Below are 72,089 nucleotides of genomic sequence, written 5' to 3' on the forward strand. Positions count from 1 at the left end.
GCTGTTTTATTGCTGAAAGATTTTCATCAAACGAATGTATTTGTTTTAATTCTTATGTGATCAAATTTATCAGTTCTTCACCTTAAGTTTCTTGGATTCAGTATCATTCTTTAAAGAATTTTCCCAGCTCAGAATTTTTAGAATCTTTGTCTAGTTTGTGTATTTAATTTATCTGAAATATATTTACAATATAAAGTATGAGAGGAATAGGATTGAAAATTTTTACCAAATGCTTGAGAATTTATCCCAAAATCAGTTATTTAAAAATCCATCACTTCCAAATAAATTTTAGTGGCTCATTTATCATATTTAAAAGTTTATACATATTTGGCCTTGGAATTTGGCATTTGAAGGCAAAGAAACACTTTAATTCTCAATATAAAAAATAGGTACAGCATTGTGAACAAAGCATAAAACAGATGAGATTTTAGGTGAACTTTTCCCCCATAAAAGTTACAAACTTGAGATTATTGTTACTTATGAATCACATTTCATTCTCAGTAACATTCAAGTCTAAATTGTTAACTTATTGGATGGGTTATAGTGCTATTTGTTGACTCTGAGAATATAGAAAAAAAAGAGAAGATTAGGTGGAGGGGAGATAGCATGTCACATGTGAACATTTTTGAGTATCTAAGGCAGCTGAGCATGTAAGAATGGAACTCAGCAGAAAGATCAGAGAAAACCAATGCTGTAAATGTGACTTGGGTCTCTACTGTTGCTGGAAGAAAACAGTTGAGACCACCCAAAGAAACCATGTCCCAGAGAAATTCTGTAGAGCACAGTAGATAGTTTCATGTCATTCAGACATGAATGGAAAATTTTTTTGTAAAAACTAAATATCCAAATGTTCTAAATCAGAATTTCTAAGTAGAACTCTGACACTCATATGGATAAAAAAAAAAAAAGAACTCCACAGATAAGCCTAATTATAGCTAAGACTGAGAACCATCAATATAGAGAGTAGTGTAGAGAAAGGGACCCTGGTTGTCATAAAATTTGAGGGTCAAGGTGAAGCAATAAAAAAATTTTCCATAAAAATTGCATACATATCAGTTCAGTTCAGTCACTCAGTTGTGTCCGACTCTTTGCAACCCCATGAATCGCAGCACACCAGGCCTCCCTGTCCATCACCAACTCCCGGAGTTCACTCAAACTTACATCATCGAGTCGGTGATGCCATCGAGCCATCTCATCCTCTGTCGTCCCCTTTTCCTCCTGCCCCCAATCCCTCCCAGCATCAGAATCTTTTCCAATGGGTCAACTCTTTGCATGAGGTGTCCAAAGTACTGGAGTTTCAGCTTTAGCATCATTCCTTCCAAAGAACACCCAGGGCTGATCTACTTCAGAATGGACTGGTTGGATCTCCTTGCAGTCCAAGGGACTCTCAAGAGTCTTCTCCAACACCACAGTTCAAAATCATCAATTCTTCGACGCTCAGCTTTCTTCACAGTCCAACTCTCACATCGATACATGACCACTGGAAAAACCATAGGTTTGACTAGATGGACCTTTGTTGGCAAAGTAATGTCTCTGCTTTTCAATATGCTATCTAGGTTGGTCATAACTTTCCTTCCAAGGACTAAGCATCTTTTAATTTCATGGCTGCAGTCACACATAGTTATACACATCTTGGGTATAAAACAGCTTGTTGGTCTAGAAATGGAGTGTAATTGAGGGATTTAGGTGGGATTTCCCCAGTAGCTCAACAGTAAAAAATTCACCTGCAATGCAAGAGCCACAGGAGACACAGGTTCGAGCCCTGGGTGGGGAAGATTCCCTGGAGGAGGGCATGGCAACCCACTCCAGTATTCTTCCCTGGAGAATATGGACATGGACAAAGGAGCCTGGCAGCCTACAGTTCATAGGGTCTCAAAGAGTCGAACATGACTGAAGTGACTTAGTATGCATGCATGCACAGGGATTTAAATAGGAATAATAAAAAACTAAAAACTCCTATTTATTTATTAATTACTTGTTTTTTTTTAATGCCAAATACTACACATCTATATTTATCTATCTAAATGTACATATAGCTAGATGTAATTGTAACCATTACAAAAGAGTAAACTGAAGCTCAAAACGTTTAAACAACCTGATCAGAGTTGTACAATTAATTAGTGATGAAGACAAAATTTTAAATAAATATTCCTAACCACTGTTGCTTTAAAATTCTTACTCTGACATCATAATGGATAGAAGTAGGAACCAACCTGACAGCAGAGAGACCCGGTAATTAAGGTGAGAAACGTTAGCCCGTTATATTTCCTCTCCTCCAGTGATTTCCATCTGTATTACATGTACTCTACACCTCTTACTTTTGTCATTGTGTTTTCCACCCATTTTTCTCTCCATTTTCTTTGGCCACATATTCCAGTCTACTAGTTCTCCTTCTAGCTGAATTTGCTGTTAAATCTACTGATTAAGTCCCTTACACAACAAGGAGGTCAAAGTCAATCTTATAGGAAATCAACTCTGAATATTCATTAGAAGAACTGAGTCTGGAACTCCAATACTCTGACCACCTGATGTGAATTGTTGACTCACTGGAAAAGACCCTGATGCTGGCAAGGATTGATGCAGGAGGAAAAGAGGGTGACAGAGGATGAGATAGCTGGATGGTATTACCAACCCAACGGACATGAGTGTGAGCAAACTCCAGGAGACAGTGAAGGTCAGGGAAGTCTGACATGCTGCAGTCTATGGGGTCACAAAGAGTTGGACATGACTGAGTGACTGAACAGCAACAACAAAACTACCGATTCAATACTTAGTTTTAACTACTTAATTTTTTAGTTTTTTTTCTTTTCTTAGTAGTTTATTCATTCTCTATTGAAGTTCTTAATCTTTTCTTATATCTTTGAACATAGTAAAAGCTATTTTAAAGTGTGTCTCATACCCAAGTGTCTGGAACTCTTACAAATCTTCTTGTATTGTCTGTTTTCCCTTACTGATTTTCATTCTTTTATCATGTCTCTTTATGTCCCTGGTTACTTTTTATTGATGATTTAAATTGTATTCACAAAATTGTTCAGAGAAATTATTTGAGGTCTAGGATAATATCATCTTTGTCTAGATTAGATTTATGTTTGAGTCTACAGAGCACTTAGGGGCATTAACAATGACCTCAATTCAATTTCAGTGAAAAAGATGACAACTTTGAATTGCTGTCTTTTCCATTTCACACTTATTCCTGTTGTGCAGTCTTCAGAACTCCAACACAAAATCAAGGTAATTCTCTCTGTTTTTTTGACTCATAGACTTGCTGAGTTTTTGTTCTACTTCTAAACTCTCAACTGGCTTCTTGGATATGAGCAAATGTACCAGAAAAGTGGCCCTAAACATGAAGCTCATTCTCTATACCTTTGTCTTAGTTAATTCTTCACTACCTTGTGACCTCTTCAAAAATGTAGTTTAGAAGAAAGAATCCTAAAGTAAATAAGATAAATTCAAGTATTAAAATATCCAGAAGTAAAATAATATAGAGAATTACTGAATTAGGGCAGGAAAATATTTTGTCTGGGTTGATCAGGAAATTATCTTCATGGAGCTGGCATTTGATTTGAGATCAGAATGATGATACAGAAACAGTCATTTGAAAATCTAAGGGAAGACCATTTTAAAAAGATATGGGACAAAAACAGAAATATAGACCAATGGAACAAGACGAAAAGCCCAGAGATAAACCCACAGACCCATGGGTACCTTATTTTTGATAAGAGAGGCAAGAATATACAATGGGGCAAAGATAGCCTCTTCAATAAGTGGTGCTGGGAAAACTGGACAGCTACTCACAACAGAATGATATTAGTACACTTCCTAATGTAAGGATACAAAGATAAACTCAAAATTGATTAAAGACTTAAATGTAAGATCAGAGACTATAAAACATTTAGAGGAAAACATAGGCAGAACACTTGAAGACATAAATCAAGCGAGATCCTCTATGACCCACCTCCTAGAGTACTGGAAATAAAAACAAAAATAAGATAGTAAAACCTAATTAAACTTAAAAGCTTTTGCACAGCAAAGGAAACTACAAACAAGGTGAAAAGACAGCCCTCACAATGGGAGAAAATAATAGCAAAAGGAACAACTGACAAAGAATTAATTTCCAAAATATACAAGGAGCTCATACAACTCAATACCAGCAAAGTGAACAACTCAATCAAAAAGTGGGAAAAAGACCAAAACAGACATTTCTCCAAAGAAGACATACTGATGGCTAACAAACACATGACAAGATGCTCAGTGTCCCTCATTATTAGAGCAATGCAAATCAAAACTACAATGAGATACCACCTCACACCAGTCAGAATGGCCATCATCAAAATGTCTACAAACAATTAATTCTGGAGAAGGTGTGGAGAAAAGGGAACCCTCTTGCATTGCTGGTGGGAATGAAAATTGATATAGCCACTATGGAAGATGGTATAGAGATTCCTTAAAAAACTAGGGACTAAGCCAACATCTGACCCAGCAATCCACTACTAGGCATATACCCCGAGGAAACCAAAATTGAAAAAGACACGTATACCCGAATTTTCTTTGCAGCACTATTTACAATAGCTAGAACATGGAAGCAACCTAGATGTCCATTGACAGATGAATGGATAAAGAAGCTGTGGTACATATATACAATGGAATAGTACTCAGCCATAAAAAGAAACACATTTGAGTCAGTTCTAATGAGGCAGACAAACCTAGAGCCTATTATACAGAGTGAAGTAAGTCAGAAAGAAAAGGATAAATATCATATACTAATGCATATATACAGAATCTAGAAGGATGGCACTGATAAATTTATATGCAGGGCAGCAATGGAGAAACAGACATAGAGAACAGACTTGTGGACACTGGGGGAGGGGAGGTGTGATGGGGTGAGTTGTATAGAGAGAGTAACATGGATACTTACAATACCATATGTAAAATAGATTAAAGAAAGAGAGAAATGAGGATGAGCGTGGCATGTGTGAGACACAGACAGAGGCTGCAAAGTGAAGGACCATGGGGAGAGCAAAGGGAAGCAGCATTGTAGAGGCAGGAATGGGCCAGGCCAAGCAAATTAGGAATTGAGGTTCATGTATTCTGGTTTCTGTTGGGGAAACCACTGGTCGATACTCAGCTAGAGATATATGCCTTAGAAATATTACTTGGTCTGTGGTGTAGGGATTGGACTGTGAGGAGTCACAAGCAGGCCAGGAGATCAGAGAAGAGGATGCTTCAGAAACCCACCGAGTGGTGATGTGGGTTGAAAAAGGGGTCAGCAAAAGACATGGTGATATGTAGTGGGAATCAGGGTATATTTCATCTCCTTTTTGAAATGTCTGTTTGCTCTCTAGTTCTATGTCCACGGATATGAATTCCAATATCTTTATGGCTCAGATCTGTTCAACAAAATAACTCAACTTCTGTCTATATAAAACTCAGCAGGTACAAGGCTCCCATTATAAGTAAATAGAAGAAGTGAAGTGAAGTGAAGTGAAGTCGCTTGGTCGTATCCGACTCTCTGCGACCCCATGGACTGTAGCCTACCAGGCTCCTTGGCCCATGGGATTTTCCAGGCAACAGTACTGGAGTGGGTTGCCATTTCCTTCTCCAGAGGATCTTCCCGACCCAGGGATCGAACCCCGGTCTCCTGCATTGTAAGCAGCCGCTTTTTACAGTCTGAGCCACCAGGGAAGTCCCTTTATAAGTAAATAAGTGAATAACAAAGCTAATGCAGATGAGGCCGAGCAACATCCCATGTGCTTCACATGTATTTATATACCTAATCCTTTCAATTATTCTGCAAAGCTGGTACACATATCATTATGCCCACTTTACAGAAGAAGAAACAGGAGCAAGATCTGGACAGTTTCTCCAAGGTCACCCAGCTAGTGAACTGACGTCTGCCTGCTGCTATTGTTGTTCTTTTGCTTCATCATGCTCATTCCCTCATTTTGTTAACAGCACCCCAGTTCTCTCCTGAGAAATCACTCCTTCCCATCTCTTAGTCTCTGTGGTTCCTATGGGGCCAACTTTGCTCACAGCTCCAGGAGAGGCTGTGGGACTCAAGCCCAGCCAATCAGCCAATCAGACTAGAAGTAATGGTCCAGGATGAGCCAATCAGAAGCAAGGACACTGCTGAGGAGTTGGAGGTCTGCTGTCCTGGCTGTCACCATGACGTGAGATGTGTCCAAGTATGATGTCAGCAAACAGAGAGTGAAACTTCATTCCAGACCCCATGTTCCAGGCCCCAGACCCCCAAGACCCCTACTACCTGGGACCTTGTACTGCTTCAGCTCTGCAAGTGTTAATATGTTACTCATTGAATTTCTTATTTCACTAGGCCAATTTGAGTTACGTTTTTCTATTACTTGCAACTGAAAAAGACTTAAAAGTGCTTATTATTTGAGGACTCCTCTGCACCGTGTAGAGAATCTGAAAATAGGGAAATTGTAATTTCAGAAAAAGTCCATATTTCCTCAGAGGACTCAGACTCTTGCTGCACAACAAACGCTACTCTTTCTCTCCCGTTAATTAGACAGCCTAACTGACAGAGGCAGTCTCAGTAGTCCTACCCTAAGACTTTTCACTTTAGGCTTCCAAAGGAAAATATTTAAAACACTGCTATATGGCATATTTGAAAGTGGTTAAGGGAGTAAATTCTCGGAGAAGGCAACGGCACCCCACTCCAGTACTCTTGCCTGGAGAAATCCCATGGATGGAGGAGCCTGGTAGGCTGCAGTCCATGGGGTCACTAAGAGTCGGACACGACTGAGCGACTTCACTTTCACTTTTCACTTTCCTGCATTGGAGAAGGAAATGGCAACCCACTCCAGTGTTCTTGCCTGGAAAATCCCAGGGACAGGGGAGCCTGGTGGGCTGCCGTCTATGGGATCACACAGAGTCAGACACGACTGAAGTGACTTACTAGTAAGGGAGTAAATTCTAAGAGTTCTCATGACACACTTTATCTTTCTCATTTCTTTTAAATATTTATTTGAGATAATGCGTGCTAACTAAATTTATCGTGGTAACCATTCCATGATGTATGTAAGTCAAACCATTATTCTGTACACCTTAAACTTGTACAGTGCCATATGTCAATTGTATCTCAATTAAATTGGGGGGGAAAACCCTTAACTGTCAAAATGGAGTGCAAAAAAAAAAAAGATTATCTTTTTGTTCTTGGGATAGATAAAATTCTTAAACAGTACCAAAAAATAGAGCTAGCATAAAAGGAAGATTGACAAATTAGACTATATTTAAATATTTGTTGTCATTCAGTCAGTCATGTCTGACTCTTTGCAACCCCATGGACTGCAGCATACCAGCCTTCTCTACACTTTACCATCTCTTGGAGCTTGCACAAACTCATGTCCTTTGAGTCAGTGATGCCATCCAACCATCTCACCCTCTGTCGTCCCCTTCTCCTCCTGGCTTCAATCTTTCCCAGCATCAGTGTCTTTTTCAATAAGTCAGCTGTTTCCATCAGGTGGCCAAAGTATTGGAGCTTGCGTGATGCCTCAGCATCAGTCCCTCAAATGAATATTCAGGATGGATTTCCTTTAGAATTGACTGGTTTGATCTTGCTGTCCAAGGGACTCTCAAGATTCTTCTCCAACACCACAGTTAAAAAGCATGGATTCTTTGGTGCTAGCCTTCTTCATGGTCCAACTCTCACATCCATACATGACCACTGGAAAACCATAGCTTTGACTATGCAGACCCTTATCAGCAAAGAAGTGTCTCTGCTATTTAATATGCTGTGTAGATTTGTCATAGCTTTTCTTTCAAGGAGCAAGCATCTTTTAATTTCATGCTGCAGTCACCATCTGCAGTGATTTTGGAGCCCCCCAAAATGAAGCCTGTCACTATTTCCATTGTTTCCCCTTACTTGCCATGAAGTAATGGGACTGGATGCCATGATCTTAGTTTTGTGAATGCTGAGTTTTAAACCAGCTTTTTTACTCTCCTCTTTCACCTTCATCAATACACCCTTTAGTTCCTCTTCACTTTCAGCCATAAGGGTGGTGTCATCTGCATATCTGAAGTTATTGGTATTTCTCCCTGCAATCTTGATTCCAGCTTGTGCTTCTTCCAGCCTGGCATTTTGCATGATGTACTCCGCATATAAGTTAAACAAGCAGGGTGACAATATACAGTCTTGATGGACTCCTTTCCCAATTTTGAGCCAGTCAGTTGTTCCTTGTAAGATTCTAACTGTTGGTTATTGACCTGCATATAGGTTTCTCAGGTGGCAGGTAAGGTGGTCTGGTATTCAAGTCTCTTTAAAAATTTTCCATAGTTTGTTGTAATCCACACAGTCAAAGACTTTAGCATAGTCAATGAAGCATAAGTAGATGTTTTTCTGGAATTCCCTTGCTTTTTCTATGATCCAACATAGAAAACATAGATCAGTTGGCAACTGATCTCTGATCACTCTGCCTTTTATAAATCCAACTTGCACATCTGGAAGTTTTCAGTTTATGTATTGCTGAAACCTAACTTGAAGCATTTTGAGAATTACCTTGCTAGCATGTGAGATGAGTGCAATTTTGCGATAGTTTGAACCTTCTTTGGCATTGTCCTTCTTTGGAATTGGAATGAAAACTGACCTTTTCCAGTCCTGTGGCTACTGCTGACTTTCCCAAATTTGCTGGCATATTGAGTGCAGCACTTCAACAGCATCATCTTTTAAGATTTGAAATAGCTCTGCTGGAATTGTGGGCATTTCAGTTGGCACTAGTGGTAAAGCACCTACCTCCATTAGGTTTGTTTACAATGATGCTTCCTAAGGCCCACTTGACATCATAATGCAAGAAGTCTGTCTCTAGGTTAGTGATCACACCATTATGGTTATCTGTGTCATTAAGATCTTTTTTATACAGTTCTTCTGTGTATTCTTGCCATCTCTTTCTGATATCTTCTGCTTCTATTAGGTCCATAATATTTCTGTCCTTTATTGTGCCAATCTTTGCATAAATATGCCTTTGATATCTCTAATTTTCTTTTTTTTTTTAATTTCATTTTATTTTTAAACTTTACATAATTGTATTAGTTTTGCCAAATATCAAAATGAATCCACCACAGGTATACATGTGTTCCCCATCCTGAACCTTCCTCCCTCCTCCCTCCCCATACCATCCCTCTGGGTCGTCCCAGTGCACTAGCCCCAAGCAGCCAGTATTGTGCATCGAACCTGGAGTGGCATTACATGTTTCAATGCCATTCTCCCAAATCTTAGAGATCGCTAGTCTTTCCCATTCTATTGTTTTCCTCTATTTCTTTGTACTGTTCACTTAGGAAGGCTTTCTTATCTCTCCTTGCTATTCTTTGGAACCCTGCATTCAGATGGGTATATCTTTCATTTTCTCCTTTGCCTTTCAGTTCTCTTCTTTTTTCAGCTATTTGTAAGGCCTCTTCAGACAAACATTTTGCCTTGCTCCATTTCTTTTTCTTGGGGATGATTTTGATCACCTTGTTCTGAATAATGTCATCAAGTTCTATCCATAGTTCTTCAGGTACTCTGTTTATAAGGTCTAATCCCTTGAATCTATTGTCACTTCTACTGTTCAACACTTCTACTGTCAAACAGGAGATGGCAAGAGTGAATATCGACATTTTAAGAATCAGTGAATTAAAATGGACCAGAATGGGTGAATTTAATTCAGATAACCATTATATCCATTACTGTGGGCAAGAATCTCTTAGAAGAAATGGAGTAGGCCTCATAGTCAACAAAAGGGTCTGAAATGCAGTACTTGGCTGCAATCTCAAAAATGACAGGATGATCTCAGTTCATTTCCAAGGCAAATCATTGAATATCACAGTAATCCAAGTCAATGCCCCAACCACTAATGCTGAAGGCCTGAAGTTGAACAGGTCTATGAAGACCTACAAGACCTAGAACTAACACCAAAAAAGATGTCCTTTTCATCACAGGGGAATGCAAAAGTAGGAAGTCCAGAGTTACTTGGAGTAACAGACAAGTTTGGCTTTGGAGTACAAAATGAAGCAGGGCAAAGACTAACAGAGTTTTTCCAAGAGAACTCACTGATCATAATAAACACCCTCTTCTGACAACACAGGAGACGACTTTACAGATGGACATCACCAGTTGGTCAATACCAAAATCGGATTGATTATATTAGTTGCAGCCAAAGATAAAGAAGCTCTACACAGTCAGCAAAAACAGATCATGTATTCCTATTGCCAAATTCAGACTTAAATTGAAGAAAGTAGGGAAAACCACTAGGCCATGGAGGTATGACCTAAATCAAATCCTTTGTGATTATACAGTGGAAGTGACAAATAGAATCAAGGGATTCGATTTAAATAGATTTAGTGACAAATAGAATCAAGGGATTCAATCTGGTAGACAGAGTGCCTGAAGCACTATGGATGGAGGTTTGTAACATTGTATAGAAAGCGATGACAAAAATCATCCCCAAGAAAAAGAAATGCAAAAAAGGCAAAATGGTTGCCTAAGGAGACCTTACAAATAGCTGAGAAAAGAAGGAAGTGAGAAGCAAAGGATAATGGGAAAGATACACCCAACTGAATGCAGAGTTCCAAAGAATAGCAAGGAGAGATAAGAAAGTCTCCTAAGTGAACAGTGCAAAGAAATAGAGGAAAACTATAGAATGGGAAAGACTAGAGATCTCTTCAAGAGTATTAGAGATACCACAGGAACATTTCATGCAAAGATGGGTGCATGCAGGACAGAAATGGTAAGGCCTTAATAGAAGCAGAAGAGATTGAGAAGAAGTGGCAAGAACACGCAGAAGAACTTTACAAAAAAAGGTCTTAATGACCTGAATAACCATGAAGCTGTGGTCCGTCACCTAGAGCCAGACATCCTGGAGTGTGAAGTCAAGTGTGCCCGAGGAAGCATTACTATGCACAAAACTAGTGAAGATGATGGAATTCCAACTGAGCTATTTCAAATCCTAGAAGATGATACTGTAAAAGTGCTGCACTCAATATGCCAGCAAATTTGGAAAAGTCATCAGTGGCCACAGGACTGGAAAAGGTCAGTTTTCATGCTAATCCTAAAGAAAGGCAATGCCAAAGAATGCTCCAACTACTGTGCAGTTGCATGCACTCACATGCTAACAAGGTAATGCTCAAAAATCTTTCAAGCTGTGGATTTTAAATACATGTACCGAGAACTACCAGATATACAAGTTGGATTTGGAAAAAGCAGAGGAACCAGAGATCAAATTGTCAACATCCATTGAATTTTAGAGAAAGCAAGAGAATTCCACCAGAACTTTCATCAGAGGTATAGGACAGAGCCTCCAGAAGGAATCAATCCTACCAATACCTTGATTTCAGTCTTCTGGCCTCCATAGCAGTGAGAGAATGGATTTCTGTTGTTTTAAGTCATCTAGTTGAATGTAAGTTATAGATAGCCACTTACAAGTTTAGGAGACCCTATATCGTGGGCTCTTGCCTGCCACTCAGATTAAACTTTTCACACTTCCCAACCTCACTGTTAATCTCTCCTCACATTTACCCTTCTGTTTATGTAACACACAGGTATTTCTACCCTTAGGGACTTTGTCTATTGCTATCATGTGCTTGAAAATCCCCCTTCCATCCTCACAATCGGCTCACAGAAGGCTTCTCCTTGTCACGTGCCTCTCAGCTGAAATGCAGCTTTCTGAGAGGTCATGCTGAATCTCTTAACCACCTCCTTTCGCAGTTAGTGTCTATCACATAACACTTCTTTCCTTCACAGAAGTCATCACAAATGATAAGTATCTTGTTCATGTGCTTACTAGATTGTGAGCTCCATGAAGGCAGCGTTATTGACCACTCATTTATTTGAAAATTATTACTTGATGGTCAGTTATACCTGAGGCAGCACTCTAGGCATTTGGAGAATGCAGTGAAGCAAACAAAATCCATCTCTGCTCCTATGATTGACATTCTAGTCCATTTTCCAAGGCTGTCTCCTCATATCTGAAGCAGTCCTTGCTTTTTATTGGTCATTCATTCAATATTAATTGAATGTTAATTGAATTCTAGCTGAAAACACGAAGTTCTTGTCACAAATTCTCTCCCCTTTTTTCAGCCAAAGCTTGATTCTACACTTACTAAAAGATTCAATAAGCCAAGACAATTTTGAGAGAATTTCAAACTTGCCATTTCCAAGATTTTTATGTTACAACGATCTCGGAACTTCCTCAGCCATCTTGTCTCATCCCCAGGTTTTTTTGCCACTTCTAATAGTGTGATCGGATGAAAGAAACATTTCCCCTTGGAAGATGTACTGGGAAACCAAACAAAAGATAGAGTCACACTGGACTTGCAAGGCTTCGCCAAAGATGGCAGACCCCAGGGCCATTGGCTCAATTAACCACTGCCATGTCTAAAGGTCAGACTCTGGGACTGTTTAATTGTGGCTATTAAAGGGCTCGAGCAGCTGCTTCGTGGCAGTAATTTGGAGCCCAGGAGAAACCAGAGGCAGCAGCAGCAGACCAGGTCATTTGAAAAAAAGCCAGCTGGGCTCCCCATACACAGCCTGATAACAGTTGGGAATTTCCACAAGTACTTAACCTGGCTCAGAAGTCATGACCTCACTAAAAGTAGACCTCTCCTCCTCCCCAGATGAAATTGCAAAGCGGTTCTTTGCCGCTCTCCTCCCCTGACCATCATTCTTGGCTCCACGTTTTTCATCCTTGACCCTGAATTCCAGATACCTTGCTATTCAATTTATCAGTTAATGAATTAACATGTAGTTACTTAGCAACTGTTAGATACAAGCAAAGGCGAGGATGCTACCACATTTCCACCCCTTTAAGCCCAGACCTCATCTCAAAGACCTGGCTTTGTATTGAAGATATGGCTAGCTCATCATGGGCACACTTTTCTGCTGAGCCTAGACATGGACTCACAATTTTTCTCAGCACCACTCTCCAGCCAGTCAAGACGCATTGCCCAAGCCTGGCACTGAACTAAAATCTTTTTGCTATCTCTGAATTTTTCTCCAAACTCCACCTTTAACCAATGAATTGCAGTGACTCACTGAAGCTATGCAGCTGGTTTGTGGTAGACTTGTGAATCAGGTACCCTGTCTTCTTGTCTAGGGCTCTTCCTGGAGTTCCGTATAAACAAGCAAAATAACAGGTCAAAGCCAACTAGATTTATTAGCCAAAACAAAAGTAAGAAGTACAAAATAAAGAAATATTTACCATTATATTATAATTTTTTTGTGCTGTGCTCAGTCACTCCAGTTGTGTATTACTCTTTGCGACCCTATGGCTGTAGCCTGCCAGGCTTCTCTGTCCATGGGATTCTCCAGGCAAGAATACTGGAGGGGGGTGCCATGCCCTCCTCCAGGGGATCTTTCTGACCCAGGAATCTAAACTGCATCTGCTGTGTCTCCTACAGGCAGATTCTTTATCCACTGAGCTACCTGGAAACTTTGGAGAATAATATTATAAATTACATATAATATGATTACTATGTAATCATAGCTACTATTTACTTTGCAGACCATCTTATTTAATTCTTGTAGTATCTTTATGTGATAGATAACATCCTCTCTATTTGATATAGATGAGAAAATTGAAATTCTGAGAGTTTAAGTAGTTCCCCTGAAAGGTGCTAAACGCTAATGGTGGAGCTGGATTTGACCCGAGATAGATTCAACTCTTCACATGCCTTATTTCTACACATTGCTACCCTTGTTAGGAAATAATTCTCCACGGATCTCTTGAATTTCTGCACATTTGATGGGCAGAGACAATGACCATCTTTTGCTCTAGACTATCTTTTCAAGGATGCCAATAAACAGCCTTGAAGGATACAGCTAGTGTCTCTCTTCAAAGAGAACACACTTGTCTGCTGTCCAGGGTAATAAAGATAATATCTCCTCTGGGGCAAAGTTTAGGAAAGCTTGCTTACAACTTACTACAAAAGATTGGAATTTCTTAACTTCAGGGTTGTGACCTGATATGACCAAAGCCCACTTGGATGTCCACTGTCCCCATGATACTTGGGTGCCAGGAAGAGAAAATGTAACCCCAGCAGCTCCTGCTGTTCCATGAGCCAAAAAGTCTTTCATCTCTCATGCAGGTATCATGTGTCTCTTGATAGCTTACAAGTAGAGCAAAAACCTCAGACCCTTCACAATTCTTAATGACCATGAGTTCTGTAGTATGAAAGATCCCAGAAGGTTGTCGCCGCTGGCTGCCTACTCCACCAGGAGCTCAAGCTGTTAGTTCATCCTATTTTCAACTGAGGTTAGTCACCCAGGGCCCTAGTCCCTCAGTGACTGAATAAGCACTGCTGAAGATTAGTCTGAAGTAATACCAGTCACTATTCTATTTGCCTCTCATAGATAAGACAGCATGTTCACAGCATTTATCCTTATGTATTAGAAACGTAGCTATTTCAGGTACCACAGGAAGCCCAAAGTAAGGGGTGCTGTTAGTGAGAGAGGCTTCTCCCTGCCCACACTGGACTGCACTATTCCTCCCCACCTGGCGGGCACTGCCCACCCCTCAGAGGGGTCAATGGCTGGCACAGGTCACCTGGCCTCCCAGGCCAGTTTCATTGGTCATTCTTTCTCCTGTAATGAATCCTCAGCTTTGCTTTGACTGTGGAGACCAGTTCATTCTGCTTCTTGTCAGAATGAAGATTTGAATATTCCTTATTGTGATTTTTCGCTTCTCCAACCACGGAAGTTGTTATTAGATCAAATCACAGGACGAGGTAGAGAACTTTATTCACCGAAAATGTTCTATGAGGACATTACCAGAGAAGCTGGTGGAGGAAATTAGAGCCACATTTGCAGGAGGCGGGCACCTTCCTTCATGAAGCAAGAGACAGAGCCTGAGGTTCATGTCCGTGTATGCACTGTTCTGGCAGCAGGCAGGGGGAGAAATTTCATCACGTTTCTCCAGCAAGGAGATAGCAATGAGCAAGGAAGAGTGAGGGCAATGATGACTCTGATGAAACCAAGTAGATGAGCGATGGGAGAGGTTTTTAAGAGTTTTCATGGGTGCGAAACTGGAGGAGAGAGTCTGATGTCTAGAAAGTGTTTCTAAGATTCTTTGTACAACATGCTTATGTAAAATCCCCTGGCAGCCCCTTTGAGAAAATTAGTAGTGATCAATATCAACCTTCAGAGCTTCTGGAGTCCTTTTTAATGTGTTTCCGCTTAATGTGACTCCGCTTAGAGACTGGCTCCAAAGGATGCCAGCATCTGTCTTACCCTGAACTAAGAATGCACAGCAGTGTGTCATGCCCTCCTACGAATGGCTTATTTAAAATCTTGGTTCTTTTCCTACAATTTTTCTCTGACTAGCAAGCAGAATTGGAGTAAGAGAATGAGAACTAGAACATTTTCTTTTTATTGTAACAAGGAAAAATATAAGTACCTCAAAAGAGGAGGAAAGTAACTGGAAGACAAGTAAAATAAACCATTCAAGGGTCCTCATATGAACTTTAAAAGATAGGTGTGTTAGCCCCCTTCTACAAGTGAAACTAAAGCAGAAAATTAGTCATCTTATTCAAATGTGGAAGAGTAAACTAGCTGCTCCATCAACCTCAAAGCTTCATTTTTATCTTATTTGCATTCCAAAGTAGTTAGGCCATGAGGCAGAGTAGAGGTCATCATTGGGAGGACCTCAGTCCTGTGACCCCCACCTGAGAGCAAAGGAGGCTGGGAAATGAGGTCTGGCTGTGTGTACAGGAAGAGAAAAGTGTTGAGGATCTGTGACAGGCTGTGCTACCAAGCTAAAATAATTAGTAGGTAGCAGGGGCAGCCTTCAGATCTAGGTCTCATGGTCTCCAAAGCTAATACACTCAGCTAAAATACTGGATCATTTCCTCTTCTGAAGGTTTATTTATTTTTTTATTAGGACAAGTTTGAGTAAACAGTAAAATCTGCTTTTCTCACTACACTTTTTTAGCATCCTTTTAACAAGATTCCCCCGTCCCCCGTTAAAAAAAAAAAATTCAACCTCAGAGCTTTTTATTTATGAAATGAATCTTATCTGAATTTAATTTCCCATTCCCCTTTTTGAAGGAAGATTTGGCATTCAGTAAAAAGAAAATACATTACATACTCTTATCGCCTCCCTGCAACAGAGGATGGGAAGGGGATGCTCAGCTTGAACAAACCCCATCCCTGACAGAGGGCCAGAGAAGAAGGGGAAATCCAAGATGATGGCCTTCAGAAGCTCCTCCAGAAGCTTGTGCCCAAAGATAGGCCCCAAAATATCATAATATCATATGATTGCTTAAGTGATTCATGTTAAGCATCACACCAAAAAAACAAAAACACCCTCCCATTTTTAAATGTAAATACTTTTCCTTTTCTACATCTGAAAGCCACATGTGATTTCCAATCCACCAGCACAAACAGACTGACAGACAACATCCCTCAGGAAATGCTTGCTATGCCATCAGGTTTCAGCACTCTCCCCCTTTCCCCTCTGGAGCAAGCCCATAACTCTGCATTTGTGTAAAAACACATGTGTGGCATATTTATTCACAGGCTGCTGGGCAGAGCAGACGTCCCTGCAGCCCTTCCTGGTTATGCACTCATGAAGTGACTGCATGCTCCCTGCTTTGTGTCTGTGCCCACAAAACATCAAGTAGCCCGAAACTAGAGCCTGCCTTGCAAGGGTAACAGACGTTTCTGGGCCACCCAACCCCACCCCCAAGGAGACGGGGTAGGTGCTTTTTTCTCCGTGCTCCCTCCTCAGTGTTCCCCTGGTTCTGGATTTTGACGTTTATCGTAGTGTAAACGCTGTGTACATCTGTTCTCAAGTTTATGGGCAATCCATCCATTTTAGAACGTAGCACAGCCTACTACACGCACTAATTCTGTAAAATTTTCTCTGATAAATGAGTGAATTAATGAAGAAAAATTCAGAATCCTGAACAATAGCTTGTGTTAACAATTCAGGGACCTAAAGCTTTGCATATAATGATCACTAAGTTTTCTGGTTCCACCTAAAAACAAGCACTTGATAAACCTATATAGTTACTGATGTGCTTTTCAGCTTGACTCATGGTTAAAAATTTAAATGTAATTCTTTAAATTGTGAGCTGACTTTTCGGAGCACATGTGATGGTCAACATATGCATTCTTCCTCTTTGTTGCATGCCTGAACTAATTTAAAATTGACAACTCGATAAAGTAGGTGCTATTACCATCCCCTGAAGATGAGGAAACTGAGTCATAAAAAGGATAAGTGACTTGTTCACAGATACATAAATGCCAAACGTCAGAGCCGAGACTCACAAGAAGACTGGCTCCAGAGAGTGTCTTAACCACTAAGCTAAATTCACTCATTTAACAGCAACTTATTGACATCTACTGATGTGCTCAATTAAAATAAATTAATTTCAAAGGTTAAAACCTCTGAAGACAATGGCCTGAAACAGTGAGACAGAGGAGCACTGGTTAGCAAGCCGAGGGAAGTTCTCTGAGGGCTGGCTTTTGAGTTGAGACTTGTTTGCCAAGAAGTGACCAGCCAGGTAAAGCTGAAACAGGAACAAGTTCCCAGAAGAAGATACTGCAAATGCAAAGGTCACAAAACACAGAGAGCTTGACACGTTGAGGAACAGGGCAGTGTGGCAGAAGGATAGTGAGCAGAGAAAGGGAAGTACATGATGAAACCAGAGAAACTGGCAGATGCATAAGAGTTGTAAGGTTCATGGTCAGTGCAATAGGGAGCCATTTGCTGTTGTTCAGTAGCTAAGTCATGTCTGACTCTGCAATCCCGTGCACTGCAGCACACCAGGCTTCCTTGTCCTTCACTGTCTCCCGGAGCTTGCTCAAACTCAGTCCATCGATTCAGTGATGCAATCCAACCATCTCATCCTCTTCCATCCCCGTCTCCTCCTGCCCTCAATCTTTCCCAGCATCAGAGTTTTTCCAAAGCGTTGACTATTTGCATCGTGTGGCCAAGGTATTGCAGCTTCAGCATCAGTCCTTCCAACGAATATTCAGGGTTGATTTCTTTTAGGATTGACTGATTTAATCTCTTTGCAGCTCAAGGGGCTCTGGTGAGTCTTCTCCAGCACCACAGTTTGAAAACATCAATTCTATGGTATTGAGCCTTCTTTATGGTCCAACTCTCACATCCGTACATGACTAGTGGAAAAACCATATCTTTGACTATATGAATCTTTGTTGACAAAGTAATGTCTCTGCTTTATGATATGCTATCTAGGTTTGTCATATCTGTTCTTCCAAGGAGCAAGTGTCTTTTAATTTCATGACTGCAGTCACTGTCTGCAGTGATTTTGGAGCTCAAGAAAATAAAAATCTGTCACTGTTCTGCTTTTTACCATCTATTTGCCATTAAGTGATGAGGCTGGATGTCATGATCTTAGTTTTTTGAATGTTGAGTTTTAAGCCAGCTTTCCCACTCTCCTCTTTCTTTCACCTTTATCAAGAGGCTCTTTAGTTCCTCTTCATGTTCTGACATTACGGTGGCATAATCTGCATATCCGGAGAAGGCAATGGCACCCCACTCCAGTACTCTTGCCTGGAAAATCCCATGGATGGAGGAGCCTGGTAGGCTGCAGTCCGTGGGGTCGCTGAGAGTTGGACACGACTGAGCGACTTTGCTTTCACTTTTCACTTTCATGCATTGGAGAAGGAAATGGCAACCCACTTCAGTGTTCTTGCCTGGAGAATCCCAGGGACAGGAGAGCCTGGTGGGCTGCCGTCTATGGGATCACACAGAGTCAGACATGACTGAAGTGACTTAGCAGCAGCAGCAATCTGCATATCTCAGATTATTGATATTTCTCCCAGAAATTTTGATTCCAGCTCAAGCTTCCTCTAGCCTTGCATTTTGCAGGATTTAATTTGCATATAAATTAAATAAGCAGGGTGACAATATACAGCCGTGATGTACTCCTTTCCAAATTTTGAACCAGTCCATTGTTCCATGTCAAGTTCTTACTGGTTCTTCTTGAACTGCATACAGTTTCTCAGATGATAGATAAGGTGATCTATTATTCCCATCTAAGAATTTTCCACCGTTTGTTTGGAAACAAACACATTCAAAGGCTTTAGTGTAATCAATGAAGCAGAAGCAGATGTTTTTCTGGAATTCTCTTGCTTTTTTGATGATCAAATGGATGTTGCCAATTTGATCTCTGGTTCCTCTGCCCTTTCTAAATCCAGCTTATACATCTGGAATTTCTCAGTTCATGTACTGTTAAAGCCTAGCTTGAAGCATTTTGAACATTACCTTCCTAGCATGTGTTCAGTTCAGTGCAGTTCAGTTCAGTCGCTCAGTCGTGTCCGACTTTTTGCGACCCCATGAATTACAGCATGCCAGGCCTCCCTGTCCATCACCAACTCCCGGAGTTCACTCAGACTCACATCCATCGAGTCAGTGATGCCATCCAGCCATCTCATCCTCTGTTGTCCCCTTCTCCTCCTGCCCCAAATCCCTCCCAGCATCAGAGTCTTTTCCAATGAGTCAGCTCTTCGCATGAGGTGGCCAAAGTACTGGAGTTTCAGCTTTAGCATCATTCCTGCCAAAGAAATCCCAGGGCTGATGTCCTTTAGAATGGACTGGTTGGATCTCCTTGCAGTCTAAGGGACTCTCAAGAGTCTTCTCCAACACCACAGTTCAAAAGCATCAATTCTTTGGTGCTCAGCTTTCTTCACAGTCCAACTCTTGCATCCATACATGACCACTGGAAAAACCAGAGCCTTGACTAGATGAACCTTTGTTGGCAAAGTAATGTCTCTGCTTTTGAATATGCTATCTAAAAGTAAGTGTCTTTTAATTTCATGGCTGCAGTCACCATCTGCAGTGATTTTGGAGCCCCCCAAAAAATAAACTCAGCCACTGTTTCCACTGTTTCCCCATCTATTTCCCATGAAGTGATGGGACTGGATGCCATGATCTTCGTTTTCTGAATGCTGAGCTTTAAGCCAAGTTTTTTACTCTCCACTTTCACTTTCATTGAGGCTTTTTAGTTCCTCTTCACTTTCTGCCATAAGGGTGGTGTCATCTGCATATCTGAGGTTATTGATATTTCTCCCGGCAATCTTGATTCCAGCTTGTGCTTCTTCCAGCCCAGCGTTTCTCATGATGTACTCTGCATATAAGTTAGATAAGCAGGGTAATAATATACAGCCTTGACGTACTCCTTTTCCTATTTGGAACCAGTCTGTTGTTCCATGTCCAGTTCTAACTGTTGCTTCCTGACCTGCATACAAATTTCTCAAGAGGCAGATCAGGTGGTCTGGTATTCCCATCTCTTTCAGAATTTTCCACAGTTTATTGTGATCCACACAGTCAAAGGCTTTGGCATAGTCAGTAAAGCAGAAGTAGATGTTTTTCTGGAACTCCCTTGCTTTTTCCATGATCCAACAGATGTTGGCAATTTGATCTCTGGTTCTTCTGCCTTTTCTAAAACCAGCTTGAACATTGGGAAGTTCACGGTTCACGTATTGCTGAAACCTGGCTTGGAGAATTTTGAGCATTGCTTTACTAGCATGTGAGATGAGTGCAATTGTGCAGTAGTTTGAGCATTCTTGGACATTGCCTTTCTTTGGGATTGGAATGAAAACTGACCTTTTCCAGTCTTGTGGCCACTGCTGAGTTTTCCAAATTTGCTGGCATATTGAGTGCAGCACTTTCACAGCATCATCTTTCAGGATTTGAAATAGCTCAACGGGAATTCCATCACCTCCACTAGCTTTGTTCATAGTGATGCTTTCTAAGACTGACTTGACTTCACATTCCAGGATGTCTGGCTCTAGGTCAGTGATCACACCATCGTGATTATCTAGGTCATGAAGATCTTTTTTGTACAGTTCTTCTGTGTATTCTTGCCACCTCTTCTTAATATCTTCTGCTTCTGTTAGGTCCATACCATTTCTGTCCTTTATCAAGCCCTTCTTTGCATGAAATGTTCCCTTGGTATCTCTAATTTTCTTGAAGAGATCTCTAGTCTTTCCCATTCTATAGTTTTCCTCTATTTCTTTGCATTGATCGCTGAGGAAGGCTTTCTTATCTCTGCTTGCTATTCTTTGGAACTCTGGATTCAGATGCTTATATCTTTCCTTTTCTCCTTTGCTTTTCACTTCTCTTCTTTTCACAGCTATTTGTAAGGCCTCCCCAGACAGCCATTTTGCTTTTTTGCATTTCTTTTCCATGGGGATAGTCTTGATCCCTGTCTTCTGTACAATGTCACTAACCTCATTCCATAGTTCATCAGGCACTCTATCTATCAGATCTAGGCCCTTAAATCTATTTCTCACTTCCACTGTATAATCATAAGGGATTTGATTTAGGTCATTCCTGAATGGTCTAGTGGTTTTTCCTACTTTCTTCAATTTAAGTCTGAATTTGGTAATAAGGAGTTCATGATCTGAGCCACAGTCAGCTCCTGGTCGTGTTTTTGCTGACTGTATAGAGCTTCTCCATCTTTGGGTGCAAAGAATGTAATCAATCTGATTTTGGTGTTGACCATCTGGTGATGTCTATGTGTAGATTCTTCTCTTGTGTTGTTGGAAGAGGATGTTCCATATGTTCCTAGCATGTGAAACGAGTGCAATTGTGTGGTAGTTTGAAAATTCTTTGGCATTGCCCTTCTTTGAGATTGGAATGAAAACTGACCTTTTCCAGTCCTGTGGCCACTACTGACTTTTCCAAATTTGCTGGCATATTGTGTGCGGCACTTCAGCAGCATCATCTTTTAGGATTTGAAATAGCTCAGTTGGAATTCCATCACCTCCACTAGCTTTGTTCATAGTAATTCTTCCTAAGGCCCACTTGATTTCATACTCCAGGATGTCTGCCTCTAGGTAAGTGATCCCAACATCATGGTTATTCAGGTCATTAAGACCTTTTTTGTATAGTTCCTCAGTGTATTCCTGCCACCTCTTCTTAATATCTTCTTCTATTATGTCCATACTGTTTCTATCCTTCATTGTACCCATCTTTGCTTGAAATGTTCCCTTAATATCTCTAGCTTCCTTGAAGAGATCTCTAGTCATTTCCATTACATTGTTTTCCTCTATTTCTTTGCAGTGTTTTCTTAAGAAGGCTTTCTTACCTCTCCTTGCTATTCTCTGGAACTCTGTATTCAGTTGGGTATATCTTTTCTTTTCTCCTTTGCCTTTCGCTTCTCTTCTTTTCTCAGCTATTTGTAAGGCCTCCTTAGACAACCACTTTGCCATTCTGCATTTCTTTTTCTTCGGAATGGTTTTGATCAATACCCCCTGTACAGTGTTACAAAGTACCATCCGTAGTTCTTCTGTCACTCTGTCTACCAGCTCTAATCCCTTGCATCTATTTGTCACTTCCACTGTGTAATGATCAGGGATTTGCTTTAGGTCATACCTGAATGGCCTAGTAGCTTTCACTATTTTATTCAATTTAAGTCTAGATTTTGCAATAAAGAACTGATGATCTGACCACAGTCAGCTCCAGGTCTTATTTTTGCTGACTATATATAGCTTCTCCATCTTTGGCTGCAAAAAATAAAATTGGTCTGATTTCAGGATTGACCATCTGGTGATGTCCACATGTAGAGTCATCCCTTGTGTTGTTGGAAGAGGGTGTTTACTATGACCAGTGCGTTCTTTTGGCAAAGCTTTGTTAACCTTTGCTTCATTTTTTACTACAAGGCCAAACTTGCTTGTTAGTTCGAGTATCTCTTGACTTCCTACCTTTGCATTCAAGTCCACTATGATGAAAAGAACATCTTTTCAGTGTTAATTCTTTAAGGTCTTATAGGTTTTCATAGAACCATTCAACTTCAGCATTATCAGCATTAGTGATTGGAGCATAGACTTGGATTACTGTGATATTGAATGGTTTGCCTTAGAAACAAGCTGAGATCATTCTTTTGAGTAGATATTATGGTCATCTGACGGAGAAGGCAATGGCAACCCACTCCAGTACTCTTGCCTGGAAAATCCCATGGATGGAGGAGCCTGGAAGGCTGCAGTTCATGGGTTCACTATGAGTCAGACACAACGACTGAGCGACTTCACTTTCACTTTTCACTTTCATGCATTGGAGAAGGAAATGGCAACCCACTCCAGTGTTCTTGCCTGGAGAATCCCAGGGATGGGGGAGCCTGGTAGGCTGCCATCTATGGGGTTGCACAGAGTCGGACATGACTGAAGCGACTTAGCAGCAGCAGCAGCATGGTCATGTGAATTAAATTCTCCCATTCCCTTCCATTTTAGTTCACTCGTTCCTAAAATATCAACATTCACTCTTGCTGTCTCTGTTTGACCATTTCCAATTCATCTTGATTCATAGACCTAACATTCCAGGTTCCTATGCAATGTTACTCTTAACAGCATCAGATTTTACTTTCACCAGCAGACACATCCACCACTGGGAGCTGTTTTTTGCTTTGGCTCAGCCTGTTCATTGCTTCGCGTGCTATTTCTTGCTCTTCTCCAATAGCATATTGGACATCTACAGACTTGGAGGGGAGTTCATCTTTCAGTGTCATATCTTTTTGCCTCTTCATACTATTATGTGGTTCTCAAGGCAAGAATGCTGAAGTGGTTTGCCATTCCCTTCTCCAGTGGACCACGTGTTGGCTGGGGCTCTCCACCATGATCCATCCAACTTCAGTGTTCCTACATGGCATGGCTCATAGTTTCATCATGTTGCACAAAGCTGTGACCCAAATGATCATTCGTGTTATTTTTCTTGATTGTTGTTTTCATTCTGTATGCCCTCTGAGGTTGTAATTATTCTGACTATTTTGTGTGGAGTTAACTAGTTAATTATTAACTAGTTATTCACCTAGTTAATAATGAGGCGAATTATAATGGAAGAAGAGAGACAAATAGTGAGGCTCCTGCAGTAGTTCGGGTAAGTTCAGGTAGGAGCTGACGGTAGCTCGGCTAAGACTGCAGTGGTTGAAGAGGCATAGGTGGTATCTAGATGCAGTGGAGATGATGAGAGAAAGCATTCAGAAAGTATTTTGGTGATAGTGCACCCATGCTGCTGCTGCTGCTAAGTCACTTCAGTCATGTCCGACTCTGTGTGACCCCATAGACGGCAGCCACCAGGCTCCCCCATCCCTGGGATTCTCCAGGCAAGAACACTGGAGTGGGTTGCCATTTCCTTCTCCAATGCATCAAAGTGAAAAGTGAAAGTGAAGTCGCTCAGTCATGTCTGACTCTTCAAGACCCCATGGACTGCAGCCTACCAGGCTCCTCCATCCATGGGATTTTCCAGGCAAGAGTACTGGAGTGGGGTGCCATTGCCTTCTCCAAGCGCACCCATAGGACATCATAAATGGAAGCAACCATCAAGAAAGGGCTAACCTGGAAACTGGCTCTGATATTAACCCACCTTAAACAGGCATCAGGGGCCCAAAATTGGCGAGAACTCTTTCTTGATCGGTAGGCATCATCAGTCCTCTAGTTTCTGCCTTGGAGTTGTGCCGTGTGGACTCTTTTTAGTGAGAGATCATCATTCAGAATCCATTAGAGTGACGTCTAGGAGCTGTCAAGACTGTTTACCTTCCCTGCCATCAGGGGATTTGTGTATTCACAGAACACTGAAGGGCGTTCACTCATGTTGAGTGGATGGGAATTTGATAGGTAGATATGTCCAAGCAGAGGGAACAGGTGGAAAAGAATGTAAGGTCTGGAAAGTAGAGGGAGAATGCAGTGCAAGTATAGAAAGAGATAAAGGCTAGAAAGAGTGCTTTTATGAAGGCTGTTGAATCCTTGTGTACTTTATTCTTAATAGAGAATCTGCAAAGGATTTCAGAAAGGCAGAGAGAACCATGAATTGTTAAAGCTGAAAGGAACCCGGCAATTACAGATTCCACCTGCCTAACGTTGCAAACTCTCCTATATCCCTTTTAAAGAAATCACCCCAGCATCAGTGTGCATTACTGATGGCTAAGCCTACAGATTTCAACATATCAGCCCCCAGTCTTTGCAGGAGTCTTTTGCTGAGGATAAATCAACAGATAGTTTGGAATGCTTACTGTGTGCCAACTTCTCTGGAGGAATCATATATGATGAAGACCAGTTCAGTTCAGTTCAGTTCAGTCTCTCAGTCATGTCCGACTCTTTGCGACCCCATGAATTGCAGCATGCCAGGCCTCCCTCTCCATCACCAACACCTGGGGTTCACTCAAATTCACGTCCATCAAGTGGGTGAAGCCATCCAGCCATCTCATCCTCTATTGTCCCCTTCTCCTCCTGCCCCAAATCCCTCCCAGCATCAGAGTCTTTTCCATGGAGTCAACTCTTCACATGAGGTGGCCAAAGTACTGGAGTTTCAGCTTTAGCATCATTCCTTCCAAAGAACACCCAGGACTGATCTCCTTTAGAATGGACTGGTTGGATCTCCTTGCAGTCCAAGGGACTCTCAAGAATCTTCTCCAACACCACAGTTCAAAAGCATCAATTCTTCGGCGCTCAGCTTTCTTCACAGTCCAACGCCCACATCCATACATGACCACTGGAAAAACCATAGCCTTGGAATTTAGAAAGATGGTAACAATAACCCGGTGTACGAGACAGCAAAAGAGACACTGATGTATAGAACAGTCTTATGGACTCTGTGGGAGAGGGAGAGGGTGGGAAGATTTGGGAGAATGGCAATGAAACATGTAAAATATCATGTAGGAAACGAGTTGCCAGTCCAGGTTCGATGCACGATGCTGGATGCTTGGGGCTGGTGCACTGGGACGGCCCAGAGGGATGGTATGGGGAGGGAGGAGGGAGGAGGGTTCGGGATGGGGAACACATGTATACCTGTGGCGGATTCATTTTGATATTTGGCAAAACTAATACAAGTATGTAAAGTTTAAAAATAAAATAAAATTAGGAAAAAAAAAAAAAAAAACATAGCCTTGACTAGACGAACCTTTGTTGGCAAAGTAATGTCTCTGCTTTTCAATATGCTATCTAGGTTGGTCATAACTTTCCTTCCAAGGAGTAAGTGTCTTTTAATTTCATGGCTGCAGTCACCATCTGCAGTGATTTTGGAGCCCCAAAAAATAAGGTCTGACACTGTTTCCACTGTTTCCCCATCCATTTGCCATGAAGTGATGGGACCAGATGCCATGATCTTTGTTTTCTGAATGATGAGCTTTAAGCCAACTTTTTCACTCTCCTCTTTCACTTTCATCAAGAGGCTTTTTAGTTACATGGTCTCAATTCATTCACACCTGTAATTTCAAACTTATCTAGTATAAAAATGTAATTCCTTGCCATACCAAATTAGATTCTCTATTCTACCTTCTTCACAAGCTTTGATATGGGAGTGTCCCCTGACCAAATCTTCAGGCTCTTCAAATTGAACATGATATTACACAGATGAGCAGAGACACCCAGATCTTAAACTCTACAAAGTGAACATATCCAGAAAAGAAGCAACCTTAGAAATTGAGACATTTAAAAGCACTTTGCCTGAACTTTCTGAACATTGAGTGCCTTTTTTAGCAAGTGTATTGGTTAAAATACTGGTTTAGTTATTTAGCAGAGAATAGCAAAAAAAAAAAAAATAATAATAATAATAATTAAAGTTTATTTCTCTAATGTAAGAACCTGAGCTGGTAATTAGTCAGGTTCCCATACCTGAAATTCTATACAGTTGCTTTGTCACTCACTAGTGCTGGCCTCATTTTCATGGGCAGGGATGGCTCACCACGGCCGTGTCCCCAGTCCAACTAGTGAGAAGGAGGAAGAGAGAAATGGATAGCAACCGGAAATACCACACCTCACTTCCATTCACATCTCATTGACCAGAAATTAACCCAAGACCACTCTCAGTGTGAAGGTGGCTGGGCAACTATGTGTTGGCTACTATTCTGAGGAGATGGTACTAAAAGGCACCAGAGGAGAATGGATCTTGGAGGCCAACAGGAACCTCTGCGTCATGAGAATCTGTGACCTGCCTCTGTAATGCTTAAATATTATTAATATCATGTTGACCACAAACTAGGCAACCTATCAGAGAACTATTTCACTCAAGTTTGTTCTCAAATTTTAAGATATAAATGGATCATCCTCAGAATTGTTCAAAATAAACATTTTAAGCTCCAGTTCTAGAAGGATGGGAATCTAAATTTTTAAAGGCCACCACATGTGATGCTTACACAGTTTTCACAATATGAGACGGGTGACTGCTACTATGAGCTGCCTCGTATACAATTTTGGAATGGTTTACAAATCTTGCATAATTAAATCTTACCACTTGTATCACCTAAACTTGAACTTGGGTTTAAACCAACTTTATAATCAGGTGTGGATGACCTAAATTGAAAGAACTTTGATTTCCTCATCACCGTTGAGATATATTAATCAAACTTTCTTACCCAAGATTGAGAATTCCTTGAATATAGCAAGATAATTCCATCTTCAAAGCATGAGTAATTTACAGTCATGATGTTACAATAAACACAGTGATAATAAACTATCATTTTATATGATTTTACAACACTGACATGGGTCTTATTCCATTCGATCTTCTCAACAAACAAAATTTTACAGAGAAAGTATTTGAGAGGCAGAATTACCTTAGTCTTAGGCCCCAAACCCAGATCCTCTTCCTCTCAGTCCCGGTGTTCTTTCCTTTATGCTGCAGTGCATCTAATTGCTTTCCATCCTAAATTGAGATCAAAATAGAAACAGTTAAAAATAGAACAGGAGCAGTGAGCAGAATAAAAAGTAGACAAATGCATTATAGAAAGCATAAGGTAACAATATAGACGGACCTCACAAACATTATGTTAAATGAAAGAAGCCAGGCACAAAAGACCTCATATTGTATGATTCCATTTATATGAAATGTCTAGAAAAGGCAAACCTATAGAGACAGAAATAGATTAGTAGTTGCCTAGGGCAGAGACTAGGAATAGAGATTAACTATAAACAGGCATGAGGGATCTTACTGGTGAGAATACATTCTAAACTGGATTATGGTGCTGGTTACACAATTCAGTAAATTTACTAATAATCACTGAATTATAAACTTAAAACGCATGAATTTTGTGGCATGTGAATTATAACTAAAGTCTGTTTTTAAAGAACATGCAGTGTTAACATTAGTTATTGGTTTCATTTTTGACTCTGCAACTTAAAACTTGGATTAAGTTTAGAAAGTAATACAATATCCCTAAGACCTTGGATTCTCATCTCTTAAGTGGGGATAAAAATAATGTTTGTTTCATATGGCATCTAACTTCTTAGCATATTGGAAGAGCCAAATAATGCTGAACTTCATCAGAATTCAGGTTCAAAGCTTAAAATCACACACAAACAAGTTATAATTATTTGCAATTAATGCTTCTGACTAGGAATAAAATTGTCAATAAAAGATCATTAAATGACACTTAAAATCACTAAAGACCATATGTGAGGGTTCATGATGTGATTCAGTATGACTTCAAGTTTAGTGCTCTACCCTTTATCTCATATCTACATACAAATATATGAGTTTGTACATTCCATACATATACATATTTATCTCCCAGGTTATATTCCATATTTGTTCCACATACAAACACACACACATGCACACACAGACATTCCCTTCAAATTCAACATGAATTCGATCCCAGAGACTTTGATCATTTGAGTGTGACATTGAAGCAGCCGATGAAATATATGCTGTCTCATGAGACCTTCTGGTTCTTAAATTCTGCAAAACAAGAATAAGTTTGGAGGGTGTCTGTCCAGTTGTACTGGCATTAGATTTGTGAGTACCACCTAACATTCCCCTTTACTTCGGGCCTGAAATACACAAACTGATCTCCTGTGAAAATATACATTTGAAGAATTAACTTCTGTTTTGCCTTAAGATTAAGGTTTAATCATGAAGTAATGGCACATGCTAGACTGCGTTGTCTGAGTGACACCCTTTGGAGCTCACTTCAGAGCATTATAGCAACAACAATAACCAAGATGACAGCTCTGATTACTAAACACTATTTCCATTAGGCCAACGCAAATATGCCAGGCCTCCCCTTTCCCTAGAATTGCTTTCTGACAAAAGACAATTTAAATCATTTTAAGGTGTTCATTTTATCATCTTCTTCCTTCCTCATGTGGTTCTTCAGCATTTAGCTTTAACACATTAAGTTCCTCTGATAAAGCCTTTTAATGTCAACTTGTCAAAAACTAATTACATTCTCTTTTAGGTAGAAAACATGCGATGGCTGATTTTTCAGAAAATTATTATTTAAGTCAACATCACTCTTCTACCCAGCATTCTGGAAAGTCTGCTTCGTACATGCTCAGCCTTGTTCAGTTCCGGGATGTAACTGCAGAGCAGATGATGCAGGACTCTAATGTGGAAACACTGCACTTCCCTCCTGTGTTGCAGGCGTTTGCTGCAGTGTTCAGTGCATCTTTAGTAGATTGGCACACCGGTTTCTTGGTATAATTTCATGTTAAATAACAATCTTACGACCATATCAGGAAATAAGATATGTGTAAAATGTCACCTTTGGAAAAAAAAAAAAACAATTATAGTTATGACATGCAATTTGCATCAACCTCTTCTGAGATAATCAAAGAAAGATAACAGAATACACTAGCAATAAATGGGCTAGCAAGGAGGGAAAAAAGCAGAGTCTTTGTATTTCCATGGTTCCATATTTCCTTGGCACATCACAGCCAGTCTTTTTCTGAGTCCACTGAACAAGCATTTGTCATAAGCTTTATTGTACCATGAAGTTATGATTAATATTATAGCTCAAGTACAGCGGGTGGAAAGACCACATTCATTTTCAAAGTCACGTCGCATTGATTAGAATTCACTGCAGGTTATTCAAATAACGATCCTCTCTTTCCCCAGGAGAATCTCTGTCTGATTTTTCTTTAGCCTCATTAAAGATCCCAGGTGCAGACAAAGCTTTACGTATTTCTCATTTGCATCATCCTTGGGAAGGAGGTAATTCACATGCCTTCAGTATATAGCGCTTGTTCTTGTACTTTGCTCTTTCCTATCATCTATTTAAATAAATCAAGAAATTTAGCCTTTATAAACCCTCAGACAATAGAAAATGCCAAATTTTATTATCTTTAGTAATGAATCCATGGATCCCAAGCCCTCCATGATAATTCAGATAAAGTGAGGCATTTTTATTCTGTTCTTGGCTGTACTTGGTTTTAAAAGACAAAGGTTATTTTTTTTCCTTTCCTAAGGAAAAAGATTTATTTTAGGAGTAAAGAGCAACACAGAGCATTTTCCACCTCACCAGAACTGAAAATTAAAGGTTCGTCATACAATAAATGCAGTACTCATAATCGTCAACAAAACTTGAAATGTTATTTGGCTAATTAGATATATTTCCATGCCAGGACTGATCAATTATTGCCTGTGTTGAGATAATTTATTAGCTACTCTTCCCAATTTAGCGTTTTCATAGAATCACATATGGATTTCATTGGCATAAGGTGTGGGCCTCAAAATTATGACAAAGATTCTGCCTTGGACTATTTTTACCTTTAGTTTTTGTGTGATGAGTTTAGCCTGAAGCAGACTGACAGCATTGTTGACATTTCATGGAGTTTGCATTTCTCCAGAGAGGAGAAATTTCACCTAATTAAATAATGTTTGAGTGTCTTAGAAACTACAAAGGCAACACGATACCACACAACAGTCACAACTTATTTGTTAGGACCACTGGTATATTTCTGAGATCTTTAGAAAAATTGAACTCTGTATAACAAATCTTTAAACTGACTCAGAGGCTTAAGCTGATGTGGCTGACATAATTGGAAAGGTAGGAGAAGAACAACTGGGAAAGAATTTTCATAAAAACTATCATTTTTTTCAGAGTGGAGGTGAGGAGTGAATATGACTGTTTTCATGGCGGGACAGCAGCTTAATAGTTCTGAAAGGAGTGTATGGGTGTGCGCGTGTATTTCACAGTGAAATGTGTGTTATTTGCAGAATGGAATTCCAACTTTTAAGGCAATAAATCAACATTAACCATATATTTAGGTATTAATGAAAATTCATCTCTGGCCTCTTCATCCATTTCTCAGGGACAATATGATTCCCCGTGATCTGTGAACCTGCTCTTGGTAAGCTTTTGCATGCATAGCTAATACAGAAGGAAAGTAAACATTTTATTGGCATTCATTTTCATTTGTTTCTGCTAGAAGGATATGTAATGAGGCCCAGAATCTCACTGACTCTGATTAAAATGAAATGGAGTATGCACTTGAAAAAAAAAAAAAGTAACTCTTTCAGTTCAATAAGGTACTATTTAACATAGAGTGAAATTGTAATGAAAAATAACTGTAAGTTTTACTCAGTTAAATCTTTTCAGTTGAACTTGAAAGAGCAATACTGTAGGTTCAATATAAATATGAGTCAATGACAGAACCCAAAGGTAAGACAGAGATGTTACCATGGCCACTTTGAGAAATATGCACAGTCATTCTGACTGGTGGTGCTAGTGGTAAAGAACCCACCTGCCAAAGCAGGAATGTGAGAGACACTGGATCAGTCTCTGGGTTGGGAAGATCCCCTGGAGGAGGGCACAGCAACACACTCCAGTATTCTTGCCTGGAGAATCCCATGGGCTGAGGAGCCTGGTAGACTATACTCCATAGGGTCACAAAGAGTCTGACATGACTGAAGCAACTTCGCATGTACATAAGATTATAATATAGCTATAGACATTCTGGAGCCATGTTACAAATGACGATAAAGCAATGTGTGGACCTACTCTCCAGTAAGTAAAGTCTTTAAAAGAGCAAGCATTTCATAATTAAGTAAACACCTACTGTGTGTGTGCATGTGCGATATGTATACATGTGCCCACATGTTCACATCTGGGATTTGTGTTTGTGTGTGCATGTGTGTATCCAATCTGAATATCTCAGAGAGGAAGGCATGGAGAACCCACTGAGATTTATTTCTCCTTTAAGCCTCAGGGAACCTTTGAAATTTCATTGACATTAATTAAGCCCACCCCAGGATCATGGGCTTGGTGGGCTTGGTGGACCTTTGTTTTAAAAAGCAAGCTTTCTTGCCAGAGGAGTTTTTTTTTCCCAAGCTCTCATTTTATTGTGGTTTGCAGCAGGGGATCTTGTTTCAAGGGATATGATCAAAGTAAAGGATATTTCTTCTGGGACATATTTTACATAGATTAAATCTCATTATGCAACTTACTCCTTAGTCTATATTCTTTTTTATAAGCTCCTATTGTAAGAACGAATTTAACATAGAAAAGTGTGCATTTATTACATCAGATATATTAAACTCCGATGCATGTAAGGTGCAGTAGAGTCAAACACTTTTTGTTTTTCTTATCAACAGTGAATTTCAGCTTACAGAATTCTAGTGTAATCTTAAATGAGGTTGCAGTATGTATATGACTGTGAACTTAAGTTTTCTACAGCTTTTGCATAACTTCATTTTAAAATATTAAACAATTCTTTTAAGGGACATATTGCTATCTTTTGGTCTTTCTTCCTTGTTTTTAAACTATTTCCTCCATTCCTTTTCATTTTAAATGTAAGCAAGTTACTTTGGTTATATTAAAGAAGTATACCATATTAGTGATCATAAGAAGTTATGTCTTCTCATTGAACACTAGAATGTGGAAATATGAAACAGTGCCCAAAATATCTTACACTAGAGAATAAACACTAAAAATAGGCATTGGTTAAATCCTTAGAGCTAATTTAAGCTTGCACCAAAATTTACAGTTCGAAAGAATGATATCCAATAGCAAACTCTTTCATGATAAATATTATTGCCCTAAGTTTAATATCTTAAGAAACTAAAAAGGACAATGAGAATACCAAATCTACTTTTCTACAGCCTCAAAATTGGGAAAAACATCACAAAATACAATGTAAGATTCAGTAGCCCCTGCCCAGAATGCTGATATTTAGACAAAATAGAAATTTAGTTTTTCAATTACCTCCTGTCAAAACTACAATATGTTTAGGTTAGACAGCACACACACATTTCAGAATATGTTAAAAATGCATGCTGGGTATACATGTGAAAAGAATGATGTATTTTTAGTAGTTTTGTTGTTGTTTGATTGCCAAAGTAAATTATATATTTTCAAATCCAATCTCATGTCTACATTTCTGTGATTTCATCAGCCTCGCAATTAAAACATCAAGAGTAAGCTGAGAAATTGATTTTTCAGTTGGACAAAAGGATATGATGCCCAGTCAAGTTTCAGGTTAAACTGTCCTGCTTGTTCTAGTAATTTTCTTCACCATTTGGTCTCTGTAGGCACGGTTTCCTTCAGTGAATGAAAGTCCTTTCCTGTTTTAGTTCTCAGGCTCTCTACTGTGCATTTAGTGAAGAACAATTTATAGGCTATTTTCAGCTGTTTTGCAGTATCTGAGGAGGTCCTCGCACATCCTGTATGTGCGCTGAGTGCTTAACTCTGAGCCTGTGAGAGAACCGTCTAAAGAACCAAGATGGCGGACAGTTAAACAGTTAATCGGAATACAGACCTCTTTTTTCCCTGATCAATGAAAGTCAAATTCATTTTATAAGTGGTTAACTCATCTTTAGAACTAGAAACATAATTAAACCAGAAGGAGTCTGTTACGATTAGAGACGAGAAGCTGGGGCCAGTTAAGCCATCACAAAGAAACTGAAGTTCATATCAGGTTTTTGCACAAAATGAAGTTTTCCTTTTCTGATCATATTATGTAAAATGTATTTCCTGTTACTTTTGAAAAATGAAACTATTTGTAGAACTGTTCAAAAAGTATTTTCATGTAATATGTCTTCACAAACACATATTCTGTGTTTTGTGGATTTTGGACTCAGTATTCCACTGAGTCTGTTTTCAGAATCTTTCTCATCCCTCTCAGTGGTTTAATGTCTTTATGGTGGCTTTAATAGTCTTTGGATCCTTATTTAGTTTACTTGTGAATAAATATTGCTCTAAACAACTTCCCCATAGCTTGACAATGTATGCACTACCTACCTTACATAGTAAATTTTTAAAAAATCTATAGCATTTATTGGGTTCTAATTCTTTATGGCTATAATAATTTCAGTTGAATTTCCACTATCTAATTAGATTTTATAGCTTTTATAGGATAGCATAGATTTTTTTTTCCTCTTGATGTAAGTTAATCTTAGCTAACTTTAAATAAAATGAATATAATTATCAAATTTGTGAAAATGTTTAGAAAAACGTGCCTTTGTCTATTTCATTGTGAAATACCCTTTTTCAAAGCCACTTATTTAGCTATTCTCCCCTAGATAGCTATGTTGAATAAAGATGCAAGTAAAGATAATCTAAGCAAAACCAAAATTACCATCACGTGAATTTTGGCCAAATATGAAGAGTGCCCTATTTGCTGTTAACCTGTTGAAGGTACAATTGGTGACGTCAGCCTGAACTGCAGCGTAGAATACCATTCTCTATACTGACAACAATGCTCCCTTCTGTAGCTCTGAGAGCTTAGTATCTCTATATGTTATTTGCAAAATGAATGAACGAAACATGCTCTGATCAAGTGTTCCCTTTATACTGCAGTAGACAATGAGATCTTCCATCAGTGCTTTCTAGGACCCAGAGACAACACAGCTCCCCAGAGACAACATCAGCCTGGCAGCTCCTTAGCATTCCAGGCATTCCTCTGCAAAACACTAGTGAGAAAGTAGTTACACATGGGAATCTCGAATTTTTCTATAAAAATGTATTTGTAAACCCCACATCTAGCAGCATCTGTTTAATAATCGGGAGGGAGAAGGAGTGCATATATGTGTGTCTGTGTGTGTAGTCTGCTATCTAAGGTAATTTGTAAAATACAATACTGCAAGAAATGTGTCTCTTTCAATGCATCCAGACTTAAGAGTACAACAGTTTGCTCTGTTTATGTGAGGGGTTCTATTTGAATTTAAAGATAATCTTGTCTAGGCCATTAGGAGAAAAACAAATACAGGAGAGAGTCTAGTCCAGCAGCATGAGAACTAGGCTTAACCTGACATCCAGCTGGGCAACGTCGAGCAATCTCTGATGGAAAAATAAACTAAGGTCACCATACCAGATGCCCCATAAGGTTCATTTCAGCTGTAAAACTGCGCTTTCTTCATACCTGCAAACATACTTAAGGAACTTTTAGTCAAATATCTTCCTGATTTTAATAAGCTGAACCATTTTCTTATTTTACCATTTAGGTTGTAGAGACTCTCATTTGCTAGATCTTACTTCAGATGAGGCCTCTTGAAACTTGACTCCAATCTCCAGACCCGGGACCATAGAAGGCATCATAAGGGGACTAGTCTTTGAGAGCATCCTTTGGACTTTCACTCTTTGAAGTGTTCTCCATATTTAGCTCGTTCACCTTCGTAACTACCCTGTGATTTATATGTTGTGAATAGTCCCATTTTGAAGATGAGCAAACTGAGGTACTGAGAGCCCAAGGTTTCCTCTCCTGCAAACATGTCAAACTGGAAACTGGCATGAACTCAAACCAGCTTTAAAAAGTGTGTTCACCTTTAGAATCTACCCTCGCTGATGGTAGTTACTTGGTAGTCTGGACACCGTAAGATTCTATTAAAATAAATATATGTATCCTTATGGTTGATTCATATTACCATGTGGCAGAAACCAATACAACATTGTAAAACAATTATCCTCCCATTAAAAATAAATTAGAAAAAAAAGAATTTTTTTAACCTCATTGTCCCATTGCCCAAGAAAGAGAGTTATGTACATATCCCAGAGGCCGGGACTGGACCCTCTTCACCAGTCAGCAACACACCCACAGGCACAGGGATGGCCTGAGGGGCACAAGCCAGGAGCCAGCTTCAGGCCGTGCAACTTTGACTTGTGGGTGCTATCTAGGGCCTCTGGCAGGGCTTCCCAGGTGGCACTAGTGGTTAAGAATTCATCTGCCAATGCAGGAGACAGAACAGACAGGGGTTTGATCCCTGGGTTGGGAAGATCCTCTGGAGGAAGGCATGGCAACCTATTCCAGGATTTTTGCCTGGAGAATCCCACATACAGAGGAGCCTGGCAGGCTACAGTCAGACACAACTGAAGCAACTTAGCACAGCACGACAGGGCCTCTGACAAGAAGCGACTGATTCCTGGGTACTGATTGTGATGAGCCCAACATCTAAGAGCCAGAGCTATTCTGTTCAAGTATTGGACAGCTTTTATTTAGCAGCTCAATAACTATCTAAGTGTTGCATGATCATTTGTTTAGTTTATTGGTTTCAATTTTGCATTAATAAAGGTGAATAAGTATTCAGTAAAAAAAAAAAAAAATGCCACGCTCAAATTCCAAAACTCCCATTTCAGTGAGGTGTACGTTTTCTTCTGACGATGTGAACCTACTCGGTGCAGACACGTGGCTGGCATAGTGGACAGAACACCATACGGACCCTGTTCTCCAGGAGCTCACAGAACCACAGTAATAAGGATGGTGCTTTACTATCAGGGGCCAAGATGTTATGAACATTGCTGTATTACTTATTGCTCTGTTCTCTTCTGAAAAGGTGTATTTCATTTTAATGACAGAAAATCCTTTGGAGCAAATGTCACAATGTGAAAGTCATATTGGCTTTTAAATATGCACGACTCTGCTGAGTGAATGAACCAATGAACTGGAACAGGACCCAGGGATCAGTGATGGTTTGCAGCCCTCTCAGAAGTCACTCCATCTCCACATTCAGATGCAGCTAGGCAGGCATTTTCTTTTCTCATTTAACTGTTGCTGCTTTGGAGGATACAAGATACTTAGAGGAAAGTGAGGCTCAGAGAAGTTGAGTTGCCCAGGGTCCCCCAGCTGGTAACTCAGAGAGCTAGGATTCTAATCCAGGGTTTTTGACAGGCAATTTTGTATTTTTTTTTTTTCTATATCACAGTTGTTTTTGATTATTCCATCTTCCTTTCCATAAACGTTACAAGTGCTTCTTTCCACCTGGTTTCCGGGTAGGAAAACCAAAAGAAACTTTTCAGTCTTATTTTTTAACTGTTAAAAATGTCACCCGTGTTATTTGTAGAAATATTTCAAAATACAAGTTAAAATGAAAGAAACCACTCATGACATAGCTAAAAAGTGAACTGTTAACATTTTGTTGTATATCTTTCCAGTCCACCCTTTATTTTATACAACTACATGTAGATGTACTGATGTTCAGTGTTTTTTTGTTTTGTTTTATTTAAAGGCATTTTAAATTATTCTACTGTGAACATGTTACTTTTTTACAAGAAAAAGTATTCTAAACAATAATTCTAAACCTTTGAAATATCTTCAAAATTAATGAAGAAACTATATCTCACATAACCATTTGAACACCAAGCACATTATATACAGTTTGGTCACTTGTGAGTGTCTGTGTGCATGTGTGTGTGTGATGTGTGATGTGTGATGTGTTTTAGTCAATCAACAATATATTCTAAATGTCTTTCCATTTACAATATGTCTTTCCGTTTATAAAATGTCTTTCCATCATTAAATGGTATTATATATTATTTTAAATTATTGAAGGACATTCAGCTGTACTAATGCACCATAATATATTCACTAATTCCTCACTTCAAACATTTAGGATGCTTCCAACATTTTTACTGTCTTTAAGGCTTATAGGGTCTAGATGGACAGTGTATATAACTCTTTGCATGCATTCATAATTATTTTCTGAGGTGAAACTCCCAAAAGTAAAATTTCAGAGTGAAAACACGTAAAACTCTCAAAATTGAAAAATGCATAGGCTCTAAAGGTGGTTACCTTTAGAAAAATTGCATCATTGTACATCTCACAAGTGGTATATGTATATACATGATTCATTTTCCTTCACACATATTAAATATTATTCTTTATTTTAATCTTTGCCAATTATAGGCAAAAGAGCTAACTGTTTTAAATTAGCATTAATTGATTGATAAGGAAGTTACAATCTGTATTGCATTTATTGATAATTTGTATTCATCTTTTGTTAATTTCCTTATGTGTATAGAATTCTCCTTTCTTAAAACTTTTTCAAAATAATTTTTATTTTAAAATGTTCCATGTTGTACATTTTATATCAGCTCAATAGTCAAACTCAAATTAGTCAGCAGCTCAGCTCTATATGAAACGTAACGACTGAAGATGCGATTTGTAAGGAGGGTGTAGACAATGGAAGACGACTCCTTTTAAAATGGACATACCTTTGTAGATACTTGATTCTTTGGGGCTAATGCAGAGTATAGACAAATTCAAACATGCTATGAGATGAAGTCTTAGTTGCCATCCTCATGGAGACAGTTTGAGCAAAATAAATTACAATGAATTGGAGTTTATTATATATAGATTATTACCTAGATAGTCCTAGGTAGAAGAAACAGATTATTACACTTACCTATGTTTTTCATGAAAAGTTAAATTTACAGTACACACCAACCACTTCCCAGGTTAGGAGTCTAATGTGAATGATTATAACATATCTAAGACTTCTTTGGACACCAAATACTATGACACTGAAGTTTGTGACATTATGGAGTAAAGAAAACTGTTAAAGCAAATCTCAGCATACAACTTTAGTCTTCAACAGAACCGAGTCTGGGTAGTTCATGAAAAGATCTGTGTAGATTCAATGGTAATAGGTGAGACAAGGTTTTTTTTTAATAAAATGTGCACTTCATAAATACAAGAAATTACACTTATATTGCATAAATTGGATAATGAGGTTAGAACTATTTGCTATTTTTTAGCTTTCATAGTTTAACAAACAGGAGTGTCATTTACTCCTTGAAATTAAAACATACATACAGTAACTCCCCACACTGCCTTTGATGGAGAATTTGGCCTTCTAGTTCATTTAACATGAAATAACAGATTTGTGTTGATGGTGCTTTTGTTCTTGATAGTGAGAGAACTTGTTACTGAAAAATTAGCTACTCACCCTCAAGCAATCACTAACATTCCAGTTCCTGAATAGAAAAGGGGAGAAGTGAGCAGATGGAAGCAAACAAAAATTGTATTAATAATACATAACAAAGTACTGCTACAAATGATATTTCAGCACAAGAAAACAATAGGAAAACTGCAGTTTTCATTGGATCTTAATGTATTTATCAGTCTCTAATGCTTCCATCTTCAAGCAGTTCTCTTTTATTGACACGGCAACACAAATTGCAGAAGTAAATTGAATCACAGACTCAGAATGTAAAAATCGATGAGAAATAATTTTGTAGCACTAAAGTGAATAGTGTAATGCTAGGTATTCATTTAATTAACCATGAGCTTTTCCACATAATGCACAATCATTGCCAGCTTTTCAGCTCATAGTTGTTCCAGGAATAATGGGTTTGGGATTCATCTTTAGAAAAACTGCATTAATATTTGAAAGCATTTAAATCCATTAGTGGGTCATCTGAACACTGCAGGTCACTTTTACATTGCTAATTGAAACAATAGTAATGGGTTATAATCTACTGTCTAATAATGCCTGGAGTGTTTTACCGCTTTTATATCTGCAGATTCCAGGAAATATGTAAATTTGTTGCTGAACTGTTATAAAAATATGGAAATTTAAGCTGCAGACATCAAAGTATTTTTTCCTAAAAAAAAAAAAACACACACAGCATTAATAAACTGAAGAGTTACACTACATTCTGGTGTCAGGATAAATTCCTTACTCTAGACCTTCCCTTCATCTCTCTTCTCCGCTCTGGGCGCAGCATCTGGCACTTACATTTTCCACGTTGTCATTAGGAGAAAGTGAATATCATTAAACCAGTGAGTAAACAATCATGTCATTGTTTCCATATGCAAGCTATACATTGACTCAGCCTGCTGGATTCTGGCTGCTTTTTTATTTGCCCTATGTGAATTTATGCAAACATTTTATTTTTCATGGGGATTTTCAAAATATATTAACATTTTCTTGGATGGGGGCAGGACATGTGGCAGCAACTCTAGCATATGAAATGAGAATATGATTTCAGTGTGAAAATATACATGCGTGTAAACTTATACACACATATAAAAGGGAATACGTGAGAGAGAAAAAGTTGTTTTTTGAATCTTCCTTGTAAATTGAATGCCATAAAAATTGAAACTTACCCAGAATTTTCTCTTTTGATTAAACATACATCTCATGCACTTACCTGTATCTCTCTATGCTTAATTGCAGACTGACTGTGCAGAAAATCCAGAAAGATGCATTTCATTATAATAAAGAAAATGCTTTGGCATAGGTAGAAATTTTGTATGTGTGCAGACAACTTATGTAAATGAAATATGTTTTTTAGAATTTTTATACCAAGACTTAAAGGAAAACAAGAACCTAAATCCATTCACTCTCTATCATTGTCAACATGATCACATTAGTAATATCAGAGAAAGGAGAAGATATAAGAAGCATCATGGATGGCACTGAATTTGATGCTATATCAAGAAAAGCAATGTTTTAGTTTCTGGCTTTCATTATCTTAGTAAATATATTTACATCCGAAGAAGATGCTATGATTTAGTATCGAAATTCTAATTTCATCTACAGAGCCTTGGTGAGAGAGCTTCCAAACAAGCTAATATGAATTGCATTACACAGAACCCAAGTATTAATTGTAGTGTATGAAGAACTTAAAAAAAAAAAAAAAGCAGAACAAAACATTTTAATGACTTTAGTGAGGGTTGTGGATAAGAAAGGGGCCAAACATCCCTTGCTTCCTGAAATAGAAAGACAAAGTTGTTTGAGATGTGCATAAGGAAATTTCAGAAAGGAATCTTGACCTTGTAGAGTCCTCTCTTAAATATTACCACCATGTTTCCTGTCTTTCTACATGTACTATTAAGCTCCCTTTGAAGTCAGTATCACTCTATTTGAGTCAGTAGTACAGGACATGGAGAAAGATGAAAAAATGACCCCAGAAACCAAATTGTTTATCAAAGAAGGACAAACACTGTTAGCCTATAGAGCAATAAATAGCATTTTCCAAGATATTTTTCACTTAGGGAATTGACAAAAAGATCATGACTTGATGTGCCAAATGAGAACCCTGTTATGATTAAATGGGATGACAAATTGGGCTTTGTGTACCCAGTCACAATGCTCATGAGTTTTATTGTGCCTACAATATGGACAGGTACTTAAGGGTTAAGAGAAAATCCCACAATAATGTCATATTTAGTCAACCAGGAAATCCTATGTGAAGATCAGAAATCCCTCTCCATCCCCTGGGAGTTTCTACTGTTTTGCTTTTCTTATTTAGCTGTGTTCTGATGATATTAAGTATGTAGAAACCCAAGAAACCAAAGTCTTGCCTTTCTCCTTTAGACAAGTCTTCGTACATTTTCAACTACAGTTATAAGTGCTTACATAACTGAACTTAATACAAGTGAATCCCATTGCTTCTCACTTGCCATATCCTATCTTACTGTAATAACAATTCTGTTTTAATTTGGGGATGGTGGGGGCTTTGGAATTTTATTTGCTTCCAGATTTAGGCACATACCAGTCATGAGTGATGATTCACTCCAACTTGTCATCGAGAACATGCCACTTTTCCTTTAATTTAGTCACCTTTCCTTTTTAACTAAACCATTGGTGCCCACTTGAAGATGTAAAGGAAGCTCTTTAATGTAAGGGCTCTTCCAGTTCTAGGTTGCTGATCATTTCCCTTTAGTGCATTGAAGGAACATTCATTTGGGAAACCTGATTCCCATAACTTAAGACATCTATTAATGTGTCATTCATGGGCTCACTGGCTGCTAGCAAAGGAAATGCCTGACCTTACTGCCATTGGTCAGGGAAGGAAATCTCTCCATCCTAGTTGTTCTCTTTGCTTTGTCATTCAATGTCTTAGTTGAACAGACTTTTTCTGAGCTAATCAGTTAGGCAATATGTTTTCCTGTCCAAAAATGTTCTGATGCTGGTTCTGTTTGCTATGACAAGGCCAGCACTTTGGCTGAAATGTGAAGTCCCTTCTTTGGCCATTACATTTGAGTTTACTGCTTCATTTATTTATTTTTTATTTGTTCACTTAATTTGCTGTTTCATTTCCTCATTCAGTTTTTCAGTAAAGAGTATTTATTATTTCCTACTTAAAAAAAAGACTTAGGAACTTACTGCATTCAGGTGCTTATTTATTCTTTATTAAAGTCATCCAAGTTTTAGTATGAGAATGACTATAGAGCTGAAGACATAAGTATACATATATTCATAGCCCATAAAAATCTCAATTTCGTGAATAAGAGAGTAAGCTGCGTGCATCAGTAAGTTAATCTTATTTTCTGTTATTTTTGAGTTTCTAAACTGAACTGTGGTGTTGGAGAAGACTCTTGAGAGTCCCTTGGACTGCAAGGAGATCCAACCAGTCCATTCTGAAGGAGATCAGCCTTGGGATTTCTTTGGAAGGAATGATGCTAAAGCTGAAACTCCAGTACTTTGGCCACCTCATGCGAAGAGATGACTCATTGGAAAAGACTCTGATGCTGGTAGGGATTGGGGGCAGGAAGAGAAGGGGACAACAGAGGATGAGATGGCTAGATGGTATCACTGACTTGATGGACGTAAGTCTCAGTGAACTCCGGGAGTTGGTGATGGACAGGGAGGCCTGGCGTGCTGCGATTCATGGGGTCACAAAGAGTCGGACACGACTGAGCAACTGATCTGATCTGATCTGAAACTGTTATAAAGATTATAACGGATCATTCATTTTTACACAGAAGCTCAGAGAGTTCTTTGGAGTTTCTAGTAGGAACAATGGGGCCTACTTGACTGAGGGACAGTTCCTTCACCCACCAGACAAGGCTCTGTCTTCATCAGCAGTTTGTGGCTTTGGGAGATATGGTCCTTTCCAAGCACTGTTCCCCTTGTGGTGGTTTTAGTTGCTAAGTTGTGTCTGACCCTTGCAACCCCAAGCCCGCTAGGCCCCTCTGTCCATGGAATTCCCCAGGCAAAAGTACTCAAGTGGGTTGCCATTTCCTTCTCCAGGGGACTCTTCCCGCCCCAGGGATCAAACCTGGGTCTCCTGCATTGCAGGCAGATGCTTTACTGACTAAGCTACCAGGATCTATTCCCCTTGAGTCACCTTTAAATAGTAAAATGCCAACTAATATTATCAGATGAAATATTTGTTTTGTGGAAAGACACAATTATCCCTCTCCTGAAGAAAAAAATGGAAACACAAATACATCTTACTAATCATTTTTAGTATGATTACTATTTGACCATTTAAAATAATAATTGCTAACATTCAATACACATAATATAATTTTCCAGACACTGTTCCAGATACTCATGTGGGCCATATTTTTATCAACTCATCTACAATTAACATCTTTAAAATTGGGATATGTCTGACAACCTCTAGGAAGTCAAAGCTTATTTGGTTATTATAAGTAATATTTTATGAAATAAAGTATGATCTCATTCAAAAATCACAATTCTGTGAGTTAAGCACTATATCTATTTTATAAATGTAATTTAGATACAAATACAATTAAGTAGCTTGCTCAAGTCTACCAGTTATTAGGTTATAGAGCTAGGCAGTGGATGTGAGGTCCTGTGCCCTTAACCTCAGTATTTTATTACTTCTCAAAGGATGACATTTTTTAGCTTGTTCTTTTATTTTCCTTGAATAGTGTTGGGTGCATTTTGTCATCCAGATTTAAAAATTATGCCCTTATATCTCTTACTCTATTCCAGGTTAAGATGAAAGTTAATGGAAGCCACAAAATTTCTGATTTTGATATCTGCAATAGAAACACTACATGCTGTTTTCTTAGTGTGTTTATTTCTTGTCTTTAAGATCTGAGATTCTGAAGTCTACCATCAGTGTTGATTTAGTGATATGATACAATCTACTGTTAGTACATACTGATTTCACAAATTAGACTCATGTTGTGAGTTTGAATCACAGAACTGAGAGACAACAGGGATGAAGAGAGATACAACTGTGGAAGTAACTGCAGTCTTAAGGCTTATCTCTCTAGAACCTTTAGTAACTTATTTAACCACATAATATTTTCATGTCAGTTTTTTTTTCTGGATTTAAATCAGAGAAGATATCGGATGTGATATCTTTATGGGTGGGGAAAAAGAAATGAAAATAAAATTTGCTTCAAAACATAATAATAAAAATAAATAAACATGTTTAATATTGTCACTTTCACTATCAAAAATCAAAATATCCATGTAAATGGAATCAACAGATGTAATTCTACTAACTCAGCCTCATGTACAATGATATCATTATTTCTCTTTACTAAAATCACAAGTTTACCATAATTGCTTAGAACACTAACATGACAGTCTCCAGTATACAGGATAGCTTTGTCTAATAATGTAGCTAAAGTTAATGAGTTGGGGTGAATGTTCTCACTAATTTGACTGTTTATATAGAGGCCACTTGAGATGTATACACTAAGAAGTACTCTCTGAGCAGAGAGAGACTCGGGTTACATAATGAGGGCAAAAACAAGTTCAATATGTCACGTTTGTTGATTATGAATGATAAGTTGTATCATGTTCATATATGTCTGTATATAGAGTTCAAATGGTATGGATGGATGGATAAAACCTCATTTCAAGAAAAAAAAGTACCATCTTATTTGAACACAATTGGAAGATGTAGAGGGAACAATTTGGGCCCTCCTTTGAACTACTGAATTTACTAAAGAATCACTCTTGCTAAACTTACACATGTTTCTTTATTAATAACAATTGCAAATGGGACAAATCATGCCTAAGCTGAAAAATATCATTGATGTCAAATAACTCATTTAAAACTGCACTTGCTATTTTTAATTCATGGCACAGAAATACAACTCCATCAGCAAGAAGGCACTGGGCATTTTTTTTTCCCCCATGCACTTACCTCTTTGCCCAATGTAATCATTCATAAGTGTTTGTGGAAGGATGCAGGGAGAAGAGAACAAGAAATAAGTGAATCATTCTATATCCTTCAGGTGAATAATTTACTTGTTCTGTTTAAATAAACCACACTGAGGAATATCAATTATTTAAGGTTAGTTGTGTACATCTCAGTATGTTATAACCTTGTGTAGCAAATTCTTGGCCCTGTTGCCTCAGTGGTTTCAAAGAGTTTAATGCCCTATTTAGAGTCAGAAGAAGTTTTTTCTTCTTAGGATCTAGATTCATAAGCCATTTGGTCTCAACCACAACCTGACAATTAGTTCAAACCTAGATCAAGCACCTCTTTATCAACCGGTAAGAGTTTAATCATTTGTTTTTATTTTATGTATATTTTGTAGTGCCTTTCCTATTAGATAGGACATTTTCAAGATAGATTCAAAATCACATTTTGAATTTCATTCAAGTGAAATAAAATTTCATTCATAGGAAAAGACATTATTTCCTATGTGCCTAACATTGTATTGGGGCTGTAAATAAACAGTTAGCAATAAATAAACAACTCTCACCTTCAAGAAATCTGCCATTTTACTGAGAGGTAGATGAGAAATTCATGTAAAAGTATGATTAACCTTCTGCATCTGAGGTTCTTGCTCAACAAAAATACAGTTAAAATCATAGCAAGGTATGATTTGACGGACTAATTGGCCTTCTAAGTTGCTGCAGTTATGTCCAAATCTGCGACCCATGGACTGTAGCCCACCAGGGTCCTATGTCCATAGGATTTTCTAGGCAAGAATACTGGAATGGTTTGCCATGCCTTCCTCCAGGACCAACTGGCAATGAATTATAATAAACAAAATAGGAAGTTTGTAGAAGGGTACAGTTATAAGAGCCTCAGAATAAGCTCCATGTTGAAGAATTTCAGTGTTTCCTGACTTTTGCTTTGGACCCACACAGGGGTGTTGCCAGGCAGGTTAGGGAAAGACATGAGCATTCCTTATTTAGGGATATAGCTTCCCAGGCGGTGCTAGTGGTAAAGAATCCACCTTCTAATACAGGAGACGTAAGTTCGACTCCTGAGTCAGTAAGATCCTCTGGAAGAGGGCATGACAATCCACTCCAGAATTCTTGAATGGAGAATCTCAGGGACGGAGCAGCCTGGTGGTCTAGAGTCTATAGGTTTGCAAAGAGTCAGACACGACTGAAGCAACTTAGCAGCAGCAGCGAACTCCTAGAGGCAAGAAGAAGCAAGAAGTAACTGGAGAATAGGAAAGGACAATGGCTCATGTTAAGAGTGTGGCTGAATGAAGATAGAGCTGTAATAGCTTAGAATTTATTCATTTAAAAAGTATTCACTTGAGTACCTACTATATGAGACACCGAGCTAGGAATGACAGATGTAACACTTAAATAAATCAAACACAGAACTTGCCATCTTTCCAGGACAGAAGAGACAAGAAAAAAGTATAATATTTGGCTAACATGAGGTTAAAAATGTAACATGAAAATCACTAGAGAGATACCTAGCTCTAGTTTGTTGGATTAGGAAAAGCTTTTGGTTAAAAACCTAAAACTAGAAGGACATGGGGGAATTCACCAAGCAGAAAGATGGTGGGAGAGGGGAGGTCAGGTCTCCAGCTTAATACAAAGGTTCAGAAAGAGTGAGTTAAGAGCTGGTTGAGTCACAAACTCTGCAATTGTTTTCAACACGGTGGAGTAATTGGTGATGAAGCTAGAGCAATAAACAGAAATCAGATCACAATAGGCCTCAAAGGCTGTGCTGAGAAATTTGAATTTATACCCTGAGGGCAGAAGGGAGTCATTAAAAATTTTTACACTAAGTGGTCATGTAATCAGTTGAGAGGAGTAAAAGTGGACACAGTGACACAGGAAATGACAGGCCCTGAACCACAGTTAAATCAGCAAGACAGGACATGGTGAGCACTTGGATGTGGGGACTACAGGAAAAAGAGCCTGAATGCTTGTGCAAAGAAAATGGGGCTTTTTCTGTAGGCGATGGGGAAGGCTCGAAGTCAGTTAAGGACTTTTGATGGAATAATCAGCAAAATAGAACCAGTATTGCAAGAGTATCAGACTTGAGGTGATTGAAGGATTGTTTGGGGGGTAAAGGTAAGAAAACCAGATAGGAGAGATGAGTAATAGTTTTGGAGGAAGGACAGAGCTAAAAATAAAGATTTTGGAATAGCCCACATTTAGAAAACATAAGGAAGAAGATAATATACTAAATTTAACTGAAACATATCTGACTGATGAAAGGTGTATCAGAAAAGTGCAGAATCCAGCATATCTCGGGAGGAAAGATTGCTCTGTAGTGGCAGATGTCTCAGAGAAGCCAGCATCTCTGCTGTCACCCAACACAGAGTGTTTGCCATGTGGCAGCCACTAGGGCTTGTGTTGTAAGGAAGAGGCCGACAGGTTCAGTCAACCATCCCCAACATCCCCATGATGTTACATCTCCAACTGCAAGAGAGCATGCAGTTAACCCTGTAGATAAAACTACGCACTGCTGCTGCTGCTAAGTCACTTCAGTTGTGTCTGACTCTGTGCGACTGCATAGACGGCAGTCCACCAGGCTCCCCTGTCCCTGGGATTCTCCAGGCAAGAACACTGGAGTGGGTTGCCATTTCCTTCTCCAAGGCATGAAAGTGAAAAGTCAAAGTGAAGTCGCTCAGTCGTGTCCGACCCTCAGCGACCCCATGGACTGCAGCCCTCCAGGCTTCTCCATCCATGGGATTTTCCAGGCAAGAGTACTGGAGTGGGGTGCCATTCCTTCTCCAAAACTATGCACTAGGTAAGAGCAATTTGAATTCGTTGAGCACTTTGGCCTAGGGAGTTTATATATCTTGTCTCATTTTAGTCTCCACAGCTCTTCCTAACTTTTAAAGAAAGGAAAACTTGGAGAACTGCAAACATTCTAGATGGTTCAAATGTAGGTGTAGCGGGAATAAGTATGATCCATTGGTTTGTTAAAGAAGGAACACTTGGTTGGCAAAAGGGCAATCCAGATAGATGAAATAATATGTGAGAAGGTGTGAGGGTAAAGATCAATTACAGGTAGTTCCTCCTGGGATTTTTAGGCTGGGTCATATACAAAGGTGGAATATGTATAAAATTGAGATGGGAGAGATGAGCTAGGATGTATACGCTTTACTAAGTAGGAACTTTGAGTCTCACACTATAGGTAATAGGGAACAATGGCTAACGGACTTTAGCCATTCTTGCCCACGAAAAATTAATTTAGCAGCCCTATAGATAACAGATAGAAGAAAAGGGAGCAGAAAGACAAGTGATTCAGCGGAGTCTTCCTCTGAGAGATGGTAAAACCTGACATAAGGCCAAAGAAATAAGAAGAAAAACGAAGGAGCAGATTCAAATGATGCCAAGAAGTGGAATATTCAGAACCTGATGACAACAGACATCAGAGCTGAGGGGGCGGATGGGTTCTAGCTCCCTGATTTGGGCTGGGGAGCGCTTGGCAGGGCCACTGTTTGAGAGAGGTCTTCAGATGATCTTTCCTACCCTACCCACACCCCACAAAACTGCCTTCTGAGCAAAACTACAAGAGAAATAAATCCAAAAAAATCACAGTAATAGATAAAGAGAGAATGTTGCCATATTTCAGATGGGGGAGGGAAAATTCTAAGAACTGTAGGAAAACAATTTGTAATTCAGAATTTTTCACCATCAGTGAAAGAAAAGAAAAGTAGAAAATTTAACCTCTCCAAATCATCAAGAAGGTTTGTAGAAAGAGTAGAGAATTAAAACCATTGAAAACCATGAAGAAACATTTTGAATATTTTTTGAACTCCTTAGGTCACTTAGATGTCAAGAAGTCTCCAAGTTGAAATACACTTAGATTTCACTAAGCAAGATTTCCTCTGGGGGGCCTTATTTGGGTGGATGTAAAAGGCCATGCCCAGGGCTCATCCCCAGTCACTGCTGTGATGCTGACGATAGGATGTTAATGTCACCCTCTCCCAGGGACCGGGCTGTGACAGGGAGGGTCAGGTGCTCTCCTTGCCCTTTATGACACCGTGATGCTATGAGAAGGAAGTGTAGCCCATGTCTACTTGAAGTTTCAATGTTATTTTCTAAGGCGTCCAGCAATATATCTTCTGCTTTTTTTTTTTTCCCCCTAGGAAGAAAAGACCTGTCAGTCTCCAGGCCCCCATCGCATCGCTTCACTTCAGGAGACTCAGCACGTGACCAATGGCATGGGGGATGCACACGTCCAAAGCGTTAGACTTTCTCCATGTTGGAAGGATTACCTTGACAGACTGTGTCTGTCAGACTGTCTGACAAACTGCAGGGACAGAAGCAGAGACACATAAGGTTCAGAGATTTGATTTGAACCATCACCCTCTGAAACACAAAGCAATGGATGTTTGAAGCAAACTGGACCACACGAACTGCCAACCCTGTGATCTCTAGGGAAATGTATCCCTGGAGAGCAGCCCCCCACCCATCCCCTTTGGTAACAGTTCTGAACAAGGATCAACTTCAGCTGTGCAACATGCTGGCCAAGATTTCAGAAACTCTGGAACCAATTTATTCCATCTGGAAATTAGTTTCAGCTTTTATTGCTGCAGAGCTGAGTCCAAACCAGACCGAATTTCCAAAAGGAGTTCTCTGCTCCTTTACTTGTCAGAATTTTCTCTTTTCTAAAATGCACTCACTTAAAAGATTTAAAATGATAATCAACATCAAAGATCTGTGCCTTTTGTATAGCAACTGCATTTTCCCACATAGTGTCTCTCCCAGGTTATTTTTTCAAGAACATGAGGAAATTTTATTGTTGGTTACTATAAAAGGGAGGACTTGAAGAATTTAAACTGTTCCCTGGTAAATGTGTATTTTAGCTAGCTTTTCTCTTATGCCAGGTAGTGACTCAGCTGCTTTCCTAAAACAGCAGCTAAATGGACTGCTTAATCCTTTTGAGAAAAAGAAGGAACAAAATTCTAACAGTAAAGTTTAAATAAAAACATAGGCCCTAAAATCCTTTTTTACAAACATTAAAAATATGCAACATTGAACATTTCAAATAATCTTATACATAAGATTTCTTTGTTCCAGTCCATCTGCTACTGATTAAACATTTTATATTTCCATTGTGATTAATTGTGCTATTTATATACTTGAAAATGATTTGTTTGGAAAGGTATGGTCTAGTGTAAGTCTTTCATTTCTGAGAATGACAGCCCTTCAAAAAGTAGAGCAACACTGTGCACTCAGGAAATCCACCATCTGCTTTCTTAGGCTCACATTAAAAGTTACAAACCTATAGCAAAACAGAATTGAGAGAAAACAGAGTATAAATAATGCTAATGGCATTCATCTGAGATGTTCAAAAATGTATCCATTTTTAATTAAGCCAAAATACTCTTAGTCCCCAAAGAAAATTGTCATGACTTTTTCACCATCTACAATCAGCCTTATACTGACAAATGGCCAGATATTTTCAACCAAGTCTAGGAGGCACTCTTAATTTATTCTAATCTAGGCTGAGTTTCTCAGGTGTTAAAGCAGACCAAGATGGTGTACATGAGGCCTAGGTATAGCTTTCATTCCATGAAGAGAATTGGATTAGGGTTATAGTCAACATAATTGAGGGGGAAATAAAATGCTGTGGAAAGTGTGCAATAAACCATTTTCCAATGTAAGTGTTTGTTGGTGCCAACAGACAGTAAGGACCCAGTGCCAGCAATTTCCCACCATTTGAAATTTAGCTATTGTTTCATTTTTGCATGACCAAACAGGCATCTGAAACCACAGAATAAAACCATCCTTATTCTGCCTAGTCAAACCACTTTTAGTGAAATTTTGTAAACCAAAATGCAATTACTCTCAGACTAAACTTGTGTCAACTATCAAACTAGGATTTTTTTATAATGACCTTTATTCACTCCCAGAAAGAAGTGTGCGTTAAGCAATTGCCTCCCTTTTGTCAAAGCGGGCAGAAGCTACACTTCCGTGAGGCTTACCCATTTCCTAGTGACTCCTCTCATAAGCATACCCACGGCCTTGGGGGATCTGTGCACAGCACAGCGTTTCTTGTTCTCCATGTCTCTGATTATCTTCCTTCTCCTTTTTCTCCATCCCAACTGAAAGCTCTTCTATGACTTCTGGCGTCTCTATTAAGTAGTGAGCCACATGGAAATGATTAACTTTTGAACTGCAAAACTGAAAACACTCTCAGGCACACGGTGGAAATGAAACATGTCATGTAGCAAAAGGGTTCCCCTGATGGAGTTTGCAGCAAGGAAGAGAAATCATTGGCTGAGATTGCGGTTTTGTTGTCATTGTAGATCAAAAGGATGTGATCATCCTTTCTGATAGCTCTCTTTTCCCCCTTGGTAAACAGCCTCTGAGTGAGTTCATTAAATATTTAAACAGCCCTGGTATCTATTAATGTTATCAGACACATGAAATATGTCTGATGGATTTATTCTGCCGTTAAGGAGCCATACCCCAGTGTCCTCCTGGGACAGTGCTCCAGCTGTTTAAACTATAATTCCATCACTGGGAGGAATGGTGAAATCACTGACCTCTTTGAAACGGACTCGTTGCTACTCAGCCTGTAAATTGCAAATGAAACCTTTCTGTAATAATGTTAAAATATGCATGCATAGGAATTAAAGCACTTGGGGTCACTGGCAAAGCCTGGTGCATTTTCCGTACCCTCTAAATAGCAGGTTAAAAGAATCCAGTAAATCAATGCCTGGAGAAGATTAGTGATTAGGAGGTTTATGAATCTTTTTGAGTTCAATGGCTCTACCACCAGGTATGGGAGAATCTTAATCAATTCTCTGAAGCTTTTAAGTTTTTTAAATTCCATTTTTATTTCATCCTGATTCTCAAAGGAGATGAATTGTGTTGGTATCGTGATCCATACTTATCTTCCATAAAATCAATCTAATATGAAATTATACATAAAGTCCTCAAGCTGTGAACTACTTCGTTGTTCTGTTTTTACCTACTTCAAGCTTGTGAGGAATAACAATTCATGACAAATAAGATAAAGGATGTCTGCCTAAATCCTTCCTGTAAAGGAAAGAAGTGTTTTCTTTCATTGGTAGGTTAACGTCATCACAAGTATGTTTGTTTGCTTTACATCAATTTAACTTGTATGAAAGTCCTCATATGGTTTAGAAGAAATATTGATGAAGCCAGGTGTTGATATTTCCTAGAGATTATAGTTTCAAAGACATGGACTAATTATTTTAAGATACTTGCTCTTTCTGAAGCCATCAGAAATGTGGCAGACTCAGAAGATAGAATATGAGCCAATTCTCTAGTACAATCTTCTCTCAGTATCTGCAGGGAATTGATTCCAGGATGCCTGGCTATCCCCAAATCCTAGGATGTTCAAGTCCCTTATGTAAAATGGCCTAGTACAGTCAGCCCTACATATCCATGGGGTTTTGCATTCACAAATTCAACCAACTGTGGATAGAATTTTCACTCCACGGTCGGTTGAACCCTCAAATGTAAAACCCAAATATACAGAGGGTATATATCCACACATATGCACCCTATATTTATTGAAAAAAATCTGAATATAAGTGGATCCACACAACTGAAACCTGTGTTATTCAAGGGTTAACTGTCTTGATAAATACTGGATATGTACAGGCCTAGTTACTAATTAATAATAAGCAGATCAAACTAGTAAAAAAAAAATCTGGGAGGTATAGTGAATATACAATAAATAACAAAATAAAGATCCCAAAAGATCTGATAAGTAGAACAATGACCTAAACCTAAACAGATGACAAGTGGCAACAAGTGTACAATCCTACATTTGATACTGTAGGAAAAATTGTATAGAAATATGGGGCTGGGAAAAGACAAATGAGGTAAATGGAAGAAGAAAATGTTTCCTAATCAAATTCTGGGATCCATGAAATCACTCCAGCCTTTGCTCGTTCTGGTATCTGTAAAGGAGGTCCATGCTAAAACGCGTGTATGAGGTGGACGCTGGTTGCACCAGATCTGTATTTCTCTGCTTTGCGCTGGAATGGCTTCAGGTTTATTGTGAGACAATGCTATAAAGATCGTTCCTATAATCCATTTATACTTCAACTTAAAAAAAAAAAAAAGACTCTCTGTAAAGGTAAATGTAAACTTATTTTTCATTGGTCCATATAGAAGCTAGTCCAACACTGATGAGAATAGGCCCTATATAATGCACTGATCACACCACTCTTTGAATATCATTGCGGAGCACTATCCTTTAGGAAGGACAGAGGTGAACTAGAGCATCCGAAGAGTAAACCAGACTGTAAAAGAGCTGAAATGATCTCAAATAAGCAATGACTTCCGCACACAGAGAGTGCTCAGTATGTGAGTTAAACTGAATCAGGAGCAAGTACTGGAGATGTAGAAAGGCGATCAGATCTGAGCTGTGTGGTAGCAATTACTATTAGTTAGTTGGTGAGTGTTACAAAGAAAGTATCAGAACATGAAGGGCTTTCTAAGAAGTGTAACTCTGATAAATAGGCTGCCTTGGGATACAGTGAGTTCTCCAATAGTGGAAGTGCAAATTATAAGCTGTTTGGTTTGGTGTAAGTTTCAAGCATGGCTTGAGAGATTGGATGAAATGATCTGCATACCCTCAGATTGATGAATCGACAACCTTTTAGAGCTCCAAAAGAAGGACTAGATAAAGAATATTCCAGAATGCATAAATAGAAAGTCTCTAAAAGAGCAATTGACAAGCAGATGCTTCTAGGACAACACTTCTAAAGTAGTAATGTATATTTCTTCCATGTTAAAAGAAATTTACATGGCAAAAGAATAGTTTCACAAATTCAGTGAACCCAATTTGGTGTCCCCATTAGAGAGCAACACTTTAAGTAACTAAAATGCTACTTGAATTTCACTGGAGCTTTGGTAAAAGATATATTTAGTGGTTATTAACCCAGTACTTATCCTTCCATTGCACAAAATGCCTCTTTTCCTGAAGAATCCCCTGCAGAGAATTCCCGGGCTGGGACAGGGCAGCAACCTTGCAACTGGCATTGAAACCGCAGGGCATAGCCAATAATGATTTGCAGTTAAAGTAGCTGCAAAAGAAAGATGGTAGTCATTTAAAATAATTTCTGCAGCTGGATTTTTTCCTTTTCATTTTTAATCGCTTAAGGGTCAATTCACCTAGAATTCTGGGTTTAACCCCTTTAAATAATTTTTTATATTCAAAAGGATCAAGGGTACAAAATGTATAGGCATAAAGCAATGTGAGTACTCCTTCATGGGACATAAGCTTTAGGGAACTAAAGATAGGTTAATTCCATGCCCAATTCATTCCATGGGCCATTTAACGAGAGCCTCTGGAATTGTTCAGCCAATAATGAACTCATAGGATCTAAAGGTAATCACTGCTGCAATTATTAAAATTTACACCAGAATTCTATTACCCTTTCTACAGATAAGTGTCTTGTATTAAGTGGTCTAGAAGGAATGTGTGAACTGGTTCAATAATACCAGAAATCTCTCTTTATTTGTTCTTGCTTACATCCCTTCTCTTTTGCCCCCACAGATATGAAACCATGCTTCTAGTTAATTCAAAGGAAATATTTATTATTTTTGATATAGTAATTTAGAACTTAACTGTCTCCTTTTCTCATGTATACTAGCTCATTTAATTTCTACAATCCAGGCTCTTTTCATTGTAAATAATATTAAAAGCTAATTTCTGTTGATTTCATAGCTACTAAGCACAATTCTAAGCATTTTTCATGTATTATGTCATTTGATACAACAACTCCCGTAAGATCAATACCATTATTCTCCCCATTTTATAGATTAAATAAATCATGAAAAGGTTAGGGATCTCACTCCTGGCCACATAGCTAGTAAGTGATGAAACCAAGATTCAGTTTCGAGTTTACGTTTGACCCAGCATCCATGCTTTTAATGAGTACCCTACATACCATCTTACCTTACAGTGGCCTCGACTGTGTATTACATTTTAGTATGAAAGCTGTAACAAGGTAATGGAAGGCTTTGAAAAGAAATATGGCCATACATGTCTTTGTTTTAGGTAAAGACAGTCCAGTGGTTCTTCTAATAAGACACGTAATGTAAACACAAAATTCAACACTTCTGATTAATGTAAAGGTAAACAGTGTGACATTTTCAGTGGGTTAATGAGCTCGGTAATGTTACTACAGGAAGACAAAAAGCTCAGTTTCTGCCCCAGCGCAGTACAGATGAGAACTCAGACAACAACTAAAGAGTGAGAAAGCACCAAATACAGTTTTAATAATCTTGCCTGGTGATTATAATAATTAATTTAGAAATCAACAGATTCTCAGTGTGTGGGTGTGGGCTGGTGGCTCAGACGGTAAAGAAGCTGCCTGCAGTGCAGGAGACCCATGTTTGATCCCTAACTCAGGAAGATCCCCTGGAGAAGGAAATGGCAGCCCACTCCAGTATGCCTGGAAAATTCCATGGACAGAGGAGCCTGGCAGGCTACAGTCCATGGGATGGCAAAGAGTCAGACATGATTGAAGTGACTTAGCACACACACATTCTCAAAATGATATAAAAAAATGTGATTTTTACCTGAAAGTTTCATGTTTAATGTGAAATGCAATATATATATACACACACACACACACACACATATATATGCTGCCGCTAAGTCACTTCAGTCGTGTCCGACTCTGTGCGACCCCATAGACTGCAGTCCACCAGGCTCCCCCATCCCTGGGATTCTCCAGGCAAGAACACTGGAGTGGGTTGCCATTTCCTTCTCCAAGGCATGAAAGTGAAAAGTCAAAGTGAAGTCGCTCAGTCGTGTCCGACCCTCAGCGACTCCATGGACTGCAGCCTACCAGACTCCTCCGTCCATGGGATTTTCCAGGCAAGAACACTGGAGTGGGTTGCCATTGCCTTCTCCATATATATATATATATATACATATTATATATGTATATATATATATATATATATATATATAAAACTTTGAATATTTATGCAAGCAACCTGAACACAGAATCCTTTAAAAGATGCTTGATTATCAGCCCACAGAAGAGTAAGCTGTATGTATAACCATAAGGAAATTTTAATTTCTCCTTTTCTGCTAATTTCACATTGAAAACAGAAAGTACCTTTTAAAAATATGAGTTATATTCTATAGAAATTTCAAAATAATTCTTAGTAATTATAAAAAAGTACTCTGGACAGTTCTCAACCCGATGGTTCATATGTTGTGGGAAAATTCGGAGAAGCTGAATCTCCTTCAGTATTTGATATTCATTTTAAAAATGAAATACTATCACTGTAGGCTCAGTAAGTGGGTGTCCTCAAAACTGGGAGAAGTCAAGCACATTTGATTCCAATGATTGCTTTAAATTATTTTTCAAACATTTTGGGTTTGAGGAAACTCAAAACACATTTTTTAAGTTCTCTTTTCTTTTTAAACTCATGTGCTTGGTAAGAGAATGTTAATCCATATGTTTCTAATTCATTTTAACTCATCAAATTGTTGATTTTTAAAATCTATTTGATGTCTAAAAGCTTTTTGATGGTTGTGATTTTTCCCTCTGAAATAGCATTTTGTTTTTTATATGTAATCACACATGGGTCTCAAAGATTCATGCTCCATGTACCAAGGTTTTAAGTGGGTACTAACTCATTCAAACCTATTTCAGACATCTGGGGAAATTATGACATATATAAAGCTCAGAGTACTCAGGCCAGTTTTTATTTAAATTACTTTCTTTAAGCCAACCTTAGTCATGCTATGTATACGTTTTATAAAATCTAAAAATATTTTTAATTACATCTGATTTCACTTAAGCAGGAAATCAAATCATTGTAACTTTTATTAAAACATGTCATTGGTAGGAGGGCATGTAGGTATTGAAGCTGAAAAAGAAAAAAGAAGAACCTTGCCAAAATAAAAATTCATTTGTTCATCCAATAGACCCACAAAGGAGATAGAATCATAACTTGTTTGGGAGATGTTTAAGTAAGTCTTCATAATTCACGTTATACAATTTAGAACAAAGGAATCTAGCAGTTTTAAAGATTGAGATATACAGAGCGTAAATCTCCAACCTTGCTTTTGTTTTTCTTTTCTTGGAATTGAAATGGAAGGAAATGAATGGTAAATGTTGGTCTGCCCACATAATTAAAATGCTCTGGCCCAAGGCAATGTGTCCCATCATCAAATACCACTGATTTTAGCACCCCCACTGAAAGAAAGGCTATCAGATGAGGCCTCAATGAGTTATTTCCCATGAATAGAGAGGGGGTGAAGAAAAAAGGATTTCACAGATCTTGTGAAATCCTAGACTGCCCTGAAGCCTAAAGCAGTATGCACATAAAAGCTAGCATCCATCTTCTCATGGTCAGAGAAAATAAGTTCTTTTCCTTGCCGTGAAACATCACAGAGAACAGATTTTCATGCACGAATGTCTGCCCAATGTACAAATGTGCAAACAAAACTAGCCCAATAAATGATCTTAGGTTAATCGGTGGATGCTTGCATTACAGAGGTTTTTACTGTGAATAATGTAGATTCTCACATTGGAGCCCCTAAAGGCTTCCTGAAACATGTGTAACTTAACCTCAGGTGTGAAAAGTAGAAGCATTCTGGTACATTGGTTAATACCAAAAAATAGAAACGAAGGAAATGTTTCCTCTCCTAGCCAATGGGCGTGGCAAAGCTGTTCTTGCCCCCAAAGCACTTTTATGCCCATTTCTCTGTATGAGAAAACTCTGGGGAAAAGAAAGATGAGCAGTTCAGTTCTGTCAGTCAATCATGTCTGATTATTTGTGACCCCATGGACCGCAGAACACCAGGCTTCCCTGTCCATCACCAACTCTTGGAGCTTGCTCAAACTCTTTTCCATCGAGTCGATGCCATCCAACCGTCTCATCCTCTGTCGTCCCCTTCTCCCGCCTTCAATCTTTCCCAGCATCAGGGTCTTTTCAAATGAGTCAGTTCTTCGCATCTGGTGGCCAAAGTATTGGAACTTCAGCCTCAGCATCAATCCTCCCAATGAATATTCAGGGCTGATTTCCTTTAGGATTGACTGGTTTGATCTCCTTGCAGTCCAAGGGGCTCTCAAGAGTCTTCTCCAACACCACAGTTCAAAAGCGTCAATTTTTCAGTGCTCAGCTTTCTTTATGGTTCAACTCTCACAACCACACATGACTACTGAAAAACCAGAGATTTGACCAGACAGACCTTTGTCAGCAAAATAATGTCTCTACTTTGCCGGCAAAAGTAATGTTCCTGTTTAGATGTGGGAAAAAAAAAATTGTTGTTTCCCAATCCATTGTTTTAAATGAACTCAAGTCAATTTCAACTGGATATTCATTTTTTTTATTGGGTTCTTTGTCATAGCATTATCTTAAGAATGAAAAATTTTAAAATCAGAACAGTTCATTCTAACTAAGAAATTGTATCCTAATGCTAACCTCTTGATATTAAATTCACTGACCAAAATCATCCTGCAGAAACAATGCAGAGAAAACTTGCACCATGATTGTCTTTATAGGAATATACAAAACACATGCACACATGCACACACACACACACACACACACACAAAGTATAGGATTCTATTATTGACCAACTTAAAAGATTATTGACTTAAAGATGTTTGACAAATTGGCAGTAATACTTAATAAAATGAGAGCAAAAGGGGACTTCCTTGGTGGTCCAGTGGTTAAGAATCCAGCTTCCAAAGCAGGGGATGTGGCTTCCATCCCTGGCTGGTTGGGGAACTAAGATCCCACATTCTGTGGGGCAACTGAGCCCATGAACCACAACTAGGGGAGAAGCTTTTGCACCTACTCTAATACTAACTAAGAGCTGATATGGCCAAAAATAAAGAATTATTTTTAAAGATAAAGTAGAGCAAAAGTTCATCCAGGTAGCCTGCCTTTTCCTATTTTGTATCTTGAAATTGAAAGAATCTTTAAAGCTAAAGGTGCAAAGGGATGACAGACTTCTGAAATGTATTTGCTACATCAGTACAAACTGAAATTTACCTAGCAGTCTTGCTTATATCTCCATCTGACTCATGCCAGTGAGTGATAAATTCTTTCCTTATGAGGAGCAGGTACAAGAAACCTCTATCACAGGGGTCCTTAACCCTACTTCCTATTAGAATCATCTAGAGAGCTTTCAAAAAACTTCAATGCCCAAGTCTTACTAGAAATAAAAATGTATCAGAATTTGTAGGGTTGGGGCCCAGATACCAACATTTTAAAAAACTCCCCAGTGTTTTGTAATGTTCAGCCAGACTTTGTTTTTTTGTTTGTTTTTGTTTTGAGAATGTCCTATCATTTTGGCCTGTAAGCTCCAGAGAGTGAATACTGGGAACTGGTGATGAGAGAAAATAGGAGGGTGCCCAGAAGAGCTATAGCTGCTATGTGTAAATAATGATGCCCATACACACATATCAGAGAAGGCAATGGCACCCCCCTCCAGTACTCTTGCCTGGAAAATCCCATGGACAGAGGAGCCTGGTAGGCTGTAGTCCATGGGGTCGCTGAGGGTCGGACACCGCTGAGCGACTTCACTTTCACTTTTCACTTTCATGCATTGGAGAAGGACATGGCAACCCACTGCAGTGTTCTTGCCTGGAGAATCCCAGGGACGGGGGAGCCTGGTGGACTGCTGTCTATGGGGTCACACAGAGTCGGACACAACTGAAGTGATTTAGTAGCATACACACATACACACACTCCGTAAAAGAAGACATAACACCCAGTAAACATGACTTTAAAACTGAGGTTCCTGTTTGTAATCTTTGAGGCACACTTCAGGGGGAAACTACTGACTTCTCAAGATCTTTAACTAATGCCATGAAAATACGAAACAAAGTGATATTTATAATTGTCTTTAATCATAAATCTTGAATTTAATATTTTTCTAATTTTTATTTTATGTCTTTTGTTATATTTTAAATAATGCTTCATTTAGGTCTCTGTCCTGGATAAATCTCTCTTACCTTGAAAGTAACTTTCTAAACTTTAATATCATTCTCTATGTCCATCTGGAGTTTAAAAGAAGATCCAATTTTTGGTGTTTAAAACATCAAATTTATTAATCAAATCTGCTATCCTTTGTTTAACCTCCATCAAATTCATCTTAAGTGCTGATTTTTAAAAAGTGTCAGTCATTCAGTCGTGCCCAACTCTGCAACCCATGGACTGCAGCCCACCAGGCTCTTCTGTCCATGGGATTTTCCAGGCAAGGATTCCTTGTAGTGATTTGCCATTTCCTTCTCCAGCAAATCTTCCTGACCCAGGGATCGAACCTGGGTCTCCTGCACTGCAGGCAGATTCTTTACCGACTGAGATACCAGAGAATCCCTTATTTAAAAAAAAAAAAAATATATATATATATATATAAAACCAAAAATAGACATTTCATAACTTATTTACCACATAATTTAGGTTCTTGTATTTCTTAATTGAAAATTCTGATTACACACTTGGAAAAAATGTTTCTATTTTCTTTATAATTTTTGCGACTTTTTTTTTTCTTCTTTTTCTCTCTTTCTTTTCCTTCTTCTTTTCTTTAACATTGTATTTTTGAAATTCCAAACTTTACTCTAGATTTTTAATTTTTGCTTTTAGGTATTTGTTACCAATTTTGTACCTTTAAGAACCCAATCTTCAGTACCCATTTTTTACTTGGGAGCGAGATTACTGGCTTGACTGCTCTCTCTCCCTTTGGACTCTCCTTTTTCTCCACCAGGTCGCCTGTGTCTCCTCCCTAACCCCTCTCTACTCAACCCAACTCTGTGAATTTCTGGGAACTGATTACTGGCTGGATCTGTCTCTCTCCTTTTCATTCCCCCCTTTTATCCTCCTGGCCACCTCTGTCTCCTTCCTCCCTCTTCTCTCTGTATAACTCCGTGAACATCTCTAAGCGATCCAGTTGTGGAGTGCACATAAGGAAGTGATTACTGCCTAGCCTGCTCTTTCCTCTATTGATTCCACCTCATCTCATTCGGGTCACCTCTAACTCCCTCCTCCCTCTTCTCTTCTCCATGTAACACTGTGAACCTCTCTGGGTGACCCTCACGGTGGAGAAACTTTTCATCTTTAACATAGATGCTTTGTCAATGGTGCTGTATAGAAGGAGAAGTTTTGAGACTACTGTAATAATAATACCGATAACTGGAAGCAGGAGGCTTAAGTCCAAACCCTGACTCCAGGGAACTCCTGACTCCAGGGAACATTAATTGACAGGAGCTCATCAAACACCTCCATACCTACACTGAAACCAAGCACCACACAAGGGCCAACAAGTTCCAGGGCAAGACATACCATGCAAATTCTCCAGCAACACAGGGACACAGCCCTGAGCTCCAATATACAGACTGCCCAAAGTTACTACAAAACCATAGACATGTCATAACTCATTACTGGACAATTCATTGCACTCCAGAGAGAAGAAATCCAGCTCCACCCACCAGAACACCCACACAAGCTTCCCTAAACAAGAAACCTTAACAAGCCACCTGTACAAACCCACACACAGCGAGGAAACTCCACAATAAAGAGAACTCCACAAACTACCAGAATAAAGAAAGGACACCCCAAACTCAGCAATATAAACAAGATGAAGAGACAGAGGAATACCTAGCAGGTAAAGGAACAGGATAAATGCCCACCAAACCAAACAAAAGAGAAAGAGATAGGGAATCTACCTGATAAAGAATTCCGAATAATGATAGTGAAATTGATCCAAAATCTTAAAATCAAAATGGAATCACAGATAAATAGCCTGGAGACAAGGATTGAGAAGACACAAGAAAGGTTTAACAAGGACCTAGAAGAAATAAAAAAAGAGTCAATATATAATGAATAATGCAATCAATGAGATCAAAAACACTCTGGAGGCAACAAATAGAATAACAGAGGCAGAAGATAGGATTAGTGAATTAGAAGATAGAATGGTAGAAATAAATGAATCAGAGAGGAAAAAAGAAAAACGAATTAAAAGAAACGAGGACAATCTCAGAGACCTCCAGGACAATATTAAATGCTACAGTATTCAAATCATAGGAGTCCCAGAAGAAGAAGACAAAAAGAAAGACCATGAGAAAATACTTGAGGAGATAACAGTTGAAAACTTCCCTAAAATGAGGAAGGAAATAATCACTCAAGTCCAAGAAACCCAGAGAGTCCCAAACAGGATAAACCCAAGATGATACACCCCAAGACACATATTAATCAAATTAACAAAGATCAAACACAAAGAACAAATATTAAAAGCAGCAAGGGAAAAACAACAAATAACACACAAGGGAATTCCCATAAGGATAACAGCTGATCTTTCAATAGCAACTCTTCAAGCCAGGAGGGAATGGCAAGACATACTTAAAGTGATGAAAGAAAATAACCAACAGCCCAGATTATTGTACCCAGCAAGGATCTCATTCAAATATGAAGGAGAAATCAAAAGCTTTACAGACAAGCAAAAGCTGAGAGAATTCAGCACCACCAAACCAGCTCTCCAACAAATACTAAAGGATATTCTCTAGACAGGAAACACAAAAAGGGTGTATAAATTCGAACCCCAAAAAATAAAGTAAATGGCAATGGGATCATACTTATCAATAATTACCTTAAATGTAAATGGGTTGAATGCCCCAACCAAAAGACAAAGACTGGCTGAATGGGTACAAAAACAAGACCCCTACATATGTTGTCTACAAGAGACCCACCTCAAAATAGGGGACACATACAGACTGAAAGTGAAGGGCTGGAAAAAGATTTTCCATGCAAATAGAGACCAAAAGAAAGCAGGAGTAGCAATACTCATATCAGATAAAATAGACTTTAAAACAAAGGCTGTGAAAAGAGACAAAGAAGGTCACTACATAATGATCAAAGGATCAATCCAAGAAGAAGATATAACAATTATAAATATATATGCACCCAACATAGGAGTACTGCAATATGTAAGACAAATGCTAACAAGTATGAAAGGAGAAATTAACAATAACACAATAATAGTGGGAGACTTTAATACCCCACTCACACCTATGGATAGATCAACTAAACAGAAAATTAACAAAGAAACACAAACTTTAAACGACACAATAGACCAGCTAGACCTAATTGATATCTATAGGACATTTCATCCCAAAACAACGAATTTCACCTTTTTCTCAAGCGCACACAGAACCTTCTCCAGGATAGATCACATCCTGGGCCATAAATCTAGCCTTGGTAAATTAAAAATAATTGAAATCATTCCAAGCATCTTTTCTGACCACAATGCAGTAAGATTAGATCTCAATTACAGGAGAAAAACTATTAAAAATTCCAACATATGGAGGCTGAACAACACGCTGCTGAATAACCAACAAATCACAGAAGAAATCAAAAAAGAAATCAAAATTTGCATAGAAATGAGTGAAAATGAAAACACAACAACCCAAAACCTGTGGGACACTGTAAAAGCAGTCCTAAGGGGAAAGTTCATAGCAATACAGGCATACCTCAAGAAACAAGAAAAAAGTCAAATAAATAACCTAACTCTACACCTAAAGCAACTAGAAAAGGAAGAAAGGAAGAACCCCAGGATTAGTAGAAGGAAAGAAATCTTAAAAATTAGAACAGAAATAAATGCAAAAGAAACAAAAGAGACCATAGCAAAAATCAACAAAGCCAAAAGCTGGTTCTTTGAAAGGATAAATAAAATTGATAAACCTTTAGCCAGACTCATCAAGAAACAAAGGGAGAAAAATCAAACCAATGAAATTAGAAGTGAAAATGGAGAGATCACAACAGACAACACAGAAATACAAAGGATCATAAGAGACTACTATCAGCAATTACATGCCAATAAAATGGACAAGGTGGAAGAAATGGACAAATTCTTAGAAAAGTACAACTTTCCAAAACTGGACCAGGAAGAAATAGAAAAATCTTAAAAGACCCATCACAAGCACGGAAATTGAAACTGTAATCAGAAATCTTCCAGCAAACAAAAGCCCAGGTCCAGACGGCTTCACAGCTGAATTCTACCAAAAATTTAGAGAAGAGCTAACATCTATCCTGCTCAAACTCTTCCATAAAATTGCAGAGGAAGGTAAACTTCCAAACTCATTCTATGAGGTTACCATCACCCTAATACCAAAACCTGACAAAGATACCACAAAAAAAGAAAACTACAGGCCAATATCACTGATGAACATAGATACAAAAATCCTTAACAAAATTTCAGCAATCAGAATCCAACAACACATTAAAAAGATCATACACCATGACCAAGTGGGCTTTATCCCAGGGATGCAAGGATTCTTCAATATCCGCAAATCAATCAATGTAATACACCACATTAACAAATTGAAAAATAAAAACCATATGATTATCTCAATAGATGCAGAGAAAGCCTTTGACAAAATTCAACATCCATTTATGATAAAAACTCTCCAGAAAGCAGGAATAGAAGGAACATACCTCAACATAATAAAAGCTATATATGACAAACCCACAGCAAACATTATCCTCAGTGGTGAAAAATTGAAAGCATTTCCTCTAAAGTCAGGAACAAGATAAGGGTGCCCACTTTCACCATTACTATTCAACATAGTTTTGGAAGTTTTGGCCACAGCAATCGGAGCAGGAAAAGAAATAAAAGGAATCCAAATTGGAAAAGAAGAAGTAAAACTCTCACTGTTTGCAGATGACATGATCCTCTACATAGAAAACCCTAAAGACTCCACCAGAAAATTATTAGAACTAATCAATGAATATAGTAAAGTTGCAGGATATAAAATCAACACACAGAGATCCCTTGCATTCCTATACACTAATAATGAGAAAACAGAAAGAGAAATTAAGGAAACAGTTCCATTCACCATTGCAATGAAAAGAATAAAATACTTAGGAATATATCTACCTAAAGAAACTAAAGACCTATATATAGAAAACTATAAAACACTGGTGAAAGAAATCAAAGAGGACACCAATGGAGAAATATACCATGTTCATGGATTGGAAGAATCAATATAGTGAAAATGAGTATACTACCCAAAGCAATTTATAGATTCAATGCAATCCCTATCAAGCTACCAACGATATTCTTCACAGAGCTAGAACAAATAATTTCACAATTTGTATGGAAATACAAAAAACCTTGAATAGCCAAAGCAATCTTGGGAAAGAAGAATGGAACTGGAGGAATCAACCTGCCTGATTTCAGGCTCTACTACAAAGCCACAGTCATTAAGACAGTATGGTACTGGCACAAAGACAGAAATATAGATCAATGGAACAAAATAGAAAGCCCAGAGATAAATCCACGCACATATGGACACCTTATCTTTGACAAAGGAGGCAAGAATATACAATGGATTAAAGACAATCTCTTTAACAAGTGCTGCTGGGAAATCTGGTCAAACACTTGTAAAAGAATGAAACTAGAACACTTTCTAACACAATACACAAAAATAAACTCAAAATGGATTAAAGATCTAAACGTAAGACCATAAACTATAAAACTCCTAGAGGAGAACATAGGCAAAACACTCTCTGACATACATCACACTATGTATGTGTGATGTATATGTGATGTATGTCCCATCTCCTCTATGACCCACCTCCCAGAATATTGGAAATAAAAGCAAAAATAAACAAATGGGACCTAATTAAACTTAAAAGCTTCTGCACAACAAAGGAAACTATAAGCAAGGTGAAAAGGCAGCCTTCAGAATGGGAGAAAATAATAGCAAATGAAGCAACTGACAAACAACTAATCTCAAAGATATACAAGCAACTCCTACAGCTCAACTCCAGAAAAATAAATGACCCAATCAAAAAATGGGCCAAAGAACTAAATAGACATTTCTCCGAAGAAGACATACAGATGGCTAACAAACACATGGAAAGATGCTCAACATCACTCATTATCAGAGAAATGCAAATCAAAACCACTATAAGGTACCATTTCACACCAGTCAGAATGGCTGCGACCCAAAAGTCTACAAGCAATAAATGCTGGAGAGGGTGTGGAGAAAAGAGAACCCTCTTACACTGTTGGTGGGAATGCAAACTAGTACAGCCACTATGGAGAACAGTGTGGAGATTCCTTAAAAAACTGCAAATAGAACTGCCTTATGATCCAGCAATCCCACTGCTGGGCATACACACTGAGGAAATCAGAAGGGAAAGAGACACATGTACCCCAATGTTCATCGCAGCACTGTTTATAATAGCCAGGATATGGAAGCAACCTAGATGTCCATCAGCAGATGAATAGATAAGAAAGCAGTGGTACATATACACAATGGAGTATTACTCAGCCATTAAAAAGAATACATTTGAATCAGTTCTAATGAGGTGGATGAAACTGGAGTCTATTATACAGAGTGAAGTAAGCCAGAAGTAAAAACACCAATACAGTATACTAACGAATATATATGGAATTTAGAAAGAAGGTAACAATAACTCTGTATACAAGACAGCAAAAGAGACACTGATGTATAGAACAGTCTTTTTGGACTCTGTGGGAGAGGGAGAGGCTGGGATGATTTGGGAGAATGGCATTGAAACATGTATAATATCATGTATGAAATGAGTCGCCAGTTCAGGTTCGGTGCACGACACTGGATGCTTGGGGCTGGTGCACTGGGACGACCCAGAGGGATAGTATGGGGAGGGAGGAGGGTTCAGGAACCTCCTGAATACATGTGGAACACATGTATACCTGTGGCGGATTCATTTTGATATATGGCAAAACCAATACAATATTGTAAAGTTAAAAAATAAAATAAAAAGATTAAAAAAATGTAATAAAAACACAGAGGAAAACTTTTAAAATCACTTTGTCTGTCTCTAAAGGTTGTAAGTGTGTTTAAAAATGTATAATCTACACAATGGAGTATTACTCAGCCATTAAAAAGAATACATTTGAATCAGTTCTAATGAGGTGGATGAAACTGGAGCCTATTATACAGAGTGAAGTAAGCCAGAAGGAAAAACATAAATACAGTATACTAATGCATACATATGGAATTTAGAAAGATGGTAACAATAACCCGGTGTACGAGACAGCAAAAGAGACACTGATGTATAGAACAGTCTTATGGACTCTGTGGGAGAGGGAGAGGGTGGGAAGATTTGGGAGAATGACATTGAAACATGTAAAATATCATGTAAGAAACGAGCTGCCAGTCCAGGTTCGATGCACGATACTGGATGCTTGGGGCTAGTGCACTGGGACAACCCAGAGGGATGGTATGGGGAGGGAGGAGGGTTCAGGATGGGGAACACATGTATACCTGTGGCAGATTCATTTTGATATTTGGCAAAACTAATACAATTATGTAAAGTTTAAAAATAAAATAAAATTTAAAAAAATGTATAATCTTTTCCCAAAGACTAGTGTCTAAATATCTGATTGTTAAAATCATATGAATATTATAATGACTAAAATAAAAGAGTGAAACTCTAGGAATAATAACAAGAATAAATTGCTTGAAGAAATGTCAAAGATCTAAAATTTCCCAGAGGAATACTCATGTTAAAGCATTTACTGTGTCAGACATTGCTCTTGTCATGTGTCGTATTCTTTCCATTGATTCTCTGTGCCTTGAAATCTGTCAAAATATTTTTCTCCTCATTTACGATTACCAATGGCTTCTCTGTTTTGAAAATGGGTGAACACCATTAGTCCGTAGATCTCTGAAGCCTTTGTTTTATTGACCACATTCTCATTCTTGAAACTCCTCCTTTGTCTACTATGAAACTTGGCATTGCTTTTATATCCCTGGCTTTAATGCCCTTGTGGGTTTTCCCTTCTTAGACCACATAAATGAAGCCAATCCCTAAGTTTCTTTCTTTGATCCTCTTCTCTCCTCATAACACTTTCATTTGCATACCACTTTAGCCCCTCTTGTTGCTTCCATTTCCACCTATTTATGAATGTCTCCTAATTTTCTCATTTTAGTCTATGTCTTGCTCTGGACCCTCCAGATGTCTGTATACACATCACTACTTAGAATTCTCATGGGCACCTTAAATTCATTCTCTCCCCCATCCCATCCCCAGTCTATTGCTCCTCTTCCATTTTCTGATTTCAGTGAGCCCATTTTACTTCCAACCAAGTCTTAAACTCCAGTCCTTCTAAACTTTTACAACTTTCTGAGTCCGCAGCCAAAACATCTGATCTGAATTGCTGGTTTCACCGTTTGTAACTTGTCTAGAATTCGTTCCCTTTGCTCTGGCCTCATTCCCACAGCCTTAGTTCCAATCTTCATTCTCCTTCTCTTGGATCGCTTGTAATTCCCCCAAGCTTGTTGCCTCACTCCTCATCTTGCTTGTTTCTATCTATATTTCACAAAGATGCTATGGTATTTTTTAGTGCACACTGAAGTTGCTTCCTGCTTGAAATCTTCCTTGGTGCATTCTCAAGCCTTTCAGATAGCCAAGAATTCTTGGCATGTCATACAGTCCCTTAATGATCTGTCTGCCACTAGTTTCTCCAGCCTAGTCTCACTCTTCTGCCCCCTAACACCCTTAGCAATATAACCTCAACCTTGCACTCTGTATATATTCCATTCTTTTCCTGGACTATTCTTCTTTATTTCACCCTAACTTTCCCCTGACCTTCCTGGCCATCTTCTGTTTACCCACTAAAAATATGGATGGACTGACACAGGTTAGCCTCTCTAGAAGCCTTTCCTAACTTGTCAGAGCACTTATACTCAACTTTTTCTCTGCTCTAGCACTCTTGATTCACTAAGACATTATCTTCTTTCTTCATCACTAAACTGTAAATTCCTGGAAGATGAGTCCATGTCTTAGCATCTTTTAAGCATTCAGTATTTCCAGTACGAAAAAGGTTTTAATAAACATTGATTGAATGAATGAGTGAACATGTAAATGAATGAATGAATGAATAAAAGAAGCCCTTCTCAAGGAGTATGCTGTGCTAAGTTAAGTCTCTTCAGTCGTGTCTGACTCTTTGTGACCCTATGAACCGTAACGCACCAGGCTCCTCTGTCCATGGGATTCTCCAGGCAAGAATGCTGGAGTGAGTTTCCATGCCCTCCTTCAGGGTATATTCCTGATCCAGGGATTCAACCTGAGTCTCTTATGTCTCTTGCATTGACAGGCAGGTTCTTTACCACTAGTGCTACCTGGGAAGCCCTCTCAAGGAGTATAGTTAAATTTTAATGCACGTATTCTTAACTTGGATTCCCTGGAGAAACTTCAGGTGGGATCTAAACTTGAGCCTTCTGAAATGTCCACATACATTTCCTGGGAAGAGTGCTCATAGCTTTCTCCAGTTTTCCCTCTCTTCCCCCTTAATAGTTAAATACATTGTGAAAGAAACCTTAAGGGATTCACAATCCACCTCAGTTTTAGATATGGGAAACCTGAACTGTGTTCCAAAAGTCAATACTGACCAGTTAATATGTTGGGGAAAGTTCTGCTCCTAATTAAACCAAGCTGGTGCTTTAAAGAAATCAATTACCAAACATGTATAAAGTTTATGAACTATCTCTTGGATGCATTTATATTTGTTCAATCAAACAAATTTACAAAAATTACTTTATCTCCTGCTCCCAGCAATGTTGAGATATCATCATCTTTAATAAAAAAAAAGTTGAGAAATTCAGGCTCAGGATGAATGGCCACACTCTGTGAGAAATCACCCCAGCCGGCACTGTTCTTTTCCAGTTTAAAAAATAGATGAAGCAATGAAATACCCAGTTTCTAATTCAGATGTTGGATAATCACAGATTTGACCACTCAGCATCAATTTAACCAATAACTTCTGAGGACCACTTGGTGCAAAGGGCTGACATCTGAGAGCCCATGGCATTAGTCAGCACTGTGTGGGTCACAGTAACCTATGGAAAATTCTGAAAGAGATGGGAATACCAGACCACCTGATCTGCCTCTTGAGAAATTTGTATGCAGGTCAGGAAGCAACAGTTAGAACTGGACATTGAGCAACAGACTGGTTCCAAATAGGAAAAGGAGTACGTCAAGGCTGTACATTGTCACCCTGCTTATTTAACTTATATGCAGAGTACATCATGAGAAACACTGGGCTGGAAGAAACACAAGCTGGAATCAAGATTGCCAGGAGAAATATCAATCACCTCAGATATGCAGATGACACCACCCTTATGGCAGAAAGTGAAGAGAAACTCAAAAGCCTCTTGATGAAAGTGAAAGTGGAGAGTGAAAAAGTTGGCTTAAAGCTCAACATTCAGAAAACGAAGATCATGGCATCCGGTCCCACCACTTCATGGGAAATAGATGGGGAAACAGGGGAAACAGTGGTAACAGTGTCAGACTTTATTTTGGGGGGCTCCAAAATCACTGCAGATGGTGACTGCAGCCATGAAATTAAAAGACGCTTACTCCTTGGAAGGAAAGTTATGACCAACCTAGATAGCATATTGAAAAGCAGAGACATTACTTTGCCAACAAAGGTTCGTCTAGTCAAGGCTATGGTTTTTCCTGTGGTCATGTATGGATGTGAGAGTTGGACTGTGAAGAAGGCTGAGTGCCGAAGAATTGATGCTTTTGAACTGTGGTGTTGGAGAAGACTCTTGAGAGTCCCTTGGACTGCAAGGAGATCCAACCAGTCCATTCTGAAGGAGATCAGCCCTGGGATTTCTTTGGAAGGAATGATGCTAAAGCTGAAACTCCAGTACTTTGGCCACCTCATGAGAAGAGTTGACTCATTAGAAAAGACTCTGATGCTGGGAGGGATTGGGGGCAGGAGGAGAAGGGGACGACAGAGGATGAGATGGCTGGATGGCATCACTGACTCAATGGACATGAGTCTGAGTGAACTCCAGGAGTTGGTGATGGACAGGGAGGCCTGGTGTGCTAGGATTCATGGGGTCGCAAGGAGTCGGACACGACTGAGCGACTGATCTGATCTGAATGTGGTATTTCAAGCACCAACAACCCAATTGTTTCTGAGCTGCTCAGTGATTTTTTTTTTTAAGATGCATTTACTTATTTTAAAAATTTAGAACAGTTTTAAGCTCACAGCAAATTTCAGCAGAAAATAAAAAGATTTCCTATATACCCTCTGTCACATACAGGCATATCCTTCCCCACTATGAACATCCAACACTAGAGTGATATATTTGTTACAGCTGATGAGCCTACTTGACACATCATTCCCATCCAAAGTCCATAGTTTACATTAGGGTTCACGCTTCATGTTGTGCATTCTATGGATTTGGACCAAAGCATCATAACGTATACCCACCACTGTAGCAGTCTCATACAGAGTAGTCTCATTGCCCTAAAAATCCCATGTGCTTCATCTATTTATCTCTCTCCCTCCCAACTCCTGGAAACCACTCACCCTTTTATTATCCCCCTAGTTGAGCTTTTCCCATGCTATAATATAGTTGTAATCATATAGTATGTAATCTTTCTGCATCAATTTCTGTAACTTAGTAATATGAATTTAAGACTCTTCCATATTGTTTCATGGCTTCATATCATATTTATTTTTAGATTTGAATGGTATTCCATTGTCTGCTGGATGTACCTCAGTTTATTAATCCATTCACCTGCTGAAAGACATCTTGGCTACTTACAAGTTATGACAGTTATGAATAAAACTGTTATAAACGTCCATATTCAGGTTTTTGTGGACATAAGTTTTCAACTCCTTTGGGTAAATCCCAAAGACTGTGATAGCTGCATGATATGGTAAGAGTATGACTGCTTTTGTTAAGAACCGCCAGAATTCCCAAGTGATTGTTTCATTTTGTGTTCCCATGAACAATGAACAAGAGTTCCTGTGGCTCCACAACTTCACGAGCATTTAATATTGTGAGTTCAATGATCTTTATCCAGACTAGTGGTTACTGTAGGAGTCACACAAACAAGATGAGTTAAGCAGAATTTAAATTTGGAATTGTAAATTTTTATACTGAAAAATTTCCTTTAAAATAAAACCTAAAATTTCTATAATACCCATTCATGAATTGAATTCCTTTCATTCTTCTAGTGTAAATCTTAATGAATCTCATCTTCTTACCCTAAGCAGTATCCTCAAACTTTAGTGAGAATAAAAATCACTGGAAATTTATGGTCCAGTCTTCTCCCTTGCTCCCCTCCGGTTATGGTTTAGGCAGTGAGTGGTGAGCCTATAAATCTGCTTTTTAACTGTGTGCATTTCAAGTGATTCCAATGCATGTGCAGGAATCACACTAAGAATCATCCTTGGAAACTCAGGTCCTGGCCATAAATTTCAGGTACAACAGCCTACAGTAAAAAACCTTTTAAATGACTTCTTCTATGTGCGAATATGTCCTATCATCCAATCATAGCCCTGATTATCAC

The 72,089-nt window shown here is 38.7% G+C and overlaps 1 long non-coding RNA gene across 3 annotated transcripts; it reads left to right on the forward strand.

The window, feature by feature from the left end:
- The first annotated feature begins 2,078 nt into the window (after positions 1–2,078).
- Positions 2,079–50,593, forward strand: LOC132342226 (uncharacterized). Of its 3 annotated transcripts, none has more exons than XR_009490545.1 (3): positions 2,079–2,241; positions 3,143–3,231; positions 48,908–50,593. It is a non-coding gene; the product is annotated as an uncharacterized lncRNA (long non-coding RNA). The 3 variants fall into 3 exon arrangements; XR_009490544.1 differs by lacking the exon at positions 48,908–50,593 and adding an exon at positions 29,128–29,688; XR_009490543.1 differs by lacking the exon at positions 48,908–50,593 and adding an exon at positions 12,068–13,182.
- The last annotated feature ends 21,496 nt before the right edge of the window (positions 50,594–72,089 follow it).

Source organism: Bos taurus, chromosome 14, assembly GCF_002263795.3.
Source record: "Bos taurus isolate L1 Dominette 01449 registration number 42190680 breed Hereford chromosome 14, ARS-UCD2.0, whole genome shotgun sequence".
NCBI lineage: Eukaryota > Metazoa > Chordata > Mammalia > Artiodactyla > Bovidae > Bos > Bos taurus.